Below are 72,089 nucleotides of genomic sequence, written 5' to 3'. Positions count from 1 at the left end.
TGGTGGATCTCGTGGCTAAAGAGTTTAGTCAGCTATTCATGTACTGTTGGAGCTTCAAGCCATAGGTCCATAAGGTCCCATTGGTAGCTCAATGAATTCAAGTTGAGAATCAGTTTGAAGTGTTCAAATTGACAAGAGGGAGTTCGATTATATATGATATGCTTGAACTGATCAATTATATATGATATGGTTGACATGACGTATGAGATATATTAATTGGAGGAAAATGATATAAATATGGTTCATATGTTGCATATGATGTGATATTAAACTATAGGTTATAAATATAATATGATTATTTTTTTAATTTAACAATTATGGGATAATTGTTGGCCTTTTTTTCTCCGTAACTGAATGATATAGTGGGAGGTTGCATTTAGTTTTCGTACCTGAAGGAGAAAATGAAAATGGTTTTAAGAGATCAGATATTCGTTCACCGATTAGTACACTACCCATCGCTTAGCAAACTGAAAGCATAAACTGTTGGGTTTTATGTCCTCAAACTCGCAGTTTGTAAATTGATAAACATTTTCTATAATCAATATACTTATTATTGATTTCATGAATTATATGAAAGTCTAAATCCAATAAACTAAGACCCATGACTATTGCATGAGTACTTGAACTTTGTGTGGAGACATACGAGTGGATCAGTTCGAGTAAATAGTCAAAATGATCTATGGTACATTAATTGGATGTGGCCTACTTTGTAGTTGTTTCAAAGAGTTGTAAAGTGCTACATACGATGTGATCCTAATTCACATGTTATGACATGAGGAGTGGGGGCATCCTATGCAATGAGTTTGCATAAGATCGAACCAAGAAATTAGTCACTCTTACTTTATAACGCTGTTTACTATATAAGACTGACTATTTCACCTAGATGACCTAGGTAACTCGGTCTTAATCCTGAGCAAACTATGAACTCATGTTTATTTAGGATTACCCTTAGATTTGCATAGGTGAGGGTTGGCTCAACAGTGCCGGCTCAATAAGACTCTCGTTCCAGGTGTAAGACCGAATAGATAGCTGAGGACATAGAGTGAAAGACGGAGTTCACGCCTACCCGATTTAGGGATAGAAGAAAGGTTGTTCTTTCAAGTACTGAATCCAGGTCTTAAACAAGGGGCCCCACCCTCTCACTAGGCTGAGAGAGTTTGGTTTAGTGATTGGATCACAAACAAGTTGTTCATTAGAGGATCAGTAGGAACTTGAGGAATACGACATAATCTCGAGGGTAAAACAGATAGTTGACCCAGTCGTTATTACAAACAACCTGTAAAGTGTCGACTTACTGATTATGGTTAAATCATGTGGACATAATATATCTACAGTGAGGGGAGTGCAACTATGGCTTTAGTGGAGTGACACGTTAGTTAATGAATGGGGATTAATTTGGTCTAATGACTGATTAGAATTAAGGAAATTAGTAATTATATGAGATATAATTATGTGTTTAATTTGAGAATTAAACGGAATAGGAGAATTTATATTTAAATATGATTTAAATATATATAGATGGATGTGTGTAAAAATTAATTTAATATTTGATATTAAATTAATTAAGTTTTATTTAAAAATTAATTTATGAAATTAATTTTATTTTATTGTTCAGTTTTTAAAATCAAAATGGATTTTGGAAATCAAATTTTAATTTTGTGATAAAATTGGAAAATTAGAAATGCAATACACAAAATGAAAAAACCATGTTTTCCATTATCCATCTTCTACTTGCTCACACAAAAGCCATCACTATTGCCTTGTGTTACTCCAAGCATGAGCTACAACTCATGCAACTCTCTTCCTTGCATGTTGATATGTAATATATTGAAGAGTTTGGAGTGAATTTCGGGCATGCAATCAAGAGAGAATTTTAAAGAAAATTCGTGCTGAAGAAAGTGTTCCTCACGAAGATTGCTACTGTGAGTAATTCTCCTCAATCCCTTGATTGAAGTTTTTTTTTAGTCCAACTCAATCTAGAGCACCAAGAGAATAGTGTGGAAGATCTTGAGGTGGTCTGCAACAAGATTTGGAGAAGATTGCAGCTGGAGATCGATCTTTGAGGAGGTTCTACAAAGGTATGTCATGAAACTCACTTGTTTTCTGCAAGAGCCTGCTTCATATTTTGCTAAAATTAGTGAATTAGAGTGCTTAAATGATCATTGTTGCTTCCGCTGTTTTTGATACATTCCTACAATTGGTATCAGAGCATCATATACAAATTCAATTTGGTTTAATTTTGGTTTGGTGGGTGTTTTATATGAGAAATATGAAACTGATGCATTGATATGGTTTTTTGAGTTCTGGCATTTTTATTCTCTTTAATTTCTCATTTAAATTTGTAATTGGCTCTTGTTTAATGAGCTTTTATGAGTTAGCAAGAGTCTTTAATTTATTTGGAGTCATTAGAATTGAAATTAAGATGTAATTGAAGAAACAAGTGAAGGAGGTCGAGCTGCTGTTCCAATTTTTTTAGCTTCTGCTCAAAATCGTTGTTGAGGTTCAGTTGCTAAGCAATCGTCTAGTTCCAGGCATTACACAATGTGAAGAAAAGCTAGACGATCGTATAGTAATGGGCACTGGTCATTGTGATGTTGAACACTAAACGATCGTGTACCTGTAGGAGTTAAACGATGCGTTCAAATTGCTATACGATAGTGCTACGCGATGGTTTAGCTTTTGCTTGGGAACTAAATGATTCGTTAGATTTGCTATACAATGGCACTACACAATCATGTAGCTGCGATGCACGCTAAGCGATGCGATGAAGTGCTATCCGATAGTGCTAAGTGATCATCTAGATACGGCGCTGATGATGGGCAGAAACGCACGTCATTATAGGCCTTTTCTTTAGAATTATGAAGGCTGTTAAGTAGAGGATGCGGCGATTATACTAAGAATTCATGAGAAAATGAGCTTGCGTCGATCGACATTAAGCATCTCGGCTACCGACTATTATGCATTATTATGCATTCAATTGTTTATTTTTGTAGCAAAGGCAGAAATCGATCGCATGCGCGGAAGCCAGGCTATCGCGAAGATGACCGCATGCGAGGAATCTCTCCATCACAAAGGCGAACACATACGTTCGACGCATGGATGTTGCTGCCATTAACCGCATGCGTCCATCGCATAGAAGTTGTAGCTACAGAGTAATAACCAAAATGAAAGTTTTTGGTGCCGTTGTTGGAGACTTGGCAGCTAATAGTTTATTGAGTTCTGTGTTTTTGCAGGAAAGCTTTTTACCTTAGGAGTATTGTAGCTTTTGCGACCAAGCTGCAAACAATATTGAAGTTTAGGCGATGTGTCGAAAGCCAGTATTGACCCCAGGATAGAAGGGAAATCAGTCGCGTGAGCTGAAGGCAGTTCTAAGCACATGGTGACCAACATGCTCCCAGCAATTGCCGGAAGTTCCAATGGTCAGGGCGAGCTTCTTGACCTAAGCAGTTGAGAGCAATCTCCTGAATGGAAGATTCCTTACGGTGACTTCACTCTAATTTCTCTAGGGACGTCTTCTACTCTATCTTTACCTTCTTTTTCATAGTGTAGTTTATTTTAGTTGTTATTTTGGATATGCGGTTGCTTCCTTGGATGTGTTGTGTATGTTCCTTGCAGGTGCGACAATAATTCTCCTCGGTGCACAGTTACAACGGAAGAATCCTCTTCACCATTCAACGCATGGATTCGACTACATGAATTCCAAAGCATGGTCGCAAGCGTTATTCTACTCAAGGTTCTTTTCTTGTTATCTTTTATGCATTATCCTTTTGAAATTCTCTTTGTCCGATTGCTTACCTTTGCGATACATCTATGATGGTACGTATAATTCACTACAGCCGCTAACTAAACATCGCAAGGCACTCCTTACTTTTAATAGCTTCTTCGAAATTTGATAGTCTAAATTTTATTATGTGCAAACGCTTGCTCAAACATTTGTTACCGCATTCCTGTTGAGTTTGTCTTTAGCTTTGTGGCGAGAGCGCTACCGATCTCTAAGTTTGGGGGTGGTAGCGGTCCCGGAGAAATGCGTTCACTACAATGCGATTAAAAAAAATGTTCGAGAATAAAAACTCCATTGTCAGCGCAATGGGGAAACCCATGCTGATAAGAGTTAAGTTGTGAAAGGCACTTACCCGTAGTTAGATGTCCGCATGACACCTGTGGGGGCAAGCCAAAATGAAAGTAAGTCGCCAGGATCAACGCATAAGCGCAACTCCTCTGTCTGGTGCAAAATTAAGCCAAAACAAGAGTTGAATTGAATATGGCACGCAACCAAAGTTGGATGTCTGCATGACACACATGGGAGCAAGCCAAAACGAAAAGCATAACCAGGATCAACGCCACATTCTAATAATAAATCGTAAGGCTCTAAATTATTTCAATGAACGCATTCTTAAAAGCTAAATGCAAAGTTGGGGAATGAGTAAAAAGTTTTTTAGCAGAGGCTTGCCAGAGTAAGCTTAGAAGAAGTAGCCGAAGCGGAGGAGAGCATTGCGGCCATGGTTAGAGGTATGAGTAAATTATATTTTAAGAAGCTGGTCATTGCAAAGGAAAGCGAGAGGGTGAATTATGAATTACCCAACTATAAAGCATGCTTGAGGACAAGCATGATTCTAAGTTTGGGGGTGTGATGACGAGCAGAAATGCACATCATTATAGGCCTTTTATTTAGAATTATGAAAGCTTTTAAGTAGAAGATGCGGCGATTATACTAAGAATTCATGAGAAAACTAGCTTGCATCGATCGGCATTAAGAATCTCGGCTAACCCACTATTATGCGTTATTATGCATTCAATTGTTTATTTTTGTAGCAAACGAAAAATCGATCGCATGCACGGAAGCCAGGCTATCGTGAAGACGACCACATGTGGGGAATCTCTCCATCGCAAAGGCGAATGCATATGTTCGATGCATGGGTGGTGGAATGCATTGATACTTTGAAAACCAAGCATGAATGCATACCTCGGGAGTATAAAAAGGTGATGTTGACATTTCACCTACCACGCCGTTAGCAACAGAGATTCAGAGCAGGTCCATCACGTCCATCACGTCGTTAGCTGCAGAATTTCAGAGAAGGACCATTAATGGTATCGATGATCAAGCTCTATAAATAGAAGTCGTAGAGCAGAACTTCAAATTACCCAAGGTCTTCGACCTGAGGGCAGATCCTTGTGATCCAGACGAAAGCATGAGAAGATAATCTTAAGAGTTTTTCATCCCCTCAACCATTCCGAGTGACGATCGAAGCCTTCACTAGAGTTAGAGCTCGAGAGAGTCTACTCCATCGCCCATCCATGGCACTACCCGCAGCCTTGACACACATCTGATGGAAGCAAGACATTGCTTCCATCTGGCCCTCCATTTATCTTCTATTCTTGTATTGTATTACATTGTGGCTTAAAAGATTAATACATTTTGTGATCAATGCATTTCTATATTTTCCTTCGATTCCATCTCCATCTTCATTTACTTAGCATCCTGTACTTTCATTGCATCACTAAGTAAGACTGCTAGAGTATCGCATACTTAATCATGCGGCATAGACACATGAAGCATGTAGTAAACCATCGGGTGGTGAGCGTTGCACGAGTGTTGTGAGAAAATCCTATTTGCGTAGTGTGAAGCTATAGCAACGTTTGCCTATAAGCGGACGCAATGCTTGTCTATGAGTAGAATCAGTAGCAACCAAACTGCCCGGGGGGGTAAGTACTTGATCACACTAAGCAATGTAAGCAAGTGTTCACTATAGATAGGAATAATCTTACGTCAACCATATTTTATGTGATTACCTTGTCTTATGTATACGCCCATCACCCCTTTAGAGCTGCTCGAGAGAGAGTCTAAAGAAAGAACCTAGGCTTGAGAGAGCTAGGTTAGAATCTAGGCTTGAGAAAGCTAGATTAGAACAGCATAAGCAAGAATGGAGACTTAGGAATAAGTTCTATTTCTACTACACAGCGTATGCACCCTTTAAATAGGATATGGTGGTATGCGGCCATCTTGTTTATGTGTGAGAACACGTGAATGGAAATAAAGACTTAGAAATAAGGCCTCTCGACACTATCGCATATACATTGTGTGCGTCTTCGTCAAGTGTGTATAGCATGATCGCATAGCTTGCGTTTGCTGGGGTTACCCTTGTGGTCAAGCTTAGTGTTGCAGCGAAGACATCCTTGCCAGTTTATCTATTTTTCCATGTATTTTACTACGTGTCAACAGTTGCCGTGCATCCATCTCTCACAGTCATACTTCCACTGCTTATTCTGTTAGTTAGGAGTAGGAGTAGTGCATAGTCTATAACCTTCAACATTCTTTTATTCTTCGCCACAAACACATTACATCATATCGTTTAGCTACAAGTCCCTAAGTTCGGCCTAGGATCACCCGAGAAACTTGCGATCTCGTTATACTTGGCGAGAGCACAAGAAAACTTGTGATAGGAACGCATGGTCATTCCATATGAGATTAACGCATATTTTCCATTCCAACGCATGAGAACAAACGTATAGCCTAAAACATGCATCACATAATATGCGCTTCCAAATTTTTATCATCAGGCGTTGAGCGATCGTGTAGATGTGGTGCTAAGAGATTCATTGAAGTTTCTATACGATAGAGCTAAGTGATCATTTAGCTACAGCGGACACTAAACGATGACATGAAGTGCTAGGCAATGGTGTTAAGCGATCGTGTAGTTCTATACGATAGAGTTAAGCGATCGTTTAGCTGCGGCGGACACTAAACGATGACATGAAGCATTAGACGATGGTGTTAAGCGATCATGTAGTTCTATATGATAGAGCTAAGTGATCATTTAGCTATGGCAATCACTAAACGATCGTGTACCTTTTCACAACACAAGGCTATGGAGTTAGACGATTTCCTTTAGCGCTACACAATTGGCCTTAGCAAGACTTTCAGGTTGGACCAAGAGCAGCCGGTTCAATCGATTTTCTCGAGGTCCAATCCGGTTCAGCCTCAAAAGGTTTTGGCTGGTCCGGTTCAGACTCATCCAGTCCAGTTCAAGATGCTTGTGTCAGTTTGGAGCAATTTGAGTGGTTCAAAGATAGTTTGGAAGCTGTTTGTAATAGTCAGGCGTCTGTTTGCTTGTTTATGCCAAAACCAAAAACAGTATCAGATAGTGTTTAATTGTTTATGCATGTGATGTATGTAATAATTAAATAAATCATATATATGCATACAGTATGCCATGTAGATTTAAAACCTCACCGTAGGAAGCATGTTACATGCATTGAAAGTATGTTATAATTGTTATAATATATAGTATGCATGTTAGGGTTTCTAGTATTTAATATAAGTGTTATATTAAATATTGAATGCCTTTATGTATGTTATGGATGTTTAGCATGTCTAAAGTTTTATAAGTTCTAAAATTGGGTTAGACATTTAAAATCCATAAATAACAGATGCATGCTCACGTAGGTTGACCACCTATTTTAATAGTTAAAACTTATAAAACTCGGGTTACAAACTCAACTATTATATAATCGTATCAAGGCTGGGGGTACTTAAGTTGACGGTTTATGGAACTTCTCCTACCTGGGGATTATGGCCAAATTATTGAGCATTTGTAACCGATTTTATGAGCATACATGAGCGATGTGAGGTAATAAAATGGTTTATCACCTAGACATCGTAGGTTAAAATCCAATTATAAGAGTTATACTTAGATAAACCACATAGACTTAGCGTTGTTTTATTAGCCGAAAAGAACCTATGTATAAATCTTCCCAATAGAACACTTCAGTGACAGTTTAATAACTTCTATATGATAGAGTTATTAGAAAAATTCAGTGGGAGATTAGTAACATATACGATACGTTATTTTTAGCTCTCACGTCTCTAAGAGTTCACAATCCAGATTTAAGTTTTCCTTTGTGTCACCTTGGAAGTGACCTCCATTTAGAAAGTATTTTTTAGCTTAAATCTAGATTGCGGTGAATAAGGGGAAGTTGTTCAAACATAAGTCTGTTATACGATATATAGATTTTAACTGCCACGTCTCCACATAGTTTACACCGTGAGATTCATATGACGTTTTGTGTCACCCTGGGAGTGACCTCCCTTCGGAAAGTGTTTTGTATGAGTCTATATCAAGGTAAACGGAGGAAGTAGTTCATAGAAAGTGGGTGAAGGATATGTGTTAATATATTCTACGGTCTCTTCCATTAGTCTGAACTGTGAGATTCCTATGTTCCGCCTATTGGTTTGCTTTAGGGGCCCCTTTGTTAGTCATTTAGTGACGGCTATCCCCTCGAAGGGTTGTAACATAGGATTCGGAACAACCCAGGCTTCAGTAAAATGAATAGGGTTTTATAGTTCCATCTTAGATATTGTCTTCTATTTCGGAGGCAAATTCATACCGTCCTATAAGATCTTAAAATAGCGGGTCACACTTACAAGAATTACTAAATTGTTAGTAAAGATCTTGATCGAAAACGATACCGAAACAACTATAGGAATAAGAGTTATTCTGAAGACAATAAGAATTAGAGTTATTCCTAGTGTTTGGTCAAAATTGTTTGCTTTAGTAAAGTAGTGTCTGACTGCCCTCGATAGCACATATTCTGACTCACTAAAGTATCGTTGCAAAAAATAATGTTTATGGGTACATTATTACTTTTTGCTAAAACCTGATTTTGGATTTAGTTACAATTTGCTAATTAGAATTTGTTTGAATTTTATCAGCATGTCGAAATATTCTAGAATACTCACTTTCGATTTAAATAATAGTAAAATCAAATCAACAAACAAATTACTAGCGGTTGATTACACCAAAAGTGTTTTAACAGAGGATTGTCCTCTATCTCCCAACTCATCTGAAATTTTGAATTATGCAGATGAGGGTGCAGAATTCGAACAATAGGATAACTATGATTTACTTGTTATCGAAGCATGTTTAGTGGAAAAGGATAAAATCTAGACAATTGATTCAGGTGCTGCTAATCATGTTTGTACTATCTCACATGAAACAATTTCCTGGAGACAATTGATAGAAGGTGAAACAATCTTTAAGGTAGGGACCGGGGAGATTGTTTCAGCTAAAGCAGTGGGAGATATGAAGTTATTTATAGGAGATAAGTACATTTATTTGAAAAATGTATATTATATTACTTCTATGAAAAATGAATCTAATATCTATCTCTTGTTTTCTAGAACAAAATTATAAAGTTTATTTTGAAAATGATGAAGTGTTCATCAATATAGGAAGTAAACAGGTTTGCTTTGCAAAATTAGAAAATAACTTGTATATGTTAAAACCAACTGAGGTCAAAGTCGTTTCGAACATAGAGATGTTTAAAACTGCTGGGACTCATAAGAAAAGGAAGATTTGTCCAAATGCCTATCTTTGGCACTTGAGACTGGGTCACATAAATCTCAACAGGATTGAGAGACTGGTTAAGAGCGATCATCTAAATAAGTTGGAAGATAGTTCATTACCACCATGTGAGTCCTATCTTGAGGGTAAAATGACAAAAGGATCTTTTTCTGGAAAAGGTATTAGAGCCAAAGAACCCCTAGAGCTGATTCACTCAGACCTTTGTGGGATTTTAAATGTTAGAGCAAGAGGAGGGTATGAATATTTCATCAGTTTTATAGATGATTATTCTAGGTATGGGCATGTTTACCTAATGCACCAAAAGTCTGAAACTTTTGAAAAGTTCAAAGAGTATAAGGATGAGGTTGAAAACCAATTAGGTAAAAAGATTAAAATACTTCAATCGGATCGAGGTGGTGACTATATGGACATGGAATTCCATAACTATTTGATAGAACATGGAATTCAATCTCAACTCACAGCCCCTGGCACACCTCAGCAAAACGATGTGGCAGAAAGGTGAAACAGAACCTTATTGGACATGGTTTGTTCCATGATGAGTTACGCTCCATTACCAAATTCTTTTTGGGGACACGCAGTTGGCACTGCGGTGTATATTTTGAACATGGTTCCCTCAAAAAGTGTTTCTGAAACACCTTACATGCTCTAGAGAGGACTTAAAGGAAATTTATATCACTTTAAGATTTGGGGTTTTCCAGTACATATGTTGGTGCATAATCCTAAAAAGTTGGAACATCATTCAAAAGTATGCCTATTTGTAGGCTGCCCAAAAGAAACAAAAGGTGGTTTCTTTTATGATCCTCAGGAAGATAAGGTATTTGTATTGACAAATGCAACCTTCTTAAAGGAAGACTATGTAGAGAATCATCAACCATGCAGTAAGCTAGTAATAGAAGAAATGTCCAAAGAAACAACAAATGTATCAACAAGAGTTGTTGATAGAGCAGGTCCTTCAATAAGAGTTGTTGATAGAGCAGGTCCATCAACGAGAAGAGTTGATGAAATTGAGACTTCCATCCTTCTCAAGAGTTGAGAATTCCACGTCGTAGTGGGAGGGTTGTGCAATAGCCTGACTGGTATATGAGCTTAACTGAAACTCAAGTCATCATACCAGATGATGGTTTAGAGGATCCATTGTCTTTTAATCAAGCAATGAATGATGTGGACAAAGACCAATGGATTAAAGCCATGGCCTTTGAAATGGAATCTATGTATTTCAGTTCTTTCTAGGATCTTGTAGATCAACCTGAAGGGGTAAAACCCATCGGTGTAAATGGATCTATAAGAGAAAACGAGACCAAGCTGGTAAGGTATAGACCTACAAAACTAGACTCGTGGTAAAAGGGTTTACCCAAAGAAAGGGGGTAGATTATGAAGAAACCTTCTCTCTAGTTGCCATGATAAAGTCTATTAGAATACTCTTGTTTATCTATTAGAATACTCTTCTCCATAGTCAGTTTCATATTTCTCATATGAAATATTGAAATGGATGTCAAGACAGCTTTTATGAATGGCTATCTTGAAGAGAGTATCTGTATGTCTCAACCAGAAGGGTTTATACAGCAAGGTCAAGAGTAAAAGGTTTGCAACCTAATCGACCCATTTATGGATTGAAACAAGCTTCTATATCTTGGAATATGAGATTTGACACTGCGATCAAATCTTATGGCTTTGAACAAAATTTTGACGAACCCTGTGTATACAAGAAAATCATTAACAAAACTGTTGTTTTTCTGGTGTTGTATGTTGATGATATTCTACTCATTGGGAATGAGGTAGAATATCTAGTTGACGTTAAGAAATGGCTTGCTTCACAATTCAAAATGAAAGATTTGGGACAAGCACAGTATGTTCTTGGATCCAAATAGTTTGGAATCGCAAGAACAGAACATTAGCATTATCTCAAGCATCGTATATAGACAAGATGTTGTCTAGGTATAAAATGTAAAATTCCAAGAAAGGTTTTTTTACCTTTCAGACATGGAATTCACCTGTCTAAGGAACAGAGTCCTAAGATACCTCAAGAGCTTGAGGAGATGAATCGAATTCCATATGCATCAACAGTAGGAAGTTTAATGTACGCAGTATTGTGTACTCTTCCCGATATATGCTATGTCGTAGGAATTGTCAGCAGATTTCAGTCCAATCTTGGACATGATCATTGGACTGCTGTTAAAAACATTCTCAAGTATTTTCAAAGAACGAGAGATTATATGCTCGTGTATGGTGCTAAGGATCTGATCCTTACTGGATACACTGATTCTGACTTTTAGACCTATATTGATTCGAGGAAATCAACTTCGGGTTTAGTATTCACTCTAAACGAACAAGCAGTTGCGTGGAGAAGCATCAAGTAGAGTTGTATTGTTGACTCCACAATGGAAGTTAAGTATGTAGCTGCAAGTGAAGCAGCAAAAGAAGCAGTATGGCTCAGAAAGTTCCTGACAGATCTAGAAGTAGTTCTTAATATGCACCTACCTATCACTCTCTATTGTGACAACAGTGGAGCAGATGCAAATTCAAAGGAACCACGAAGCCATAAAAGATGAAAGCATATCGAGCGAAAGTACCATCTCATTAGAGAGATTGTACATAGAGGAGAGGTAATCGTCACCCAGATTGCTTCCCAAGACAACTTAGCTGATCCATTTACGAAGGCCCTCTCGGCTAAAGTGTTGGAGGGTCACCTAATAGGACTAGGACTACGAGTTTTGTATCACTAGGGCAAGTGGGAGAATTTATGGGTATTGTAATGCCCTAGTTTTTTGTATTTGTACAATTTATTCTCTCCATGTAAACTCAACATTGTATATATTTGTATATATTGATCCACTGAAGTTTTAGTCCAAGTGGGAGTATTGTTGGGTTTTATGTCCTAAAACTCACAGTTTGTAAATTGATAAACATTTTCTATAATCAATGTACTTATTATTGATTTCATAAATTGTATGAAAGTCTAAATCCAATAAACTAAGACCCATGACTCTTGCATGAGTACTTGAACTTTATGTGCAGACATAAGAGTGGATCAAGTTCGAGTAAATAGTCAAAATGATCTATGGTACATGAATAAGGTTGGGTACCTTATTCTGGTAACACCATTGGATGTAGCCTACTCTGTAGTTGTTACAAAGAGTTGTAAAGTGCTACATACGATGTGATCCTAATTCGTACATGTTATGACACGAGGAGTGGGGGCATCCTATGCAATGAGTTTGCATAAGATCGGACCAAGAAATTAGTCACTCTTAATTTATAATGTTGTTTACTATATAAGACTGATTATTTCACCTAAATGACCTAGGTAACTCGGTCTTAATCCTGAGCAAACTATGAACTCATGTTTATTCAGGATTAGCCTTAGATTTTCATAGGTGAGGGTTGGCTCAACAACGTCGACTCAATAAGACTCTCGTTTCAAGGGTAAGACCTAATAGATAGCAGGGGACATAGGGTGCAAGACGAAGTTCACGCCTACCCGATTTAGGGATAGGAGAAAGGTTTTTCTCTCAAGTACTGAATCCAGGTCTTGAACAAGAGGCCCCACCCTCTCACTAGGCTGAGATAGTTTGGTTTAGTGATTGGATCACAAACAAGTTTTTCATTAGAGGATCAGTAGGAACTTGAGGAATAAGACATAATCTCGGGGGTAAAACAGATAATTGACCTAGTTGTTATTACGAACAACCTGTGAAGTTTCGATTTACTGATTATGGTTAAATCATGTGGACAGAATATATCTACAGTGAGGGGAGTGCAACTATGGGCTTTAGAGAAGTGACCATTAGTTAACGAATAGGGATTAATCTGGTCTAATGAGTTTAGCCAATTAATCTCGGATCGTTGGAGCCCATGATTTGTAGGTCCGCGAGGTCCCCCTACTAGCTCGTAATGGACTAGCTCTAGAATAGCATGATAAGTTAATTTGAAACGTTCAAATTAGAATTAAAGGAATTATTAATTATATGAGATATAATTACATGTTTAATTTAAGAATTAAACGGAATAGGAGAATTTGTATTTAAATATGATTAAATATGATTTAAATATATAAAGATAGATGTGTGTAAAAGATTAATTTAATATTTTATATTAAATTAATTCAGTTTTATTAAAAATTAATTTATGAAATTAATTTTATTTTATTGTTCAGTTTTTAAAATCAAATTGGATTTTGGAAAATCAAATTTTGATTTTGTGATAAAATTGGAAAATTAGAAATGCAATACACAAAATGGAAAAACCATGTTTTCCATTATCCATCTTCTACTTGCTCACACAAAAGCCATCACTATTGCCTTGTGTTACTCCAAGCATGTGCTGCAACTCATGCAACTCTCTTCCTTGCATGTTGATATTTATTATATTGAAGAGTTTGGAGTGAATTTCGGGCATGCAATCAAGAGAGAATTTTAAAGAAAATTCGTGCTGAAGAAAGTGTTCCTCACGAAGATTGCTACTGTGAGTAATTCTCCTCAATCCCTTGATTCAAGCTTGTTTTGAGTCCCACAACTCAATCTAGAGCACTAAGAGAATAGTGGGGAAGATCTTGAGGTGGTCTGCAACAAGATTTGGAGAATATTGCATCTGGAAGTCGAGCTTTAAGGAGGTTCTACAAAGGTCTGTCATGAAATTCACTTGTTTTCTGCAAGAGCATGCTTCATATTTTGCCAAAGTTAATGAATTAGAGTGCTTAAATGATCCTTGTTGCTTTTGCTATTGTCGATACATTCCTACATAAACAACAGCTCAGAGTTTACTAAACGATCATGTACACGCGTGCATTTCCTAAACGATCGCATAAAATTACCTAAACGATCTTCTAGCTTTTGCTAAGTGATCGCACGCCTGAGCGTTTTCCTAAACGATCGTCTATACGATCAACCCCAGTTTACTACAGGATCATGTACCTCTACCTAAACGATCAAGCATCTATTTATGTGATAGACTTTCGATATCTCCCACTTGCTTGGTCGTGGTAAACGATCGTTCCTTCCTCCTTCTATCTACCAAATCCAACAGAGCCCACACCTCCTGGATTCGCACTCCGAGAATATCGAGGTTTTCGAGTGGTTGGGTCCTCCATTATTGCCTTGTTCGTGAGGACTCCATTCGTGGGTAGACGACATCAAGATTTGGTGGACGATAGGCTTGATGATCTCAACGACAGTGAGATTGGCTGGATTAACGAGAGCGAGATTTAACGCGAAGAAGATTTCTTCAACTGGTATGTCTCTCATCCCTTTTTTATTTAATAGTTCAAAGCATGCCATAATTCGTTGTTAAATGCATAACTAGTATGTTTGATTGTGAATGCGGTATTTCTGTCACAATGAGTTTGGAACGATCTGGCTTCCACTTAGAGGTGCTCTTTGATAAGAGTTCCTTAATCCTCTAATGAACAATCTTTCTATGGTCTAACCATAAACAAAATCCTTCTACGACCAGTGAGAAAATGAGGCCTCATTGTTTAAGTCCCAGTGTCAGAACTTAAGGGAACAACCTATCTACTTACTCTAAATGAGGGAATGAGTCATTTCCAACTTGTGACACTATATTCCCAATATGGTAGGCTTATCAAATCGACAACTAGGGCCACTCTCACCCGTACAAATCAAAGGATGACTCTCATGTGCATGAGTTCATAACTCATTCGGGATTCAAATTGAGTTACATGGTAATTATTTGAAATATCAATCTCTTCATTTAATGGTGTTATAACGAGACACTATATATTTCACGATCTGGTCTTATACAATCTCATTGCATAGGATACTCCCACTCACATACCTCCACATGAACAATTTGAATCAAATTTTTTGTAATAATTACAAAGTGGGTTGTATCCATAGTGTTATTAGGATAAGACACCCAACCTTATCCATATACTATAGACCTTTTAGGTTATTACTTGAATATGATTCACTTGTATGTTAGCTACATACTATTCGAGATACATAAAAATAACCTTGGATCATATTTAGATTTGAATTATGTGACTAAATAAATAATGATTATTTATTAAAGATAAATAAAATTTTATTTATATAGAAAATTTTTTTACAAATGTACAGACTGCGGGTTTAAGACATAAATCCCAACAACTGACACTATGGATACGACCCACTTTGTATTAGTAAGAAATGGTTTGATCCAGACCGTTCATGAGGAGACATGTGAGCGGGTGTATCATATACAAAGAGTTCGTATAAGATTGGACCACGAAACATTTAATCTCTTTGTAAATTCGTTAATTGTTGAGATTAATATTTCATAGGATGATCATGTGCAACTCAATCTTAATCATGATTTATAAACTCCTTTCTGTGAGATCAGGCCTTTGCACGGGTGAGAGTGGCCCGAGTTGCCAACTCAATAAGCCTACAATTTTTGGAACTTGAATAAATGGAAAGCTGGAAACATAACTTCACAAGATAAAATTCACTCATTCTTGCATAGGGTAGGTAGACAAGTAGTTCCCTTAAGTGTTGATTTCGGGTCTTGAACAAGGGGTTAACCCTCTCACTGGCCCGAGAGGGACTTAGTTTATTGTTGGATCATAAAAAAATTATTCATTATAATAATCAACGATACTTAAGGAAAAGAGGTAATTACAGAGATAAAATGGACATTTAGCCCAGCTATAATTATGAACAACTTGTGAAGGATTGACTTTCTTATACTAATTATGTAACACCCGATCCTTCACAGAATTCCTTGGGTGGATAGAAGAGCCTAGAGTTCAAGCCTTGGAAGGGAAAAGCCTGACTAAGTACCTAAAATATGCTTTAGAGGAAGAAAAGTTTCCAATTGTTGAAGGCATAGTAGTTTGGAGTAAAAAATTTGGCTAAGTGTCTAAGCTATACTATGAGAACAAGGGTTGAATTCATAGCATAGGAGAGAATGGAGAATCATGGATGAGTTCAACACATAGTGCAGTAGAGGAAGTAGGTCATAACATAGTTGATAACATAGTTGACCAAGTCATAACATGTTCGATGCATAGTAGGGCCCTCCAAGAGAATATTTTGGGGAAACTTTGGAAGTTTAGGGGATGTTGGGAGCAATGCTATGAGAGTATTCTATAGGTCTTGGGAGCTATTCCTACGAACAAAGGAGACTATGTGGTCAAAGCATGATCGGCACATAGAGTATCCAAGGGAGAGGTTTTGGTTCAAGTGGAGGAAACCTTAAAGAATGAAGTCTTGGACACATAGATGGAAGCTTGGATGCATAGATGGCCATGTGGGTGCATAGATGGGCGCATGCTGGAGAAAAAATAAGGCAATGAGGACACATGGCTATGCCTTTGAGTGTGAAAAAGAAAACTATGCTTTAAGAAGAAGATAGAAAGAAGGAAGTAAGGGAAGGATTAGCGCATAAGAACAAGGTTGGATGCATAGGGCTAGGGTTGGCACTTAGGGGATTTTGTGGATTCCATTTTGGGTCTATGAGAAGCAAGATGGAAGCCCAAGATAAACCCTTGGGAAAGAGTTACACCAAGGAAGCCCAAGAACCTTAGTTGGGTGCATGCCTAGGAGGAAAAAGTGTAGGATGGGTGCATACCCTACTTATGAGCCAAAGGAAGAAGCTATATTATGAGATAGAAGACAAGTCGGTAGAGTAGTTGGGGAATCATACATCCAAAACAAGGAAGCCATGCATTGACACACCACATGGGCACATAGAAGGAGCTTGTTGGATGCATATGGAGTGGTTGGTGAAGCATCATGCGCCCAACATATGTATCATGCGTTGATATGAGTAAACTTGGGGAGCAAGGTCGGATTGACAATAAAATGGGGTATGTGGCTCAACCAAGTGAAATCTTGGCCAAGCCAAGGATGAGATCGACACATACAAGGATATACAAAAGGCTGTAATGACATCTCAAAAGGTAGCATGCGTTGGACTATGCATGGTGAAGACACCTCAAGCTCACATGCAAGTAGGTGGTGGCATGGAAGTAAGTGGTGGTTCAACATGATGAAGACACTCAAAAGGATATGTGTCATGTTATGATGGCATACCAAGGTAAAAATACTCCCACCGAAAAAAGTGGTACAGGTTGGTAGACGAAGGGTAAACATGATAGCATCTACTAGAGAACATGTGACATTAAAGAAATGTGGATGGTGTGACCAACTGATACATAACAGACAAAAGTGCAACGAACCACTTGACACGTCTAAACTCAACAAACAGGCAAGGACGACATAGGGGAACTAGCAAATGCCCAATATAGATTGTTCATTGTTCATTCTGTATTATATAGATTGTTCATATGAGACCCTCCAAACACTGTATTTTATAGATTGTTCATTCTATAATGTACAGACGTTCTGATAAATACTCGATACACAATCACTCGATACTCGATACTCATTAAGATATACTCGTAACACGATACTTGATAATACTCGATAAACATTGACTATATAAATGGTTGATTTACATGTACTATATACTCTGTGCATTTACATGATACTCAATAATACTCGATAAACATTGACTATATAGATGGTTATTACATGTACTATATACTCGGTAATATTGTCTCAAATTCACAAATAATGTCAAATTTTACATAAATGGTATAGATTTACAAATAGTGTCAAAATTTACATGGAAAGGCCTAATAAAAAAATGATCTGCCCACAACTTGGCAACTATATACAGCTTAGATTCAGTTTGATTTACAAATAATGTCAAAATATTGTGATAGATTTACAAATAATGTCAAAATTCACATAAATGGTATAGAAATTCACATAAATAATGTCAAAATAATGTCAACATTTACATAGGAAAATTGATCTACCCATAAATTGGCACCATAATACAACCTAAAATCATGCATCTTATCTTATCGTAAGCTCTCATACTCAACCCGATCACCAAGTATTCAAAGTATGTGAGACTTAATATCCCACAGTCCAGTGTATTCCCCTGTAGTGCGCCTATATTAATACGGCTCAGCTTCCAAGGACTTTGTGCAAGGTCGGGCTTTGCATCATATAGATCGCATAATTGTGCTAGTGAAGGGAGAGTAAAGCATAGGGGCGCCAAGAATTTTAGTAGATCCTTTGCTGTGATGTACTTGGGCAGTAAGTCATAGAAAATGATGTGTCTGATATTCATTTCCAAGACCAACATAAACCAATGCTTCATGTAGTTGACTTGGCTATAGATGTAATCGTCATCTGCCCATCCGGGTTGATGTTCAAGTAACAGTCCGAGCACATAATCGACATGCATGTGCTCTTTCTCCCATACTTTATCAACTTCTTCCATCGTTTTCCCACATATGGCCTCGACAAGCTACCTGAACCTTGGAGGTTCAAGTGACTCTACATAACAGATGACAATAGGTTCAAATGTATATCAATAATGCAAAATTGTACATTAAAATTTAAACCCTCTATAGTACATACCAATATGCCATGTGGCAATGTCGTGAACCGATGAGCACATATCTCTAGCCGATGCATTGTGAATTGTGATGCGATTATGGTGTGAGTTTGCGGTGATGTATTATGCGTTGAACATGCAATTTTTCCTAATAAGACCCAAGTATAAGCCTCACTAGGTTTCCTGGTAAGTCTAGGGTCGAATATAGAGACTACTGAGTAAATATGCGATAGTTACTTCGATTCTCTAGCAGTGGTGAAAACAAATGAGTTGGATGTTGTTTTGATTAAAAATATTTCCTATGTGATGGAGTTTGAACGCAGAGTTAATGAAAGCGAGAGTTACAATGAGTATGCGACGAAGGGATTGAGAAGGGGTTTAGCTAACACTTCCTATGATTATGTACAAGTTATGCAATCATGCTACACACAAATAACAGCACGTCATCTTTCAATGCAAAATGCCATAATTCCTATTTCTAGGACGCATGCGATGTATACGAAAAAGTCAATAGGACATATGTCTAAGCCTCTATTCTTGTCTATGCGATGATGAATGATGCACACATAAAACAAGGTGATCGCATATCATCATATCCTACTTCTAGGGTGCATGCGATGTGTTAATAGCAATAGACGCATGTCGTTCGGCCTATGCAATGCGCCAAGCACTTTCCAAAGGTGTATGATGGCCATCTTTTATGAATATCTTGAAGACTCTATAGAAATTTTTTAGGGACGACTTCTCGGTGAATGGACAAACATACGAAGTCTGTCTCAACAATCTGGAGAAGATATTGAAAAGATATAAAGAGACAAACCTCGTGCTTAATTGGGAGAAATGCCACTTCATGGTGAAGGAAGGTATTATGCTTGGGCACAAGGTCTCCAAGGATGGGCTGAAGGTGGACAAGGCAAAGATTGAGGTGATTGAAAAGCTTCCACCTCCAGTGAATGTGAAGGCTGTCAGGAGCTTCTTAGGACATGCTGGCTTTTATAGACGTTTTGTAAAAGACTTTTCAAAGATTGCACGACCACTGAATGCGTTGCTGGAGGATGAAAGAAAGTTTGACTTTGATGATCAATGCCGCAACGCATTCATGATACTGAAGAATGCATTAACAGCCGCACTTATGTTGATCACACCAGACTGGACATAACCCTTTGAATTAACGTGCGACGCAAGCGGTTATGCGATGGGAGCAGTGCTGGAGCAAAAGAAGAAAACAATCTACACCCCATCGCATATGCGAGTAAAACCTTGAATCCTGCTCAAACAAATTACACCACTATAGAAAAAGAATTGCTCGCGGTGATATTTGCGTTAGAAAAATTCAAAGCTTATTTGTTGGGAACTAAAGTAACCATTCACACTGACCACTCGGAGATAAAATATTTGATGATAAAGAAAGACGCGAAGCCGAGATTGATTAGATGGTTTCTCCTCCTCCAGGAATTCAACATGGAAATTATTGATCACAAAGGGACGGAGAACCAGGTTGCAGACCATTTATTCAGACTAGAAAACCCAGAAGTTGACCGCAACCAGTCAGAGGTGAACGCAACATTCCCAAACGAGCAGCTATTTAAGATTAAAGAATTACCATGGTACGCGGACGTGGTCAATTTTCTTGTTTTCGAACAATTTCCTGAAGACTATACAGACCACCAAAAGAGGTGGCTCAGACATGAATACAAATCATATTATTGGGACGAGCCAAATCTTTATAAGAAGGGGTCAGACCAGATTTTGCTCCTGTGTGTACCAGATGCTGCTCACCAACGCATATTATCACAATGGAGGGCACTTTGGAGGCCAATGCACAACAGCCAAGGTGTTATAAAGTGGGTATTTTTGGCCAACACTATTCAAGGATGCAAGAGACTATGCGATGAAATGTGACCTTGCCAACGTACGGGAAACATTTCACGAAAGCATGTGATGCCCATGAACATCATTTTAAAACTGGAATTGTTCGACATCTGGGGCATAGACTTCATGGGACCATGTCCACCATCGAATGGTCACAAATATATTCTGTTAGTCGTCGACTACATTTGCAAATGGGTAGAAGCGGTATCATGCACCGCAAGCAATGCGTCAGTAGTCTCCAGGTTCTTGAAGAAAAATATCTTCACTCGTTTTGGTACTCCACGTGCGATAATAAGTGATGAGGGCTCCCACTTTGTTAATCACATCGTCAACAACTTGTAGCTCAAATATAATATCCTCCATAAAATGGCCACCGCATACCACCCACAGACAAATGGTCAAGCGAAAGTGTCCAACAAAGAAATCAAGCTAATATTAGAGAAGGTGGTAAAGCCTTCACGAAAAGATTGGGCAACAAAGCTGGACGATGCATTGTGAGCATACAGGGCCGCCTATAAGACACCTATAGGCATGTCCCCATATGCATTGATGTTCGGTAAGGCATGTCATCTACCGCTTGAGCTGGAGCATAAAGCACTGTGGGCGGTGAAAAAGCTTAACTTCGATTTAAAGGCTCCAGGGGAAGCAAGGAAACTTCAGTTGGTCGAGCTTGATGAATGGAGAATGCAAGCCTATGAGAATGCCAAAATTTACAAAGAGCATGCAAAACAATGGCATGATAGATAGCTATGCGAGAAGAACCTCCACGTCAGACAAAAAAGTCTTTCTTTTCAATTCGCGACTACGGCTCTTTCTCGACAAATTAAAGTCACGCTGGTCCGGATCCTTTATAATCAAAGAAGTATTCCCGTATGGTGTGGTTGAACTGACCAATGAGAAAGGGACCCGCGTATTCAAGGTTAATAGGCAAAGACTCAAGATATATTACGGAGGTGATTTTCATCGGGAAAATACCTCTGTAGACTTGAGAAATCCTTAATGAAGAAAAAATCGAGCGGCCTCTACGTTGTTATGCAACAGAAACTCATCAAGGGTGCAAGTCTTTTGGAATATCCGTTTTCCTAGTAATGATTCATGAACTTTCATTACTCTTCTTTTATATCGGTTATCGTTTGTTTGTCTTATATTTAAAAAAAAAAAAAAAATTGGTATTTTTGCTAACTCTTTTATTTGACCCTCTCACTGTTTTCTTTGCAACGATCGTGGTGAACGATTTCGGAGGAGCTACACGAAAGACGTAACTACTTTATTCCGCCACCACAATCGAAGAGAACAGTTCACCACAAAGAAGAATGCGTTCACAAATATTGTGAGCGACAGAGTAAATTTGGGGGTTGTATCTTTCCTTGACTTTGTTTATTTCAAATTTTGCTCTATCGCTTATCACTTTAACTTTGATAATTTTATCATCGCATCCTCTTTAGTTGGCGCAATCATTACACATTAATTAATTTAGTAAGTCACTGCATTGTTTCTCTTTGCCAATTATGATTTCAATGATGAAACGCATGCCTCTATTTTTTCGTATATACTAGAGTCAACTTAATTTTAGGACAGTTATCTAATGAAATATTTCTAGAAGTTAATGGTCTGCCAGCTTTCTTTCAAACTGACTTTTTACGAAACTTCCTAAGAGCATCGCATGACTTCTTTCAATCTTTCAGCAATGAGGACATTGTTGCGTTTAAATTTGGGGGTGCGGTATTCATTTTCAACCTTGCTATTTTTAGGCATTACAAAAAAAAAAAAAAAAAAGAAAAGAAAAACATAACGTTGTGATTGATCCTTCTCGTGGTTGGTTGTTCGCATAACACACGTGGGGGCAAGGCAAAACGAAGGTAGGAATCATGATCAACGCATAAATAAAATGATCGCAACTCTACTGTCAAATGGGCATGAGCTTAGACTGAGAAAGAGCGCCTAGCTCGTAGTTGAATATCTGCACGACACATGTGGGGGCAAGCCAAAATGAAGGCTAGGCACTTGGATCAGCGCAAGAGCATAGAAAAAAAATATATCTAAATTGCACAAGGATAAAAATACCCCAGTTGAAAAGATTTTTTTTTATATATGAAATAAATCATGCGATGCCTTGGAAACTAGTAAAGTCTTTTTTAAGGTTAAACTTGTGATCCCTAAATTTTAGAAATATTTTAAGAAGAGACCTGGATAAGAATTAAGGAGAATTTGATGCATAGGATTTGAATAAGGCAACCTTGAGAAATCTAGGAAAGAAGAAGGCGGTCGACTTTCTAAAGAAAATCTTTAGCCTATGCTTGAGGACAAGCATTGTTTTAAATTTGGGGTATGATAACGGGCAAAAATGCATGTTAGTACAGCAAAAAGTTATAAAACAATGAAGGATTGCGATGGTAAAAATATACAATATTGCGTCCAAAAGCATTAAGTTTACAACATTGTGATCGCATGCATCCATCGCATTAAAAAAAACTAACTTATTTATTTTATCAGAAAAATGCGTTGACGGAAGGCAAAATTTCGATCCAAGGAAATTAGCATCCGAGCACATAAGAGATTGCGACCGCAAGGCTATGCGATCATATGCATTCGTGAAAATCTGCTCAAGAAGGTGGCCATATAGAGCCGGCGCATCAAGGTGAAAGCTTAATAAATCACGATGGGACAGAAAGCTGATGACGGTCGATTCCGAATTAAGTTGACAAGCCATTAACGACATACTATAGCAACTACACTCAACTTTTTGGTGACAAATATATGGCGCATCAGATAGAGAATTAATGACATCCCATCAGTGCAATCATTCGAGAGAAAAATCTTTTCACCCTTAAGCTCTATAAATACCGAAGGCCACCTTCGTTAAAGAAGTTTGCTTAGTTCGGAGAGCTCACCATATAGAAGATAGTTAGCCTTGTTCATAGTTTTCTTTTGCTTAGAAATCGGAAGCAAATGAAGGGAGATTACGCCGAGAGATCATCCTAGTTAACTCGAAAGAGTGTCGGGAACTATCGAAAACAAAGAGAGGCCCAACTGTGGAAGCAAGAACATCTTTTGGGCAAAATAGAGATACCTCAGTGTAAAAGCCTTGGGAAGCAAGATATTGCTACGAGGCTCTCTACCTTTATTCTTCCATTGTCATTTTGTATTCCGAACTTATTTATAAAGTGGAAATTGAATCTTTATATTTGTCCACTCTCTTTACAATACGCATGAGTAGCTAAAACTGTCGAATGGGTTGAGAAGCACTTAGCTAGCATAACTTGGGATCTTCACTTTATTCAATCATCTTGTATTATGTTCGCGTCATTCGTCCTCTAGAGATACTAGTCTAAGGATAGAATCTAGGCTTGGAAAGTCAAATTAGAATCTAGGCTCGGGAGAGTCAGATTAGAACCGCATAATCAAGAGATAGAAGCTTAGGAATAAGTTCTGTTTGCTATTAACGCATCGCATGCACCCTAGAGATAGGATATGATTGTATGCGGTCACCTTGTACCTGTGTGCATCATTCATCATCGCATAGGCAAGAAGTAGAGACTTAGGAATAAGCTCTATAGACATCATCGAATCATCGCATGCGTCCTAAAACTTGGAGCTATTGCATTTTCACTGGAAAAGAATTGTTGTCGTATGTGTGTAGCATGATCGCATAGCTTGAATACAATCTCAGGAAACGCTAGTTAAAGGCCTTCTCAACCCGTTCCTCCACATACTCATTGTATCTTTTGCATTATTAGTTCTTTTCTCAATTCCATCGCATAAACTTTATACCTTAAACAAAAAACCACCCAACTCATTGAATTATTTGTTACCACAAAGTAATCGAAAATTACCATCACCTACTGTTTCCTTAGTCCCTGTGTTCGACCCTGGGCTTACCAGGCAACTCAGTAGGATATATACTTGGATCTTGTTGAGAAAACTTGCATGCACAATGCATATTCCACCATCGCATTCTACACCATTATTTCATCGCATTAAACACGCATCAATGGGGTGATCAGTTTCCCCTTCGCTGGGACGAGACATTCTCAACCATTAGGCAGAACCAACTCTTGGAACTGAACCTAACAGCCACCATTTTTCCATCCAGAATCGTTAACCTTTAACTATTTCGTGTAAGTGTAACCCTTATTTTCGATGCCAGAGTCCTGCCCTAATGAGCCCACCATAGGGAAGAAGCAGATTGGGACAAGAGACTAAGTTACCTTATCCTCTTATAGGAGATCAAATAAAGAAACGCGCAAAACTGTCATCCTTTAGGGGGACACTCCCAGGGTGCCTCGAGGCGATGCGTAGTAACTTTATTCAACCTAACGAAGGAGACTGAGGGATATGTTGTAGCACTTCTCGCTCCCACTTACTATGAACACTCTCTCTATCCACCTTGATATTAACCTACCAAACACCATCTGTTGGGGGGACACGCCAAAGGTGCCGCGAGGCCGAGGGTAGATCGCACAGTGTGGACTATTTAGGAGAAACATGAAAGGTTTAAGTGAAGCATCTTATGCCCCAAGTACCTCCCACTGAATGTTCTACCTAGGGATTCATTAACCTAGACAATCCGGCTACTGATTTTAGTCTAAGTCGTCTTTTTAAACTCTGCTCATAAACAATGTTTGTCTATGAAATATGAACAAGTTCAAGTAGTCACATTTAAACACTTTAATGGACTGTCCTTAACTTGTATGCATGCATCAAATCTATCTAATTCACCTTTCCAGGTAAGTTCCCAGGTAGGAGTGTTACGTTTTCGTCAACTTAAATACCCCAGCCTAGACAGAACCCGCCTTAGACAAAAGGTCCCTTATAGATAGATTTGCTACACTTTAACCTTTTATTAGCCAATTTAATCCTATTAAATTGGTTAAGAGATTAAAGCCTTAGGGTTGCTAATCATATTAGAACCGTGATCTTAGGTTTATGTGATCCAAGTTTTAAACACTTTAAAACCATGAATTAAACCTAAGTTAGCATGCATGTCTTTCTTATTCCTTTTAGTTCTAATTTCTTTTTAACTTTTAAAAAGAAACAACTAAAACTATTGCGCAAAACGAGGCGTTTATAACATTTATAAAATAACCTATGTGTCATGCTTCATGCAATGTCCGATCATTACTATATATAACTTTTATATAATGTGTAACCAAGCAAACATGCTATCATTCACCCTTATACTATAACATTTATGATATAAAGATGATGCATGTCAATGCTTTTTATGCATGCATAAATATAACTCTTATATTATATGATGCATGAACATGCTCTTACATAATTAAATCATGCTTCTCTAAATTATAACAATTACAATAAAGAGATGATGCATGACCATTGCATAACCTAAGGTGGGATTTACTATATGCACATCTATAAACATACATCGCATGTAATAAATAAAGGATTAATGAACCGAGATGAGCCTTTACAAAAACTGGAATGAAAAAAAAACCTTATCTATTACATTTTTCATCGAGTTAACCGGTTCACAGGCGAACCAAATCTTGAACCGCCAGGAGGTCTTCAATGTGTAGTAAACTCCAGCAGGTAGACGATCGTTCAGTGCGCACTAAACGATAGCAGCATAAGTAAACGATCGCGTAGACGATGACGAGGCTACGATGCCTGATCGTAGATGCAATCGTGTAGCACGACGATAGGTAAACGATTTACCTTGTGTTACTATGCGATCGTTCAGTCAGTTACTGAGTGATGAATCTTGCTGACCTAAACAATCATCTAGTGTGCGTGCTTTAAACGATACGTGAGCTTCTCATCATTTAAACGATGCGTTCAACCAGGTAAACGATTTACCTTGTGTTGTTAAGTGATCGTTTAATCAGTTACTAAGCGATGAAGCTTGCTGACCTAAATGATCGTCTAGCGCACGCGATTTAAACGATATGCGAGCATCTTATCGTATACATGATGCGTGCAACCAGGTAAACGATTTACCTTGCGATGTTAAGCGATCGTTTAGTTAGTTACTAAGCGATAAAGCTTACTGACCTAGACAATCATTTAGCGCCCATGCGCATTAAACGATACTCAGCGATCGCGTACCCGATCGTCAACACGATACGATCAACTCTTGATCACATACCCCATCGTTTAATTGATGCGTTCAACAGCGATCGCATACTCCTTCATCTTTATGATGCGATCAATAGCGATCGCGTAGAACATCTTCTGCACGATGTGATCAAACCTAGATCGCCTCCTTCCTCAAAGAACTACGACACTTGCCTAGATTGCATACAACTCTTATGCAACGCTTGCACAGATCTGCTTCTTCAACGGACGACTCAAAACTTCAAACAAACATTGAATACAGACTCGATAACGATTATTAATGCCCAAAAACGCAAGGGCCTTTACAAACAACCGCAAATGTAAAAGGATCTAAATCAGACCGAGGCTAATCATCCTGAAAACATCCATTAATCCGGCACATCCACAGCAGATTTAACAATTAAACAACGCAGAAATGCACCTACCATGAATGTAAATGTTATTTCGTTGAAACAGATGAAATCGGAGTATTAGAACCTGGCTCTAATACCAATTGAAGGATCTCATATCTAAGAGTTCCATGAGTGCGTTCGGATCGCTCTGATCTCACCGTGTTCGAAATACACATTATACATTCAAACTACAGTTATTCAAACAAATCTTAATTAATGATAACGGGCAGATATGCACGTTATCATAGTACTAAGATCTTAAACGATGTTGATTTGCGTTGATGAAATATGTTAAATTGTGTCCATTAAGAATAAATTCTATAATATTGCGGTCGCATGCGTCCAGCGCATTAAAGCAGTTGATCTTTATATTTTTGTGCAGAATATGCGTTAATGCAATGCAGAGATTGCGATCATAGGAATACATTGGACGAGCGCAACTTCACCGCAAGGCTTTGCATTAATATTGCCCGGAAACATTCGCCCAAGAAGAATCGCGCAACTTGGTCAGCGCAACATGATGGGCGCATCCAGGTGAAAGGATAATTCAGAGTGATGAGACAGAAAGCTGATGACAACTAGATCCTAATTAAGTTGACATCTGATAACGGTCACGAAGTACATTCAGCTTTATCGATGACAATTATCCGGCGCATCAATTAGGAATTAAAGTTGTCCCATCTGTACAACCAGGAGAGAGAAGCCGCCTTTCACCATGGATGCTCTATAAATACCGAGTGCATTCTTGAGAAAAGGGGTTAAGCAGTCGATTAATTCATCATTTTACAAGTTCACGCCTCTATCCATAGTTTTCTTTTACTTTAAGGCAGACGCGAGGAAGAAAGTGTGCCAGTAGATCGTTTCGATAAGCTTGGGAAAGCGTCGGAAGCTCCAAGACAGAGAGAGGACCGACGCTTGCGGAAGCGAGAACATTTGTAGATCAGAATAGAGATTCAGCGTAAAAAGCCTCGGTCAGTAAGGAATTGCTACCAGGCTCTCTACCTTTACTTTCCATTGTCATTTTGTACTCAACACATTTATAAGAATGGAATTTCTTTCTCTATATCTATTCACTCTCTGTTATTTATGCACGAGTACCTAAATTAGTTGAATGGGTTGAGAAGTAGTTAGCTAGCATAATGAAGGAATCTTCATTCTTTGCGATTATCTTGTTTATGTATGCTTCATTCGTCTATTAGAGATACTCAGGAGGGTAGTCTAAAGACAGAATCTAGACTTGGGAAGGTCAGGTCAGAATCTAGGTTTGGAAGAACCAGATTAGAATGCATAAACGGCAGATAGGAGCTTAGAAATTAGCACTATTTGTTATTAACGCATCGCATGCATGTTAGCAATAAGATATGATTGTATGCGATCACCTTGCTTTCATGCATTTTACATCAACGCATAGGACAAGAGTAGAGACTTAGGGATAAGCTATATGGACATTTGCATACAACACATGCGTCCTAGACTTAGAAGCATCACATTTACATTGGGAAATAACTTGCTGTGCATGGTTGTAGCATGATCGCATAGTTTGACGCATTCCCGAGTTACGCTAGCTAAAGATCTTCTCAACCCGTTCATCGTACACTCATTGCATCTATCAATGTAACTATCTTTCTCAAATCCGCCACATTTATTTATTTCTTTTTCATCAACGCAACAACACACCCAAAACTCTATTTATTTACTTGGTTACCACAAAGTTTTCATAAATATTATCAACGCAACTATTTTCACAAGTCCCTGTGTTCGACCTTGGACTTACCAGAAAATTCAGAGGAATTTACACTTGAATTACAACGTAAATCCATCAACGCATATCATCCATATTTTCACCACATAAAGTAACGCATCAATTAACAGCATGCTAAGAACAACAAAAATGATAAGGGAGAGAGTTCCATACCAATTCAAGACAATCTTCAGCACTCACAGCAGCGGAAACCCTCCACGCAATCTACCATCACCCATTAACAGTGTCAACAACGACAGCACGAGCAACGCATGAACACAAATGCTGTAGGGATGACACCACCACTAAAGAGCCTCGGGTATTCTCAGAGTGAAAACCCAAAGGGTGGTCTTTGGTGAATTTAGTAGAGGAAGGAGGAAACACGAATCGTGTACACGATCAGCAAGTGGGAGGGATGAAGACGCTATCGCATAACAGAAATGCTTATCGTTAGAAGGAGCTACACAATCGTGTAGGATTTATTGAACGATCGTTTAGGAAAAGATACTCGATCGTTTAGTAAAATTGACACACTATACGATCGTTTAGAGAAGCTATCCGATCATGTAGGAAATAGCGTACGATCGTTTAGGCGCGAGGTAGACGATCGTCTAGACAAAGAGAGACTATCGTATAGGCTCTCGTTTTACGTAAACGATCGTTCTCTATTCTCCAACGTGCGCTCCCGAATATCTTTTGGGCGATCTGACGACGGGCGATCAAAATGAAAGCCTTTTTCATTTTAACTCATCAGTTACATTAACCGACGCTCCCCACTAACCGACGTCCGAACGTGAAAATTGGATTAATTATCATATAATTAACCAATTAATTAATTAATTAATATAATCATATTATATTTTTACCCTATAGTTTGATATCAGATATCTACTACAGTATTTTCTCCTCTACTTGATATAAATCATATTTATATTTAATTTCCTCCAAAATAATGTATCTCATACATTTAGCCAATTATATCATATGTAATTAACTAGTCCAATTATATCATATATAATCGAACTTCCTCTTGTCAATTTGAACATTTCAAATTAACCTAAATACTAGTTCTTGACTTTATCTAAGCTACCCAGGGGACCTGGTGGCTCGAAGCTCCAACAGTCTGTGAATAACTGACTAAACTCTTTAGCAACGAGATCCACCATTCGTTAACTATCAGGTATTCCACTAAAGACCAACAGCAGAACTCTTCTTACCACAGATATATTTTTGTGTCCATCAGATATAACCGATAAAGAGTACGATGACCTTTCATAGATTCTCGTAAGTACAGCTGGGCCAAATTACCGTTATGCCTCTGTAGTTACATCACACTCCTTAAGTACCACCGATTCCTCTAATGAACAATACAACATAGTCCAACTATGTGTGAACACCTCTCGAGCCAAGAGAAGGTGTGTGGCGCCACATTGTTCAAGCCCTAAAATCAGCCCTTAAGGGAGCTATCTATCTACTTACCCCTGCCTCGGGGAAGGAGTGAATTCCATCTTGTGTAGTTGAGTTCCCAGCTCCCAAATCAGACGAATCCTCAAAATGGTAGGTTTGAATCAGTGAACTGGCCACTCGCACCCATACAAATCAAAGGACCGCCCTCAATGGCAGGAGTTCCCAACTCACTCAGGATTGAGGTCATGTTACCTATGGTCATCCTAGTGAAGTGAAGTCTCTGTCATGAACAGTGTTATATAACGAGACGTTAACACTTCGTGGTTAGGTCTTATACAAACTCATTGTATAGGACACCCTCGCTCGTATGTCTCCAACATAAATGATCAAGATCAGACCATCTGTGACAAGTCACAACACTTGTGACCATTCCACAAAGCGGGCCACTTTTTTAGCGTTACCAGGATAAGGTTTCCCTCCTATATCCATATACTACAGACCATTTTGGTTATCACTTAAGACATGATCCACTTGTATGTCACCACATACATGCTTGAGTCACATACAGATAACCAGGGATTTTATGTTTATTGGTTTGTAGTAAAGCAAATAAAATAAGCAACTGAGCAAAAATACAAGATGTGAAGTAAATATCATATGTTAACAACACAACCGTTCATACAAACTGTTTACAAAATACAGGACATGAGACTTTAGGGCATCAACCCAAACAGTTACAAGTGTTGTAATGTACTACAAATGGTCTGATCCTGAACATTCATATATTAGACATGCGAGCGGGGATGCTCTATACAAAAGAGTTTGTATAAGACCGGATCACGAAATGTTTACTCTCGTTATATAACGTCGTTCATGGCAAAAACTTTCATTTCACTAGGATGACCATAGGTAACATTACCTTAATCCTGAGTGAGTTAGGAACTCTTGCCTATGACGGTGGTCCTTTGATTTGTATGGGTGCAAGTGGCTAAATCGTCGACTCAGACCTACCACTTTGGGGATTCGTCTGATTGGGGAGCTAGGAACTCAGCTACACAAGACAGAATTCACTCCTTCCCCAATTTAGGGGTAAGTAGATAAATTGCTCCCTTATGGGCTGATTCCAGGACTTGAATAATGTGGCACCACACCTTCTCTTAGACCGAGAAGGATTTACTCATAGTAGGACTATGATGTATTGTTCATTAGAGGAATCAGTGGTACTTAAGTAGTTAGATGTAATTATAGGGGCAAAACGGTAAATTGGCCCAGCTGTACTTACGAGCGATTTGTGAAGTGTCATCGTACTGTTGATTGGTTATATCCAATGGATACATAAATATATCTGTAGCGCGAAGAGTGCAGCTATCGATCTTTAGTGGAATGCCGACAGTTAACGAATGGTGGATATCGTGATTAAAGAGTTAAGTCAGTTATTCACGTACCGTTGGAGCTTCAAGCTATAGGTCCATAAGGTCCATAAGGTCTCCTTGGTAGCTCAATGGATTCATGTTGAGAATCAGTTTTTAGGTTAGTTTGAAATGTTCAAATTAACAAGTGGAAATTTGATTATATATGATATAATTAAATTGAATCAATTATATGAGATATAATTGACTTAATGTATTAGATACATTAATTGGAGGAATTATTATTAAATTCTATAAGGGAGAAAAGAAACTATGATTTACATATTGCATTGGATGTGATATTAAAACTATAGGTTATGAATATATTGATTATATTTGTAGTTAAATCAATTATAGGATAATTAGTTATGATTTTTTCTCCCATAACCAACTTAGTGGGAAGTTGCGATCAGTTATGGTAGCTGGTGGTTAAAATGAAAATCGTTTTCATTTTTACACAAGGTGATCATTAAGATTTTAAGAATCGGGCGATCAAAAGCATTAGCTATACGATAGCTTGAGAGCATACGCGATCGTCCAATGAGCGAGCTATACGATAGTCACTTGTTTTCTAAACGATCGAGTACATTGTCTATACAATAGAATAAAACTATCTCCCACTTACTCAATCGTCTATACGATCTGTCAAATTTCTCCTATCCTCTACCAAATCCTACAGAGCCCACAACTCCTAGATTCTCACATCGAGAATACCAAGGTAGCCTGCTGGTGGTGTCTGTTTCCTGTTCAAGGGCGGAGTATAGATTGGTTCTTGTTCGAGAAGATTACTGAGGAGATTACTATTCGAGTGTAAATTCGTTCGTGTTGGTGAAAGATCATGTAGTAAGTTCGAGGGAACGAGAAGAATAGTTCTTCAAGGGTAAGTTTTCATGAACCTTATTACTTTCCCTTTGGAAGCATGTTGTAATTTAGAGTTTTTGCATAACTATTACTGTTTGATTGTAAATGTGTATGTTCTGTCATAATGGAGTTTGGAACGATCTCGCTTCCGCTCATGGTTCTCTTTGTTAAGAGTTCCTTTAGTCACATGACTCAGTGGAAGGTGGAGAAATGGGGTCACAGGTCTCGGTGGTGGGTGAAGGATTGAGTTCCTGGAACTCTGGGTCACAGGACTCAGTGGCTGATGGAGGGGTTTGGTCACAGGTCTCGATGAAATGTGAAGGAATGGGGTCAGTAATCTCGGTGAACTCCATGCGTAAACCCTATATAATTTACGAAGTATGTTAGGCCAAACACAACATGATATAGATTTATATTAGGATAAGTTTAAGATGATATTACGTACCCGACACAATGACCGCAGTAGACTGGTGATTGTTGGTATGTCGGCCTGAAGGACACTTCAAGTCAGACTTCACATCTTTTAAGTCTAACTGTACATCATCCAATTTACGATCCATCATAGTGATAAGGGGTAGAAATACACATTATTACAGCTCAAATAAGTAAAACAATGAGAGAATGTGACGGTAAAAATAAGCAAAATCATGTCCAAAAGTGCTAAATTAAAGAAAATGTGATCTCATGTACCCATCGCATAAAAGTAGCTAATTTACTTATTTTGTGTAGGAAAAATGCGTTGGCGCAAAGGAAAATGTGAGCCAAAGGAATTAGGCGTCAGTGCGCTTGAAAGAATGTGATTGCAATGTCATGCGATCGTATGCGATCGTGAGAAAGCACTCAAAAAGGTGGCTACACAAAGACTGCGCATCAAGGTGATAGCATAATAAATCATGATGGGATGGAAAGCTGATGACAGATGAATCCGAATTTAGTTGACAAGCTGTTAAAGCCACACTGTAGCAAGTACACTCAACTTTCGGTGAATCAGAGTAGGAGATTTAATGACCACCCATCATTGCAATCATTAGAGAGAAAGGCTGCTTCACCTTGAGCTCTTTATAAATACCAAAGGCCACCATTGTAAGATGGGTTTTTTTTTTACAAGTTAAATCAAAGAATAAGTTAGAGAGACGTTAGTCTATTCACGTACATACTCACACTTATACTTAGAAGACGAAGACGAGCTAGGAGACGAAGAAGCCGAGAGATAATTCCTGGATAGATCGAGAGACTACCGGAAAGCACTACAAAGAGAGAGAGGGTCAACACTTGCGAGAGCAAGAATATTCATCTGGACAGAGTTGGAATGAAAAAGACAGTGTAAAAGGCCATGCGAAGCAAGACATTACTTGTCAGGCTTCTTATCTCTAAATTCCATTTGTTATTTTGTATTCAGCACTTTATTTATAGAAAATGGAAATCTCATTTCAATCTATGTTCAATCTCTCCACACTTCGCATGAGTAGCTAAATTTCTGAATGGGATGAAAAGTACTTAGATAGCATGACCTAAGATTTACATTTTATGTGATCATCTTGTCTTATGTATGCGTCATTTACCCTTTAGAGATACTTGAGAGAGTAGTCTAAAGATAGAATCTAGACTTCAGAGAGTCAGATTAGAATCTAGGCTTGAGGGAGTCAAATTAGAACTGCATAAGCAAGAAATAGAAACTTAGACATAAGTTCTATCGCTATTTACACATCGCATGCACCCTAGAAATAGGAACGATAGTATGCGGTCACCTTGTTTTATGTGTGCATCATGCATCATCGCATAGACAAGAATAGAGGCTTAGACATAAGTCCTATCAACTTTTTCGTATACATCGCATGCGTCTTAGAAATAGGAATTATGGCATTTGCATTGAAAGATGACATGCTATTGTTTGTGTGTAGCATGATCGCATAACTTGTACGTAACCTTAGGAAGTGTTAGCTAAACCCCTTCTCAACCCGTTCATCGCATACTCATTGAAACTCATGATTTCATCAACTCTTCGTTCGAACTTCGTCGCATAGGAAATTTTCTTAATCAAAACACCACCCAACTTATTTGTTTTCACCACCGTAAGAGAATCAAAGTAACTATCGCATATTACTCAGTAGTCCCTGTGTTCGACCCTGGACTTACCAGGAAACCTAGTGAGGCTTATACTTGGGTCTTATTAGGAAAACTTGTATGTGCAACGCATATCACATCACCGCAAACTCACACCATAATCGCACCACAATTCACAATGCATCACATAACCACTCTCTGATATATGTCATAGAGTGATGTGTGAATGCCCACACCCCTCATGGGCTCAGAATGTGTTGTATTCAACTGAGGCGACCCTCGCTCTTCAATTGGGGGCACATGCTCGTCAGTAGGGAGCTCGTGAGACTGATGCTCATCGAGTTCTGGCTCGTGGACCCAATGCTCGTGACTCTCGTAGTCTCGGAGTGACTACGAGCATCCTCATCATGGTGTGATTTATGTGTCTATGAGGAGGTCGTCTCAGCATCAATGCGCTCGTATACGAGTCGTTCATCGACCCTAAGGTCCCTATACTGCCTCTCCCTATCGGACATGATCAATGGTGTGGGTGTGATCCTTGTCTATACAAAACAATGAACAATTTGTTAGTTATATGTGACATTCACCTTAAATCCAAGTAAATTGTGATGTAATATGCTAACCTCGATGGACTCAAACACGTCTCACACTATAGTTTTGGTTGGGAGTGAGTATGTACACTCCCACCTCAGGAATCAAGGTACGGCATGTCCATTGAGTTGGGTTGCAACTTTTTCGAAAATCGTTGAGATGATCTCATATGCCCACACCTACCATAATTCATAAACGATTATAAGACAAGCATAAGTAGTAAGTGACATTGACAATACAATTAGTAGATCTCCTATGGTCAATGAATGAATAGTACCTGAAAAAGCATGAGGAAACCCCGATAAGTTGTACTTGACGATGTAGTTCTTATTGATCTTGGACCTTTTTTTGTAGTTCTCGGACTTGCCACTCAATCCTCTTTGTAGTCCAAGTAACGTCCTCTTCCACAATACATTTTCCCAATCCATGGAGTTGAAGTAATCTAAATCCTCCACATCAATTAATAAGGTCTTATCGACATTAGCCCTCATTTTCTCCCTTCCCATCATAGCCAATTCAGTTTAGTAGACCAATGTCATCTTCACAGCATCCATATCATTTTCAAACTCCATCTCCTTGTACGTTGTCTCCAAGGTACCAATATAGATGTAACCTGCGAAATCGTTCCTCAAGTACCTATTATGTAGAGATTCAGTTCCTTCGGCCCTCCTCACAACTACTGGATTTGGTGATCGCCATAACCCCGTCACTAATAGGAAGTCTTCTTTGGTGAATGTTACAACTATACCATTCAAATCGAATGTCATTGAATCCTTCCTATGGTCTTCAACCTCCCTCAATAGAATGTAATGGACCATTGGACTGTTGAAGATAATGCCCATGTCCACACATCACCCAAATACAATCTTCCTGAAGAGGGCAAGCTGAGTAGGAGTACACTTCTCTTTCACAATCTTGTTAGTCGTCCAATGTGAGAGGATAGGCGGTCACTTGGCCTGAGAAACGATCCTGGGGAGGAATCTTGAATTGTCTAGCCATATTGCACAAAATAACAAAAAAACAGGGATAAATAAGAATTATGTTCAATACTCGATACACGATGCACGTTCCTCGATGCAAATACAAGATACTCGATTTCTTGATACTCGATACATGCTACATGGTGTCCCTTACTCGCTACATTACAAGTGACTAGATGGTCAATTATCGAGCATTCGATTTGATTTTCCACCTTCATGCATTATCCAACTCAAACCCTAAACTCCAGATAGTTCGAAATAACAAAAATACGAAAATTGAAACAAAACAAACTTGAAGTCAGCCAAACATACAAGATATGAAAACAGAAATAAAAATCATGTCCGCCGAGTATCGAGTAGCATGGAAGTGCATATCGAGGAACATGATGTAGAGATAGTCGAGTTTTGAGTGAATGATGCCAAAATACAAAAAAGGAGAAAAATGTTACCTGATGATAGTTGAGTTTTGAGTGAATGATGCCAAACTACAAATAGGGAGAAGAGTGTTATCTGATGTAGAGATAGTGGATTTTTTAGTGTAGAGGTGTTGTCGTTGAAGGATATACAATGAGACAAACGGTGAGAATATTCTAAGCTCATGGGAAGTGGTGAAATAATGGACTTTAAACGCCTTCAAACGAGTTATGAATTCAAAATAATCGAGTATAAAGTAATCAAGCATCGAGTATGACGTGGATATGATCGAGTATACACGTGTCGATTGCAGTCGTATCAAGTGATAATGAAGCTGGATATCGAGTGACCTTCAAATGGGTTATGAATTTAAAATAATCAACTATAAAGTAATCGAGCATCGAGTATGACATGGATATGATCAAGTATACACATGTCGATTGCAGCCGTATCGAGTAACCATGAAGTTGGGTATCGAGTGATCGTGCATCGAGGAATGTGTGACGAGCCATCGGGGATTGAGTAAATTCATATTGGCAAGTGTGATGGTGCATCTCAGGGGCGAATCGGAAAATCACAAGCTGATGACATTAGCAAAAGGCCACTTTCCAGCCATTTTTCATTTAGGCCTCCCAAATGAGGCCATCCATACAAAAAATCCTTTTAAAATTTTGAGTTGAACTAACCCAACCCGAATTTCTAATATTATTAATATATATTTATATATATATATATATATATATATATATATATATATTATAACTTATAAAAACTATAGCTCATATTTTTATAATGTTTGTATGAAATTTGTAATAAATATCTTAGATTTTGATATTTAACATTTGAGTTTTATGAAATTCTAGTTATTAGTATGTGTTATACACAAATTTAAGTATTTTAAATTAATGAAAAAATATAATAATAAGGAAAAGAAAAAAAAATAATCCAACAACCCAACCAACACAAATTTTCGAGTTGGTCCAAAAAATCCCCCAAACCCATGTACACCCTAATTATTTTTATTCGTACATTAACTCAACACATTATTCATAACACCATATTTTTCATGTCGAATTTACTTAAAATTATTTGAAATATAACTCAAGTAAAACATATCATTGACCATTTATCTCGATTTGTTCCTTCTTTTTTTCTTTCATTTTATATGCATGGACTAAAATTCACATTTAAAAAATAATTTAATGAAAAATAACTCAACATATTATTAATACTAAACTCACATTTGGTTTTCACACGAATTTGAAAAATGTTCATAAAATAGTTTTAAGGAATATCAATGATATACTAGCAATATATCAGATGTCAATCAACTTTCAAATATATCTATATTAAAACAACTTTTAAGAATGTCAATAGTATCATTAGTATATCATATAACAACCAGTCAATAAATACTGGAAGACATGAGTGTATCAACAACATATCTAATATCAATCAACATTTCAGATGTATCAACAATATATCTAAGAGCAATCAATATTCAATCAATGACTTTTTTTTTTTATTTAAAGCATGTGTACTTCATTTTATAAGCATGATATTCTAACTATATCAAAAATATATCAAATATAAGACATTAATGTACCAGGCATGGCAATTAGTAAATACTTGAAGTAAGACATAACTCATAAATGTATCAACAGTATATCTGACATCAATCAATATTCAAAGTGTATGAGCAATATATCTAACAATCAACATTCAATTAATAATTTATTTTGAATTTAAGCATTTGTCCTTCATTTATAAGCTTCCAAATGTATTCACACTATATTAGATATAAGATGTAAGTGTATCATATATCAATAAGTAAATATTTTAAGTAAGATATGAGAGTATAAGCAACATATCTAACATCAATCAGCATTTTAAGTGTATTAGCAATATATCATATCCAACAACGTTAAAGAATGTTATTAGTATATAATTAGCATATCACCTATCAATCAACATTCAAGAATATATAAGATATCAAACTTTCAAGTTTATCAAAAGTGTATCAGTATATATCAAACTTTCAAGAGTATCAATTGTATATCACACATATCAATCAACATTCAATCAGTAATTTTCATATTATATTTTGTCATTATGGACTTAATTCATTTCAAGTATAGCATTGATATATCAACCGTATATCAATACTCGTTAAATATAAAATTCCAAATATATTATTAGTGTATTAGTAATATATCATTTAAGAGAATTACCTCATATCTAGTCCTTGTTCAGTTCTAATAACAATAAAAAAGAAATACACATTCAATTGGTATACACCAAAGGTGAGCGTATCACTTAATTAACTCATATACTTAAAATAAAGTATATCAATAGTATATCAACCTAAAAAGCACAGATACAGATACGGATTCATAATACGAATATGATACGATACGACGATACGTTAATTTCTAAAAAACTAAGATACGGATACATTAAAGATACGTTATATATATATATATATATAATGTCTAGTTAATTGTTATAATACTTATTTTAAATTAGATTAAAATAGATTCAAGAAAAGAGTGAAAACTTGAAAAAAAAAAAAAATCTAGTAACGTGATTGTTGAGCAACTAGAGTACGGTAGAAAAGTAGAATATGAAGATTGAAGAATGAAGTTGTGAATGAAGGAGGTGTGAATCATGATTTAAATAGTGAAAGAGAAGAAAAATGAAATTTTAATTATGTTTTGGGTTTTTAAAATTTTTTTATGTTTCATCATTTTTAATTTATTTTATTTGGGATTGCTCAATTTAAGTGGACTTTTATGTTTGGAAGTGATTTTAAAATAGTTGAAAACACTTTTGTCATTTCCAAAATCACAATGAAACATGTTTAATTCTTCAAAACTAATTTTGATGATATAAAATTGCATTTAAAAGTGTGAAATTGAAAACTAAATTAATTTTGAGTAATTAAAAGTGTGCTTTTGAGTGATTATAAAAATGAAAAAAATGATTTTTGATGATTTTAAAATCTCTCATAAACATGCACTAAAATAAAATGGGTTGTGGGTTGGGTTTTTTAAGTGGTTAGGCTTAAATTTGAAAAAAAAAAAAAAAGACCGACGTATCCACTTCACACATCTGGAGGCAAATACACATATCTGAAAATTAAAAATAAAAATAAAAAAAATCAGATACTTCAAATCACATATCAGATACATATCTACCATGTATCTGAACGTATCCGTATCTGATACCGATTCTCTACACAATTAGGAGTATCTAGGTTTCCTAAATCTCAACTATATATACCCAATGCCAAGTATATCACTTAACTAATGTACTCGATATCGAGTATATGGTCAATAAACTAGTGTATTGATATACTTCATTTTAGGTATACTATACCTAAATTGAAGTATATCAATAGGAGGGTATTTTTGAACTTTTACCTTTTTACTATTTGGGTTGGGCCAATCTTTTGCTAGATCTGCAAAAGAAAAAACAATAAAGGCACGCCTGCAAATTTTATTTCTTTTTCTTTTATTGGGGGGCCTATGCAAACTGCCCTTTAATTTATCCTAACCATCTGCAAATATTCTTCCATTCAAGTAGTTCATGAGCAGACTATGGAGTTTAACAATAATAATAGTCTCATCAAACCATGTAAGTCATCCCAACTTGCATGATGTTCATGTGAGGAACTCGCATTGTTGCTGCACCACCCCTACAGTTCCTCCTTAGGAATGCATAGAAATAATTTATAACAAGCTTCTTAATAAAAAATGAGTTTTTCTTTGCTCGGACGTCCCCTTGTGCCAGTAGATATGTAAATCCTGAATCCATGGCTTCCCGAAGGGCTGATAGCTCATACTCCAAGCTAGGGTCATCATCTGATGCCATAATGCTGGACGGCAACCGTTCCCCAAAAGCGTCTTCCGAAATCACAGTTCTTTCCTGTTCTATCAATGAAATTCTCAACTCATCTACATCAGTAACACCTAGAGTTAGAGAATCCCGCGACCGCTCTGAAATATTATCGAATTCCAACTCATTCACATTGCTCTCCAGGGCAAGATCTTGAGACTCCTTTCTTAAGAACTTCTCAAGGCTTTCCATCAGAAGTTGCTCAAACGCATGGTGATCTTCCTTCCGTACATCCTTGTAACCATATCTCGCAATGCAACGGAACATATGGTAATCTTTTGGGCCAACCCTCCTAAACAAAAACCTTTCCTCTTGCGGAACCACAGGGATTGGAACATATTTAATGCACACGAACACAATTGTTGAGTGGATGGCTGGAAGGCTAAGAAGAAATTGCCCAAAAATTGCAGGAATACCTTGCACAAGATCATTGTAGAGGAGACCAATTCCTGGAACTCTTACGGTTCCGAGTGTAGATCCAAGCTCAACCAAGAAATCCGTTGATATCTTGTCTCTCACTTCACTTTGATACTTCAATACACTCCCATAGTTCCATGTGTACATCACAGAGAGGAAGACGGAAGCAAAAGCAAGTGGCAACCATCCACCCTCTCTGATTTTTGATAAAACTGCAGTTAAGTATATCAATTCCACTGACCCAAACACAAGTGGGAAACACAATGCAAGAAACAAATTTGTCTGCCAGATTAGAAGCATTACTAGAGTCACCAGGACTGTGCTCACCAGCATCACACCAACTTCAGCAATACCTGTAACAAGAAGTAATTAGCATTGCCAATTCTTAAGACCGAAATCAAGTGGTCACAAACAAAAGTGACTACTTACCCTTTACAAACAGAAAAAAGAGGGGGGAAATCATTTAATATGTAAAAAGCAAAACAAACCAGTTTAAGAGGTCTCCACAGAATGAAGATATCATTTCTCCACGGTAATAGATAGAATGTAGAAGTATTACTGTATTAGAGATAAAAATTTCATATGAAGTATACATTGCCATTATGGACCAACAACGAACCAAATTTCCCATGCACATTTATCAGAAACGTTCCAAGTTTTAATTGGGAAATCGTCAACAACGTGTTGGACATCAATCCCAATGGATGATAAATACATTGAAAATGCCCCTTACTACAAGTTACCATGAAAACATAGATCATCCATGATGCCCTTACTCTCAACATTTGAATACTTAGCCAACAATTGTTAGGATACCTTCTTACAAGAATACTCAAGAACACAAATAACAAATAAAGAATACTAAAAGATAGATTTATATATTGCAGAAACTACAATATACCATAACCTTTCGAGAAGGCTACTCTCTCTCAATGTTTCCCACGGGAAATCACTACCAACTTCTTCACACCTTTCCTCTTTAACCCATTCCCACTATTTATAACCAAAAGCCCTAACAAGCTCATGATCAAATTATTAAAATGCCCCTTCTATACTAATATTCTACTAATAATCCAACACTCTCCATAACTAGGGGTCTTACACATATCTCACCATGTTTTCTAATGTTAAAGTACATTTCACTCTGCTCTAACTCATTCACTATTTATCTTCCATTTTTTCCCCTCCTTACAGAAGTTCTGATTGTTGGAGGCTTAATATAAAGTCTGGCTTGTGATAGAAATGAAGGGCGTGGGTTGATTAAAGATTATAATACAGCAGTCAACTCCAATAAAAATGCAAGGAAAATATAGTGCCACAAGAAAGGAAAAAAAAAATGGGGACGGGAAATAACCATAAGCATTGGCGATGTCTGTAGTCCTCCGAAATATTGCAACGACAAATATGCACATTATCATCAAAAACCAATTGATCACAGGGATGTAAATTTGACCCATTCGTCTCTTAGAGGTGTGAACTATCTTCATTCTCGGGAAACATCCAAGAGCCATAGATTGCTTGACACAAGAAAAGGTTGCAGATATCATTGCTTGGCTTGCGATCATAGCAGCAAGTGTTGCTGTCACAAAGACCGGCCAAAAGAGACTTGCTGTTTGTTCAGAAGCAAAGGATACCAAAGAAATCTAGTTAAAACGAGAACTTGCCAAAAAACAAAGTAAGCCAAATAAATGGATTGAAGTGAATGGATTCTTTCACATTGACAATTATCACCTGGCACAGACTCATAAAATATTCTTGCTGCAGAAGATGGATGTTTCATAAGGTACGCAGCCTGGCCCATGTATGCCAAGAGAAGGCAGGGGAAAACAACACATGTGAAGGCAATCTGTCCAACAAATAAGCAAACTTAAGTTGCTTCTATCAATACACATTCATTAAGTGATCTTTCAAAGGGAAAAATCAAACAATTCCTTTTTATTGTTTACCTGTATGGTTTACTGTTAATAGTTATTATCTTTTTCTATTTCTCGTTTCTTCTTTTTGTATGTTGTATAGGGTAGTTTTCTGTTAGTCAGGATGGGTGAGTAGTTATGGTTTACCTGTATGGCTGGCACAGTGAAATGGCCTAGATCAGCAAACATTGCTTCAGCTCCTAAATAGACATTATGAAACATTTTTCATCTGGTAAGACAATCCCTTCCTACAGTTTTCTAGTTCAACTTCATCTCAAATAGATTATTAACTATTAACAGTAAGTATGAAGCATTAATAGACAAAAGAAGTCCATCTGAAGTTAACACATTAAAAACAATAGTAAACTAAAAGTTTATGGATAATAAGGAATTGATCAAAGCTGGGAAAGAAAACAAGACACCAGAAGTTGCCCACATGAGGGTAGAAGAAGGCAAGTCATACCTGTTACGCACAAAACACAACCACCGAGAGCTGACCATGCATTATTTGAATTTTTCTTGAAGAATAAATAGATGTAAACAGGATTGAGAGCCCTTACAACGGTGGGATCATACTTCACTACATTGTAAATTCCAATAGATCCCAGACTAAAAAACCACAAAGCAAGCACAGGAGCAAACAAAAATCCTACTTTCCCAGTTCCAAATTTCTGTATGCTGAACAAGACCACAAGGATTATGATTGAAACAATAACCACAGCATCTGCAAAAAAGAGAAATTATGAGCACGCACTCAAACTTCTAGCTCTATAATGTAACATGAAATTTCAGTGGTGAGTCATCTAGGCAACTTCGATTTATATTAAATCACTGACTAACCCAAAAAATTAAACTTATGGGTCAAGGTAAATCTAATATTATATCTAGCACTTCTCCTCCTCACTTGTGGGCTTGAAATATGTAGAAAACCCAACAAGTGGAAATCAATATCAAGGAGAAAATAACATTATAGGGGTTTGAATATAGGATCACTTGCTCTGATACTATGTTAAATCACCGATTGATCCAAAAGCTCAATCTTATGGGTAAAGGTAAATTTAACAATATATCTAACAATTTATCAAGTAGAACAACCTCTCATCTACAGTAAAGGGCCATTTTCCATATAGCCACATATTTCTTTAGATTGACCCTAATCGACACCAAATCATAATTTAATTGTTCATTTGAGCCAGATTAAAACCAAGTTTTATTAGCTTTGCACAATATGGTAGCAATGCTCTCCCCTCTCTCCTCCTTTCCTCCATCTCCCCATACCCCCCCTACCGACCTCCTCACCGGACCTCACCATGCCCTCCCCAATCCTCCCTCCGTCTGACCATCCCCCTCACCCATCTCCCTCCAACCTTCCTTCAGACTCTTTCATCCCTCCCTTACTCTGTTTCTGCCCTGTTTTTCAGCCATGGTTTCACTCTCTTGCCGTATCCTTGATCACCCCTTCCTATTGGAACAAGAAGGATCGAACTTCCTTTTAAAAGACATAAAAAAAGGACAGTCCATTCTTCTCTCCCTAACCTCAACTACTTGGCTTCTTGAGAGTTTTCGAAGGCTTTTGTATGGTTCTACCTTTGAGTTTTTCCTTCTAAAGGAAAGAGTTGATCAAAGCTTCATGAAGCTTGCCAAATTTCATGCAAAGGAGAATTGGTTTGTTGAATTTGCTGTTTGGCCAATCACAGGAGGAAGAAGGAATATCCACATCTCGTTTGGCAATGAAAAGGCAGGCGGGCAAGACTTCAAGGAGATGATCGATCGTTGCATCCAACACTTCAAAAAATCCCCTGCTCTCCAGGTCAGTACTTCTTCATCCTTTCCCTCTACTAAGCTTTGTCCAACCGCCGGCCATAACAACCCTGCTCCACCCCCCTGTGTGAAATCTGCCCTCCCACCTTCCTCTCCTCCACCTATGAAGAAACAGAGCACCCCTGCTGTTTGGTTGAAGAAGAATGACGAGGTCTTGTCTGAGAATTTTAATAACCTTTGGATTATCTCAAGACTAATGGCATCATACGGTTGGAAGGAGATTGCGGTAGAATTAAGCAAGTGTTTAGGCACCCATGTCATCATTAATCCTCTGTTTGCAGACAAAGCACTCATCAAACTAAGCCAAGGTAATATCAACGAAAAATTACCAATTAAGGGTAAATGGACTAAGGTCGGCCCTTTTCATCTTCATCTGGAAAAATGGAATCCAAACAGTCATGGAAGGCCCTCATTATTGTAAGGTTATGGGGGCTAGATCACAATCAAAAACCTCCCCTTAGATTATTGGTGTAGGAAAACTTTTGAAGAAATTGGGGCTTATTTTGGTGGATTAATTGCTATTGCTTCAGAAACTCTTAATCTTATCAATTGTTTAGAAGCAAAAATTCAAGTCAAGAGGAATTTATGTGGTTTTATGCCAACCACCATTGAAGTTAAGGATGAAATTCGTGGAAGTTTCTACTTACATTTTGGTGATATTACTTGCTGTCATCAGCCTTCAAAACTACCCACTAAAGTCTTGCTTAAAGAATTTTCCAACCCAATTGATCTAATTCGGGTCCATGATGCTTTAAAGGATGAAGATGCCTCATCCCAAGTTGAAGAAATTGATTTATCCAATTGGTCCTTCCTATTGGAAAATAATTCTAAACCTAAGTTCTCGCGAAGCCCAAGTGTAAAATCAGAAAAGTTGAAAGCAATCCAAAAGCCTCTAAATTCCTCCTTCAATCCGGGAGTAATAAAGGAAGTTGAAAAGCCTCAGACCTCATCCATCAATGCGGGAGAAATAAGGGCAGATGAACAGCCAGCTTGCTATTTTATTAAGGCTACCAAAGATACTCAATTAATTGTGGAAGCTGAAAAGTCCCCACTTTTACAGCCTTTTGAAAAAGATTGCCTCATATCTCAGGCAATTGAGAAACCCTTGCAGCCGCAACTTTTTGAAAATACATCTAAGGAATTTGTAAAGCCCCCTGACTTATTTAATGTTGCAGAAAAGACCCCTCGTGTCCCACAAATAGAAGTTAATTATTCTGCTGCCATTAAGATGAAAGAGAAAGAAGTTGAAAAGCCACCATTGCCAAAAAGAAAAAAGAAAGCAAAACTTTGCATCCCCTGTAATGAAGTGCTTCACCCAGCCTCTTCCTCAACCGAGCAAGCCATAGCCAAGCCCGAAACCAAAGCCCCTCATCAGTTCTCTTTTTCCCCTGCTCTCTGTTTCAACTACTCTCCTCTGCCCTCCCCTGTTTTTCCAGACCAGCCGTCCTCCCTGCCCCCCCTTCCACCAAACAGCCGGCCCCTGCCTTACCCTGTTCTCCCCTGCCCTAGCAAAGCACCTTCCTCCACTGTTTCTGCTTTCCCCAAGCCGCCTCTCCCTCCCCTAAACATAAAACCTGCCCTTAAACCTAGCAAAACAAACCAGAAAAGGCCAACCGAGTTCGCCACCCCTCCTGCCTCTTCAAAACCTTTCCCAAACACTTTATCAGAAGAAAGCATTTGAGGGAGCATCCCAAAAGCCTCGGACTCACCCTCAGCTCAGCCTCCCCCCAACCCCAAGAGACTATTCCAAAACAGTCTCTTAAGAACAGGTCAGTTAATTCATTTTCACTTCCCCCGTCTGGACCACCACCAAAAGAAAACCCCCTTCCCCCCCAAACTTCATTCAAAGACTGCCCCCCTGACTCCCCCTTTAGCATCAGTTCAGAGGAAATTGATTGGCCTAGCACTTCAGAAGTTCAAAATGAGTCAATTCTGGAAGAAACCATACTTGCTGACCTAAATACCCTGTTTCAAACAGGGGAGGAACCTGCTGCCGAGAATATTCTCTCCAACCCTGCCCTTCCAGCCCTTAATCCAGCCCCTTCTGACCTCCCACCAACCATCTGAGCTTAGTCACTGAATGCAGCTTGTTATTTTGGTTGAAATTGTATTTGATCTCGAAAAGATGAAGGTTGTTTCATGGAACACTAGAGGACTCAAAGACATTAATAAAAGATTGGCCCTTAAACGATTCTTAAAGAAAATTAACCTTCAATTGTGTTAATTCAAGAATCCAAGAAAGAAAATTTTGATGCAAGCTTCATTAAATCTTTATGGAGTTCTAAAGAAGTTGATTGGGAATTTGTTGAATCTTTTGGCGCTTCAGGTGAGCTGTTAACAATGTGGGACACAAGCCTAATTTCAGTAATAGAAACCCTCAAAGGCGGTTACTCTCTCTCAATTAAGTGCAACACTAATTGCAAAAAGACTTTTGTTGGGTTACTAATGTATATAGGCCAACCGATTATAAAGAAGGAAAGTTTGTGTGGGAAGAACTTATATCCTTGGTAGCCTTATTGTGAAGATGCATGGTGTATGGGTGGCGATTTTAATATCACAAGATGGGCACACGAAAGATTTCCCTTGGGTAGAAGCACTAGAGGCATGAGAAAGTTTAATAAGTTCATTGAGCAAGCAAAACTTATAGAAGTACGGTTGAATAATGGGAAGTTTACATGGTCAAGGGAAGGCACCATTGTTTCAAGTTCCCTACTAGACCGCTTCTTCATATCAAAGGGTTGGGATGAATTATTTGAAAATTTTAGAACCAATAGACAAGTCCGGATTTAGACCACTACCCAATTTTATTAGAAGCCGGATCTTTTAGTTGGGGTCCTTCACCGTTCAGATTTTGCAATAGCTGGCTACTCAACAAAGATTGCATCCAAATTATAGAGAAAGCATGGTTTGACAGCAGAGCACATGGTTGGGCTGGTTTTGTATTAAATCAGAAACTAAAAGATGTGAAAACAGCAGTAAAACAGTGGCATATCAGCAATAAGGAAGAGTCAAAACAGAAAGAGGAAAATTGGGGTACACTTGCAGAAAATTCCCCACTGTCCACTGATTATGCAGCTTGGTCCTCCTTAAAATCAGAACTAATGGCTTTATACAGGTTGGAAGAAATTAATCTATTGCAGAAAAGTAAATTAAACTGGCTTAAGCAGGGAACACATGCTTCTTCCACAGATTCTTAGCAGCAAAAAAGAGGAGAAACTTTATAAATGAGCTAGTTGATGAACAAGGGATCCCAACAAAGTCGAGTGCAGAAATTGAAAACCTAATACTCAACTATTACAGCAACCTTTACCTAAAAACTCCAGGGTAGAGGCACCTTCCTTTAAACCTAGATTGGCCTTGTGTAAGCTCAAATCAGAATCTTCTACTGCAAAGTAATTTTTCAGTCACAGAAATTCTCTCGGCTATAAAATCCCTTGGCAAAAACAAAGCCCCAGGCTCCAATGGCTTCACTTCTGAATTTTTGCTAAAGTTTTGGCCTATGCTCAAGTCAAGCTTCCAAGATACCTTTAACGACTTCTACAAGAATGGCAAGATCAATGCATATATAAGAGAGAATTTCATTTGCTTAATTCAAAAGAAGAAAGTAACCATCAAGGTAAGTGATTATAGACCCATTAGTTTAACCTCTTTAATCTACAAAGTCATTGCTAAGGTGTTAGCCGAGAGACTAAAAGGGGTCATGTCCGACATAATTGCTCCATCCCAGAGTGCTTTCATAGAAGGAAAGAAAATTTTGGATCCCATACTTATAGCCAATGAAGTAGTGGAAGAGTATAGAGCAAAAAAGAAGAAGGGTTGGATACTTAAACTTGATATGGAAAAAGCTTTCGACCGAGTTGATTGGGATTTTTTAGAAAAAGTGCTTTGGGCCAAGAACTTCAATCAGAAATGGATAGAATGGATCTTGGGATGTATCAAAAACCCACTTTACTCGGTCTTCATTAACGGGAGACCAAGGGGAAGAGTGGCTGCTTCAAGAGGGCTTAGACAAGGTGATCCTCTCTCCCCTTTCCTTTATCTTCTAGTCAACGAAGTGTTGAGTGCATTAATCTCCAAACTCTATCATTCTGGCATCATTTAAGGGTTTTTAGTTGGCAAAGAGCAAGTCCAAGTCTCCATACTTCAATTTGCGGATGATACCTTATTGTTTTGCAAACATGACAACACTATGTTGTCAAAACTTAAGCATACAGTGGAGCTATTTGAATGATGTTCAGGGCAGAAGGTAAATTGGGATAAATCAGCACTCTACGACATTAATATGGATGATAGTGAGCTCTATAATGCAGCAGCCTCCTTAAATGTGTCGGCTGACCACCTCCCCTTCCTTTATCTAGGGTTGCCTCTAGGGGGTTATCCAAAAAGAGCCTCCTTTTGGCAGCCGGTCCTAGATAAAGTACAAAGAAAACTCGACAAATGGAGAAGATTCAATCTATCTAGGGGTGGAAGAGCCACCCTTTGTACCTCAGTCCTTTCAAACCTCCCAACCTACTATTTGGTTATCTTTCTTATGCCCGAAGGGGTAGCAACTAAAATGGAAAGGTTTATACGAAGTTTCTTTTGGGAAGGTAATAAGGGCAGCAAGCAGAATCACTTGGTCAAATGGGATTTGGTTCAAAAACCTATAGCAGATGGTGGTCTAGGTCTCGGGGGGCTCAGAGCTATGAACACTGCACTACTTGCTAAATGGGGGTGGAGATTTTTCAATGAGCAAAACTCTCTTTGGGGTAAAGTGGTCAGAAGTATCCATGGTACGAATGCTTTTGATTGGCATGCGATGGAGAAAGGAGTTAGAAGCCTGAAAAGTCCATGGGTCAGCATCTCAAAAACATGGCTGAAGGTAGAATCCTTGGCCACTTTCAAACTTGGTAATGGCAGTCATATTGCTTTCTGGTTAGACACTTGGGAAGGACATTCCCCATTCAGCATCCTTTTTCCTAGCTTATTCAGAATCACCACGCTACCCAATGGCTCAGTTGCCGATCATTGGGACAATAACATAGCTTCGTAGTCCATTACTTTTCGAAGATCACTTAAAGATGAAGAAGTGTCAGCCTTCCAAGACTTGTTGAGGAAAATTGAAAGTAGAAGCCCTTCTCTCTCTTTTGATAAAAGAGTGTGGTCCATCTCAAACAATGACCATTACACTGTTAAATCCCTTAAAAGCCACCTCACACCATTCTCCCCTTTGGAAAAGCCCATCTTCTCGGCTATTTGAAAAACAAAAAGCCCAAGAAGAGTCAACATCCTCATTTGGATTATGCTTTTCGGTCAGCTGAATGTAGCTAAAGTCCTCCAGAAGAAGCAACCAGCACCTCCCTTTCCCCCACAGTATGCCCACTCTGCCTACATCACAGCGAGGACTCGCTTCACCTTTTCTTTACATGCCCCTACTCAAGTTGGTGCTGGAATAAGCTGCTGTGTTTTTTCAATCTTCCATGGACCTTGTGCAATGATTTCAAAAGTAATGTGTTTCAGCTCCTTGCCGGACCCACCTCCCACAAATCTATCCGTTTGTTATGGTGCAATGCTGTAAAAGCCTTATTGGTAGACCTCTGGTTTGAAAGAAACCAAAGAATTTTCCACAACAAAGCCACTAGTTGCTAAGATCGCTTTGAAGCCTCCGTCGTCAAGCCTCCTCCTGGTGCCTCCTCTCCGACCCTTTCCGTGCCTACAGCCTTTCAGACTTCAACCTCAATTGGGAGACCTTTATCTCAACCCCTCCCAACGGACAGCACTAAAATCCTCCAGATTTCCAGATTCCAGCAACGCATATTGAACTTTTTATATATTTTTATTATTTTCAGGCCACTGTTTTGGCTTCATCCTTAGTTTTTTTCACTTTTGTTGTCCCTTTAGGCTTTGTCCTCTTTTTGTAATCTTGTTCTCTTATCTCTCAGTCATGGGATAGAATTAGATATGATGACGATGTTAAAGGAGTGTCAACCTAGTTGAGACGTCCGGGTGCATCTCCTGATCCTTTCACAAGCACTTGTATTCTCGCTTTGCTTTTTGTATAACTCTCTTGTACTTAGAGCTTTCGCTCATCTTTATTTATTAATACAATGAATCGTTTCCTTTTCAAAAAAAATTGTTCATTTGAGCCGTGCCAAATAAAATCTTAATGAACAATAATTGTACATGAATAAGAAACAAAGAAAAGATACTAACTTGTATCGAATGACTTTATTTCTCCCTGCAGACCACTCACAGCAGACATCACTGCAGTACAAAATCAAAAGAATATAAAAAAGAATACATTTTAACACCTTCCATTGTTCAGTCAATTAATAATAATGGAATGTAGACCTTATGTCCAATATTTAAAATACAAAACAAAACAAAGAAAAAACAATAACTAAAACAATAACAATAACAAATTTTACTTAGAAATAAAGGTATAAAATAAACACATCTTAAGTTTGGGTGGAAATTGCTTCTTTTTTTTTTATATATTCGTGAGTGTCCGGACCAGCTTACGTGCACTTCGACTAATCTCACAAAGATTAGACTATTATTACCAAACCAATGCCTTAAGTATCATTATCTTCTAGCTAGTCCCAAGCCAAAATTGCTAAATTTTTGGAGGGGGTCATTAAAGCTTTATGATGAAAGGGGTATGATTCAAAGGGTGGCTCTAATCTGTTGAACCAGAGCATAATCTCAATTCTCAGATTTAAAAGGATCATGGTGGGCTAGGTACTGAAAGTATCTGATTGAGGAAAGGACTAGATTTTAGAAGATCTTTGGTTGGGAGATACTTCTTCAATCTCTTAACACCAAATGAAGTTCAAATATTGTATATGCTTGTCTCATAATAATAACATTGTTGTTTGTTTTTCCACAGCTTCTTCATAAAGTTAGAACTTAATGACCAGACAAATTTGGAATGACAGAGTAACAGAGAACGTTATACTCTCCTTATTCTACGGCCCAAAGGAATGATCTTAGCATCCTCAAGAATCTAAAATTTGACCAGGGCCTTACATCAGTTAACCACTGTAAAAAATCTAGTTTATCACAACAATGATACTCAACATGATTTTGACAAACAAAAATAAAATAATGACATTCGATAGAGCTAAACTAAAGCCATAATACAACCACTGAAGCTAAACGGCTAACCAACTTCTTAGTTGAGTCAGATGGTAAAAGAAACCTTCTATTCATCCACGACACTTTTTCCCAGTTGACACAGTAATTAGACTGGATGTTTGAAAAGATTCTCTTTTTATGGTTTATCGTGTAGCTTTCAATAAAACAAATTTTTGGTTTATTATGTGAAGGAAAGAGAGATGTCAATCATCAAGACCTGATATTGCTGGGGTTAGAATACCATCCCCAATAATCATTGAAGTGCCCATCAGAACCAACAGCAATATAAGAGTTTTCAAGGATGATCTCTTCTCCAGAGTCTCTTTGATATGTAAGGCCCTTTCCAACTCTGGCGTGGGTAGTTTAAGCTTAAAACTTGAGATATGTTCGTCAGCTGGCTGACGGTTAGGCAGCAAGTTAACTTTGGCATACCTACAGATAAGCGAATACAATGCAAATGTTCCTCCTACAAATGAAGAAAATAAGTTATGATGAGGAAGTATACCAAGGGGAGCAAAGTATTGCTGTGCTCATACCTTCACCATTGTCATTGGCTCTGAGCACTACGAAAACATATTTTGCCAACGGAATAAGAGCGATTGTATAAATCACTAAGGAAAGAGCCCCCAGGACATCAACGTCTGCCTCAATATGCACCTTGGTGAATACATCAGCAAAGACGTATAATGGACTTGTACCCATGTCACCGTATACAACACCGAGTGTTTGAAATGCTATAGCAATAGTTTGCAAAATGGAAACATCCTGTTTCAAGACAAAACAATTCAGTAGAAGATCTTTAGCTTACCCCTATCTTTTTAATGCCTTTCTGCTGCACTGCAGTTTTTTCACATACAAGTCATTTTGTTATCTTATCACTCGGTACCAGGTGGATAATACGGAGATGTTGTTGTTTGCATTCCTTAGCACCAAGTAAGTTAACACATCTCCACAGCTTAATGAACAGCATTAAAACGATATTTTTAACACATCTCCACATTATCTCGGTACTCCTCATCGTAAGTGTTTGTGCGTGCAAGTGGAGTGCTGAAATTTAAAATTTCAAACAGAGATGTGGACATGATCCTACAATGTCTACCATTTCGTGGTTGCCATAGAAGAAAAACATAAAAAGAGATTTTGGTATAAATGACCCAATTCCGGAGGCGTTAATGTGGGATGACCAAATCCTAAGAAATCAACGCCTAGAATGAATTATGTGTAAGAGACGACTCACTCATCGCGAAATGACTGGAACCCTAATTCTACCGCCCGAAAATAATTGATGTTTTAAATATCACAATGGATAAAAAATCGCGACAAGGGCTTTACTATAAAATAGCGGTGGGAGGGCACCCATGACCCTAATTAGCCAACTAGTGATTAAAAATGAAATTTGCAATTAAAATGAACATCATGTTAAGGTTCAACCATTTCACGATGAGTGAGACATCCATTTTGTTGGGTCATCTTTAAAAAAAATATATATATTAAAAAATGAACATCATGTTGGGTCGTCTTTACAATTAAAATAGATTATTAAAAAAAAATACCACGATTGGACGAACGACATCCAATTTGCATAACCACAACGATGAAATTGCACAGTTCCATAGGAAGTGTAGAAAGAAGATATACCTTTAAATGATGATAGTTGGCACCGGCAATCTCCATTGCTTCAACATCAAAAGAATCAACTCTCTTGGGCTTCTTAATCAACCTCCTTCTGATAGATCCATATCCTTCCCCGCTCTCTCTTTCTTCAAACAGCGACCATGGAGGCGACTCGGAGTCCACTTCACTGCCATCAACCCACCTATAATCATTACTACTCCCAGTAACGCTACTACCCCCCAGCAATCTGGAGCTACCTTCTTCAATTCGATCTCCATGCTCCATATCTTCACCAATTCTCCGAAACCCTCGAATTTCCCCTGCAGTTATTCCTCCCTAAGCATATCTTCAGCAGGAACAACGTGATGGATTCAGCAAAACGAGGCAAAGATAGAGATGACAAAAATCAAGGGCTCACATTCCCATTGGAGACTGAGGTTTGTTCTCCTCTCCTTGCTATTGTTGGCCTCTACCAGTTACGTAAACGCCACCGTCATTAAAAACTATTCCGATCATATAAATTATTGAATGACGCCGCATTGCGACGAGCTGCACCTTTTAATTATTGGTAGTTGTTCCAATATAAAAAACAATATCATGTCTATGTAATAATCCTCTCATATAATTGAGAGAGTTCTCCCCATTAATCAAAGGCTAAGAATACAAGCCTATTTAAACGGAAAATCTTAACAACTTAAAGTAAAAGAATTGAACGGAATATAACTTTTTTAAAAAAAAATTGCAAGCAAGTAATAAAATACAATATTACTTATTTATCTCCCCTCAAACTGAAGTCCAAGACAAAAGTATAGGACAAAAGACTTGGTGAAGACATCAGTCAGTTGCTTTTCACTAAGAACCTAGAGCTTTTCACTAGGAACAAAACGAAAATCGATCTCTACATGCTTCGTCTGGCCATGAAAAACAGGATTGTGTGATAATTGAATGGCAGGAAGATTATCACATAGAAGTAGAGGCAGTTGAAAACTAAAAATATGTAAATTTTTAAGTTTTTATTGAAGTCAACTAAATTCAGCTGCAATGGATGCAAGTGCTCGATATTCGACTTTGGTTGAACTTCAAGATATTGATGTTTGTTTCTTGGCTCCCCATGAAACATGATTAGGACTAAGAAATATAACAAAGAATAAAGTAGAAGATCTATCTGAAGGGTCACCAGCTCAATCTGAATCTAAGTAAGCATAAAGACAAAGAAATTCTACAACTCCTTTCTTAAACATCAATCCATGACCAATAGTACTATTGAGATATCAAAGGATATGCTTAGCAGCAACCAAATGAGAATCACAAGACTGATGCGTATATTGAGATAACTTGCTTATAGCAAATGCAATATCAAGTCTATTAAATATTAAATAATGTAAAGCACCTATTAAAGCTGATAGGTTTTAGCATCTTCAATTATGCAAGGCTGTCTAACTTCAGTCCTTGGGGTGTATTTAACTTGATGAACCATAATACCATTCATAGTATAAGAAATTTCTAGCCTGAGAAAGTACTTTAAGCAACGTAAATCAGTCATTTCGAAAATGAGACTTTAACTGAGTAATAAGAATGTTAATGCTGCATTGATTATTGTCCATAACAATAATGTCATCCACATATTGGGATTAGTGTCCTGAATCTCATGATTTCCATACTTTATAAACTTGTATAAACAAATTGTTACATGTTGTTCTGGTTCATAGAGAGAAGTATTGAGAAGAAGAGTCTTCAAGAATAAGTCCCTCATATCCCTTCTCCTCTCCAATGCATGCTCATATTAGTTACGTTTATTCTGTATACTTTCTCTGATTTTCGATTTTTTTTAAAAAAAATTATTATACATCGAACAGTGTTCACACGTTTTTGTGAGGAATTTTATTCCTTCACTACGTACAATAATAGATAAGTTAAAATCCATCAATCTTCCTTACAAAAAGAGAAGAATCAACCATGGAAGCTTGAAATCCAAGTGTTAGTAAATGGGATGTGAAACAATCAAATCAAGCACGTGGTGCTTTCTTTAATCCGTATAAATACTTGATTAAATGACAAAGAACATTTCGCTTGGAGGGATCAACAAAACTTTGTGCTGATTTATGTACACTTCCTCATGAAGCTCACCATGAAGAAAGGTATATTTTACATCCAACTGCCAAAGTTTTTAGTTAAAATGAGCAGCCAATGAAAGAATGACTTGAATAGTAGGTTTCTTAATAACTAAACACAACAAGGCCAAGAGAAAGACGTCTAAGACGCATTCAAAAAGTACCTTTTCAGCTTAGAATTTTGTTAATTTTCTTGTTAATTTGTGTTCATTTATGCTTTATTATGTTTAATTATACGAAATCGAGCATTTAGACCAAACAGGCTATTTTGAGATTACAATGACGAAAATGTTGGGTTTTATGTGCTAAAACTCGTGGTTTGTAAATAATAAACTTATTCAATAAATCAATAAAGTTATTATTAAAGTTTGATTTGATAAAGTTGTTATTGAATATATGAATTGTTTATTTCGTTTCTTAGATAAATCCAATAAACTAAAAGATCCATGACTATTACATGAGTACTTGAATTTCATGTGGAGATATAAGAGTGGATCAAGTTCGAGTAAATAGTCAAAATGATCTATCGTATATGAATAAGGTTGGGTGCCTTATTCTGGTAACACTATCGGATGCGGTCCGCTCTGTAGTTGATTCGTTCATGTAGTGACATGAGGAGTAGGGTCATTCTGTGCAATGAGTTTATATAAGATCGGACCAAGAAATAAGTCACTCTTACTTTATAACGATGTTTACTATTTAAGACTGACTATTTCAAAGCGATGACCTAGGTAACTTAACTTTAATCCTAAGCTAACTATGAACTCCTGTTTATTCGGGATTATCCTTAGATTTGTATAGATGAGGGTGGCTCAATAATGTGGCTCAATAAGCCTCCCATTTCAATGTTAAGACTGGGTAGATAGCTAGGGACATGGGTGCAAGATGGAATCCATTTCTACTCGTTCTTAGGGATAGTAGAGAGGTTGTTCCCTTACATGTTAACTTTAGGTCTTGAACAAAGGACCCACCCTTTCATTGGCCCGAGAGGGACTCGGTTTGATGATTGGATGTGGAACTTAAGGAACAAGAGGTAATCTCGGGGGTAAAACAATTTTTTACTCAACCCCGATTACAAACAACCTGTGAATAGTTAACTTACTAATCATAGTTATATCGAGTGGAAGTGAAGGAAGTGAAACTACTAGGCTTTAGTGGAGTGACTCGATAGTTAATAAATAGGGGTTAATTCAGTTTGAAGAGTTTAACCGATTAATCTTGGATCGTTGGAGCTCATGATCTGTAGGTTCATTAGGTCCCCTTACTAGCTCACAAACGAATAAGCCTTAGAATGGGGGATGAGTTAATTTTGATAAAATTGATCATTTTCAGTTTAATTAAAGAATTATGATTGAAAATTATTTTTTATTTTGAAAATTATTTTCAAAATTAAAAGAAAATTCAAAATTTTCAAAAATTCACAAAAGTAAGTTTTTCCCACTTTGTGAAATACCATCTTATTCATGTTTCCATTAGCCAATTCCACCTCGATCTCTAAGTAGGAGCTGGTTTGTAATGATGCAATTTGGTTGCATGATACTCTTGCATAAAACTCGTTTTTTCAGCTGGAAATGGGCATGCAAATTGCTGTGATTTTGCTAAAATCTGAAGGTTGAAGAAGGGTTCTTCAGCTGTGTGTTAAACCAGTCACTTTTCTCCTTCAAATCCTTTTAATCTAGCTTATTTTGAGTTCCACAACTCAATCTAAGGCTCCTAGAGGATAGTAGGAAAGTCCTAATGGTGGTTCACGACCATAAAAGGAGAATATTGCAATTGATTTTCGAGTTTGAAGGAGATCTACAAAGGTATTCACTGAAACCCTCTTTATATTTGATGAACATGCTTAATTTGTAGCTAAAATTGAAGAATTAGAATGCATAATGATTTTGTTTTCTTCCGCTACTTGCTTGTTGAAACTAACAAAAATACCTCTATAATAGGTCAAAGTTTGACCAAGGGTAAGAAAATGAGTCAAAGTTGATAAAAATGGTGAATTACGACAAAAAGAGGCATGAAAACCATGTGGATGGCATTGTCTCACTGCTTTAAAGCCTGCAGTTCATATCTTGGTCATAACCATTGGACCATTTGTTTTCTTCTATCTTTTTAATTCTCTATCCATCTATAACATTAGATTTTAGAGTTTCTTTCATCTACTTTCTATAATCAAATTAAATATTAACAACTTCTATCTTTTGTTTATCCCAATTCCTAAACAATTTGGGAAAACATTTACCTAAATAAAGAAGGGTCTTCAGCAGTTCTCATCATCGGATTTTGGAGCTTTTGAAGCTAAGAGAATGAGTTTTGAGCAAAATATAGAGGTTCCTTTGTGTCGAAGCTGATTAGAGAGCACTGGAGGGTTAATTCCATCATGAAAACGAGATCGGAGCATTAAATAATTCTTTCTTTCCCTTTTCATCTTGGATTATTTTCTGTATTTTTGTATCCTTGCTATGGTTCTGTCTATGGAAGCCATACTAGGTTGAATTTCTCATAATTTTTGGGGTTGAATTCTTTGGCTTAATTATTAAACACTTTGCTTCTTGAATGTCAATTTACATTTACGCCTTTTAGCATGACTGTTCTTAATGCTTTTGAATGTTTGATCAATGTTTGAATGATTTTATGATTTGAATCTTGCTTGAGAGAGTAACTTTTAGATTAGATCATGCATGCTAGGCTATCGTTTGAAAACACGAGAGTAGTCAGATAACGGTAGAGGTTGTTGATAAAGAGTTTTAATGCTTTGCTTAATTATCTAGTTTCAAGAGATTAGTAATTAGTAATTAGGTGAAAGAAAAGAATGATTTTGAGGACAATCTAGATAAAATTCTTCTAGATATAGATGTTGTGTTTATTGGTTCGAGAGTAAAAGCAATTGTGGTTAATAATACCTTTGATGGACTTTATTCCCTAAAACGTCATTTGTTGATAATCTTCATATTTGATCACTTTTATTGTTTTCTTAGATGAATTTAGTTTAATTAAAATCACGAGTCAATCCCTAAATAAAATTGGAAGAATCTTTGAATAGCTAAAACAACATCAATCCAATTCCTTAAGGATGATACTCGGTTTTGACTGTTTCTATATTATAATTTGACGTGTGTGTTTGCGCTTTATCAACTTCAAAACAGTAAAGTTTTTTTTTTTTCCTTCTCAAGGAAAAACACACCCACTATAGATAAATTTAGAGGTAAAAGAGGGTAAAATCGCATATAAATAAAATTCTATCAATTACCCCACGACAATAATAATATTAATCAAATTAATTTTACCAAATCTATTGTTTTGGTATGAACCTACACTTCAAAATTCTTGGGTCTACAGAAACTTAAACCATTTCTCTGATACTAACTATAACAACCCACAATTTTCATTCAAGCTACAAAGCCCTAAACCCCAAATTCGGACCAAGATTCAGAATCCAAATTCAACAACTAATGGCCCCGATATTTCCCTACATCCCTTGCGACCTGGCAACATTTCTTTTTCTCTTGTATATACAAATGGATCTATGGCACAATAGTAGTGAGTCTGACTTCAGATCAAAAGGTTGCATGTTCGAAACAGGGATGAACCTAGCAAAAGTTGGTGGACATTTGCCTCAAGTTTGGAAGAGGGACATGAATGAATCGAAATCACATCCAAATGAAAGGGATTCTTAAGATATGAAAGTATAGTTAAGAAAGGCTCAAAAGAATTTAAAGTCATTAACTATACCAACAAGGTGCACCTTCATTTTCAGTGACATAATCATAGGGACATCAAAGTTAAGTGTGCTTAGCTTGGAGCAATTCTATGTTAGGTGACCTCCTAGAAATTTTTCTAGGACCCATGTGAAGGGATCCAATTCTCAGCGAAAGCATTTGATCATCTTTTGCATTGATTTTCTTTTAGATTGAAAAATTTAGAAAAATAAAAACTAAAATACAGAACAATGAACATGCTCTATTATCAATGAGAGGAATTTGAGTGGGAGAGGAAGAATAAGCAGCAGAGAGAATTTTTCTTTGTATTCTTATGTTGAGAGGAAGCATAACCTTGCTCTACAAAGAGAAACCGTTTCTCTAATTTAACGTAGTTTTAGAGTAGTCTGGTACCACTACCCCATACCCCTTAAGAAATGGGAGATTAATTAATTAATTGATCAGAAATATATATTAATTAGATAATTAATTAATAACTTTCATTAAATATCTCATATTTAATTAAATAAAAATTTAAATCATATTCAAATACTAATTTCCCTCTTAACATACAGTTTTAATATAAATCTCATTCATATTAATTTATTATTTAAATCATATTCAAATACATTAATTCTCCCATTTTATATAGTTTAAATGTGAATCATGTTCATAATTAATTATATAGTAATATATCTACATACCTTACATTTTATATTGATTGTATCAAATACAATAAATATATTTTTTCCTTAAATTAATTTGAATATTTTAAATTATTCTTTCAACACCTTGATCCTTATTTATCCATTGTGAGATAGTAAGGGGATCTTATGGATCAACAGATTATAAACTCCAATGATCCAAGATTAATTAATTAAACTCTTAAATTTAATTAACCTGCATTCATTAACGAGGCAAACCAATATAGACCCATAGTTTCACTCTTATACATTGTAGGACATGTTACGTCCATGAATATAATTAAAACTACACATAAGTTGATATTTCACGAATTATTCATAATTACAACTGGGTCAGATATTCATTTTGCCCTTGTATTACTTCTGTGTCCTTAAGTATCATTAATTCTTTAATGAAAAATTTATTTATGGTCCAACAATAAAACAAGTCTCTCTCGAGCCAACGAATTTGTGTTAGTTTGTAGGGATATTAATCTTCACTCTTAGAAGCAGTTCAAGACAAGTAAGGATGATGTTGCCAGGTCGTAGGGAGTGCAGGGGAATGACAGAGCTATCAGGTGCCAAAATCTAGATTCTGAATCTTGGTTCGAATCCTAGGTCTGGGGTGTTAAAGCTCCTAATGAAAATTGTGGGTCGATACAGTTAGTATCAAAGCAATATTTTAAAGTTCTGTAAACCATAGAATTTTGAAGTGTAGGTTCTCACCAAAACAATAGGTCTAGTCAAGTTAAGTTGATCAATGTTATTATTGTTGTGGGGTAGCTGATAGAATTTTATTTAACTGTTATTTTACCCTCTTTTGCCTCTAAAAAATGGTTGGCATGTGCCTCGTAGAACAATGTGGCCAGGAAGAGAGATTGATCGTAGAAATAAGTAGACAGATGAAGTGCAGAACCAAGTTTCAATCAATCATTCGTGACATCTAAGGAAAAACACACGTGTCCTAACCAATGACAAGATCAATCATGTAATAGAACAATTTAGGAAGCTTCATCCATCATCTTTTGATGGTACAAGCATTAACCTCATTGTCCTTGAGGATTGGATCAAAGAAATTGAAGAAGCGTTTAACTTCACAGGGATCGAATCCAGCAGTAGAAGCGTTTGTGTGAATGTCTTGCATCCCGCAGTTCGATTTTTACATAAATAAATTCAAAACATAATATAAACATGTAATATAGCATGCTTTAGGGAAAAAGATTAGAATCATTCTTACCTTCCTAGATTCCTAAGATTCACGAACAATCCTCTTTAAGTTCCAACAAATGACTCCTCCAATAATCTTGATCATGAACTATTTCTTGAATAATTTCAAACACTACCATGAGAGTAACCTTGTTATTTTCTAGCATTTCAATAGAGAGACAGGTGGTATCCAACTATTAGGAGAAGGAGAGGAGAAAAGTGTTTTGGAGAGTAGAGAGAATTCTCTTTGTGGCTTAGGAAAAATTTTGCACATAACACTTGTGTGTTGTGTATTGTAACTGTTTGTATCAATATAATCCAAAGAGGCCATAAGGAGGTCTTTATATAGAGAAGGGTCAAGCCCTTTTCCTAATCCTTTTTCTACTTTCTTTTTCCACAGTTAATTAATTAAATAATGCTTATTTAATTTATTAGTTCAATTAATTAAATAACACTTATTTAGTTAATTAGCACAATTAAATTACACTTATTTAATTTAATTTGCACATTAATTAAATAACTATTAAGTCTAATTTAATGTATATATATTTAATTATCATAAACATCGTATGTATATGTGCAATACCTCTCTATTAATTAATTCTTTGTGAATCTAATTCACTTGATTTAATTAATCGAATCTTATTCAAATATTACTTTCCAATTTAATTTAAATTATAGATCATATCCATAATTAATATATTAATCACATAAATATATGGTTTCCTCAAATTAATTTAAACAATTCAAATCATCCCTCTTAAATATCCTCTAGTGAGCTAACGAGGAGACCTGGTGGACTTGTAGATTAGAAGCTCCAACGATATGATATTGGTTGGCTAAACTCATTAACCAAGTTAATCAATATTCGTTAACTGTGTGTACACTCCACTAAAGACCCACAACTACACTCTTCTCACTACATATATATTTATGTGTCCACGGATATAGACCAATAACAACAAGTTAGTCTTTCACGAGTGTTCGTAACTCCAACTGGGTCAAATTACCGTTTTATCCTTGGATTATCTCTGACCTCTTAAGTGCCAGTATTTCTCTAATGAACAACCTATTTATGGTCCAACCAATCAACAAAAACTCCTCTCGAGCCAATGAGAGGGTAGGGCCCTTTTTTCAAATCGCAGAGACACTACTTAAGGGAACACTCATCTACTTACCTTTAAGATGGAAAAGAGTGAATTCCATCTTGTATTATTATGTTCCCAGCTCCCCCACTCGGTCTTGTCCCCAAAATGGCAGGTATATTTGGTCGGCGAACTGGCCACCCTCACCCATACAAATCAAAGGACAATCCCTCGTGTACAGACATTCATAATATACTTAAGATTAAGACTAAGTTGCCTAGGTCATCCTATTGATATAGGAACCTAACTAGTTAATGGTGTTACATCTAATGGTTACTATTTCGTAGTCCAGTCTTATGCAAACTTATTGCATAGGATACCCCCACTCGCATGTCAACTCTACGAACACGTTGGATCATTGTGTTTGTATCAAATACAAAGTGAGTCGTATCCATAGTGTTACCAAGATGAGGTACCCAACCTTATCCCTACACTAGAAATCCTTAAGACTATATCTTGAACATTGATCCCTGTATGTCTCCACATACAGTTCAAGACTCATAAGGTAACTTTGGATGTTAATTTATTGGATTTAGAGTTATTAAGACAAAAATAGACAAACAACACAAATAATAAATTTATTGAATTAACACCTATAACTCTTCAGATGACGGTCAATTAATAACATTTAATATATTTGACTTTAAGGCATAAAACCTATTAAGGAAAAATTAGCTTGTTGATATGCGTTAATGGTCATGCGATGGTCTGATGAATATGCATTATGCATTATGATCATGTGTTCCTGTCACAAGTTTTCTTGCTCTCTTGCCAAGTATAATAAGATCACAAGTCTCTTGGGATGATTCGAGGTCGAACACGGGGACTTGCAACTAAAAGATGAATGTAAAGTAATGTGTTTGAGGTAGAGAATAAAAAAATAAAAATAAAGAAAGAAGCTGATTAACCATGCGCTACTCCTACTTCTAGCTAAATAGACCGAACAATTGAAGTTTGGCTATGAGAATCGGTAGGGATGCGACAACTGTTAATGCGTAATAAGATGCATGGAGAGGTAGGGTTGAGGAGGAGACATCGCCAAGTCCTTAAGTTTGGTTGCAAGGGTAATTTCAACCGCCACACTCATGCATCACACACCTCTTGATGGTCAACCACATGCATTATATCTCTATAACGCATGATTGTTGTTGCGTTGAGCATAAGTTTATTTCTATCTCTAGGAACACTTCTTACTTTGCTTAGTGAGTTCCAAACTATTTTCCCTCTCAGGTAGTTGGTTATAGCTACTTGTTTCTATGAGCGATCATAGACAAGCATTGTGATAGCCTTACACTAAGCAAACAGGATTGACTCATTACACTCATGCGTCGCACACCTCGGTGGTCCACTACATGCGTTATATCTCTATGACGTATGATTGAGTATGCGATAACTCTTGTAATCCGCACTTAGCTCATGGTGGTGAAAGAAAAAGATGGTAAAATAGAAGAAGATGATGAAAATGATATTGAAGGAACTAAAGAGATGCATTGATTACAAAGTGTATTAATATCTTAAGCCAAAATGTAATACAATACAAAGGTGAGAAGAGAGGTGGAAGACTAGATGTAGGCAATCTCTTACTTCCATCAGATGTATGTCAAGGCTACTGGTGGCATAATGGATGAGCGGTGGATGAGGCCCTCTTGAGCTCTATCTTCAGCGAAGCTCCAATCGTCAATCGGAGAAAGTTGTGAAAATAAAGAACTCTAAAAAAAATTCTTGCTCATGCTTTTGTCTATGATCACAGGAATCTGCACAAGGCAAAAGTCCCAGATGCTTGAACTTGGGCTCCCAAGCTCTATTTATAGAGCCAAATGCTGACAACTTTGATAATCTCACTCTGAATCATCGCCATTACTGACGCAATAGGGAGAATGTCAGTGTTGCATCATGGTCTGACTGCTTTTCAGAAAGTCTATTAGGTAGCTCAGACATCCTAATGTATGCGCTCACATTCGTTTCTTCTACAGAATCAATGCATTCCACCCACTCCTTGTGATCATACTTCTATCATGGCTATCGCTCTGTAGTTTCAGTAGTGCATGGACCAACTTTGCTTCATTGAGATCAATGTATGCGATCAACTCCTATGATAACTACAAAATAGACATTTTGACTCAATATAACTGATGCTTGATTTTATGAAATGAAAATGTGGATGATATGCGTTGATGAAATTGCGTTGTGCACTCAAGTTTTCCCAACGGAATCCAAGTGTAAATTCCTCTGAGTTTCCTGGTAAGTCCAGGGTCGAATACAGGGACTTGTGAAAACAGATTGCGTTGGTAATTTTTATGAAAACCTTGGGGTAACCAAGTAAATAAATTGTTGGTTTGTTGTTGATTGCATTAATGAGAAAATAAACAAATGTGGCGGATTTGAGAAAAAGGTAGTTGTGTGATAGATGCAATGAGTATGCGATGAACGAGTTAAGAAATCTTTAGCTAGCGTTACTCGGGAATGCGTCATACTATGCAATCATGTTACAACCATGCACAACAAGTCATTTTCCAATGCAAATGCGATGCTCCTAAGTCTAGGACGCATGTGTTGAATGAAAAAGTTTCCATAGAGCTTATCCCTAAGTCTCTACTCTTGTCCTATGCAATGATGCAAAATGCATAAAAGCAAGGTGACCACATACAATCATATCCTATCTCTAGGATGCATGCGATGCGTTGATAACAAATAGTGCTCATTCCTAAGCTCCTATCTCTTGATTATGCATTCTAACCTGACTCTTCCGAGCCTAGATTCTAACTTGACCTTCCCAAGTCTAGATCCTGTCCTTAGACTACCCTCCCGAGTATCTCTAATGGACGAATGAAGCATACATAATATAAGATAATCGCAAAGAATGAAGATTCCCTAGTTGTGCTAGCTAAATGCTTCTCAGCCCATTCAACTGATTTAGCTACTCATGCGTAAATAACAGAGAGTGAACAGATATAGAGAAGAAAATTCCATTTTTATAAATGAGTTTGAGTACAAAATAACAATGGAAGTTAAAGGTAGAGAGCCTGGTAGCAATTCCTTGTTGATCGAGGCTTTTACACTGAAATCTCTATTCAGTTCTAAAGATATTCTTGCTTCTGCAGGCGTCAGCCCTCTCTTTATCCTTGAAGCTTCCAGCGCTTTCCCAAGCTTACCGAAACGATCTGTCGGCACAACCTTCCTTTTCGCGTCCGCCTTAAAACAAAAGAAAACTATGAACAAGGGCATGCGAACTCGTGCAAAAAATTAATAATGAACTGGTTAACTCGTCAACCCCTTTTCTGAAGAATGCCCTTGGTATTTATAGAGCATCCACGGTGAAAGGCGGCTTCTCTCTCATGGTTGTACAGATGGGACGGCTTTAATTTCTGACTGATGCGCCGAATAATTGTCACCGAAAAGCTGAATATACTTTGTGACCATTATCAGCTGTTAACTTAATTCGGATTCGACTGTCATCAGTTTTTTGTCCCATCGCACTTAATTAACCTTTCACCCAGATGCGCCCACCATGTTGCATTGATTCTTCTCAGTCGAATGTTTTCGAACACAATCATCGCAAAGCCTTGCGGTGAAGTTGCGCTCGACCAATGATTTCCTATGATTGCAATTCTTGTATTGCGTCAACGCATATTCTGCACAAAAATACAAAAATCAATTGTTCTAATGCGATGAACACATGCGACCGCAATATTATGAAATTGATGCTTAATGGACGCAAATTAACATATTTCATCAACGCAATCCAACATTGTTTAAGAACTTAGTACTATGATAACGTGCATTTCTGCCCGTTATCACACCCCCAAATTTAAACAATGCTTGTCCTCAAGCATAAGCTAAAGATTCCTTTAGTAAGTCAACTGCAAAGTTCTTTTCCTAGATTTCTCAAGGATACTTCGTTCAAATCCTATATGCTAAAATTTCCTTAAGTCTTATTCAAGTCTCTTCTTAAAATATTTCTAAGACCTAGGGACTGCAAGCTTACCTTTCAAAAGGACTTTACTAAATTCCAGAACATCGTATGATTTATTTCAAAAAGAAAATTTTCTATCGAGGTGTCAAATGATTTTATCCTTGCATAAAAATTTTCTTCATTGATATTTTTTTTCTGACCTTGTGCTGATCCAAGTGTCTTGCCTTCGTTTTGGCATGCCTCCACAGGTGTCATGCGGACATCCAACTTCGAGCAATGCACTCTTTCTCAGACTAAACTCATACCTATTTAGCAGTGGAGTTGCCTTCGTTTTGGCATGCCCCCACGTGTGTCATGCGTCCATCCAACTTCGAGTAAGTGCCTTTCACAACTTAACTCTTATCAACATGGATTTCCCATTGCGTTAACAGTGGAGTTATTATTCAAAATTTTTTTTTCCAGAAAATAGTAAGGTTGAAAATAAATACCTCACCCCCAAATTTAAAATGTGGCAATGTTCTCATTGCCAAAAGATTGAGATAAGTCATGATGTGTTCTTAGAAAGCTTCGTAAAGAGAGTTTGAAAGAAAGCTAGAAAACCCCTAACTTCTAGAAATATTATGAGGTGACTATCTTAAGATTAAGTTGACTTTAGTATATATGAAATAAATAGAAGTCTATTTTTCATCATTTAAATCATACTTGGCAAAGAGACGTTATGTGGTAACCTACTAAAGTTATCTACGTCAAATGATTGATGTAATCAAACAGGATGCGGTGATAAAGCTTTTAAAACTAACATGCAATGTGATAGCGCAAATTTTGAAATAAAGATAAGGAAGAGTACACCCCCAAATTTGTGTTGTCGCCTGCATTGTGTATTGACGCATCCATCTTTGCAGCGATCTCTCTTCTTTGGATTGCGGTGATAGAGTGAGATAATTTGCTTCTTCAAGTAACATCTCCGCAATCCTATGCCTTAATCATTGTAAACAAACAAAGAGAGGGTCAAATGATTTAAAACAAAACAACACGTTTTTTTTTTAGATAAAAATGAGTAAGATTCAGATAGCTAAATAATAGTAAAAGTGACGAAGGAATAAGAGTTCAAGAATCAAGTAAGGGGTAGTCTGGGTTTTTCAAATTTACGAAGATTGTTTCTGGCTGGAAATCACCTCCGCAATATGCCTTGACTCGCTGTCCATTAACCTTAAATGTCCAGCTGCCATCCTTAGTGATCAGCTCCACCGCACCATGTGGAAATATTTCTTTGATGATGAAGGGTCCGGACCAACGTGATTTTAATTTTCCCGGGAAGAGTCGTAGTCGTGAGTTGAAAAGTAAGACCTTTTACCCGACTTGGAGCTTTTTAATCATATTCATTTGTCATGCCAGCGCTTGGTGCACTCCTTATAAATCTTCGCATTTTCATATGCGTTAATCCTCCATTCTTCTAGCTCGACCAATTGCATTTTTCGCGCTTCTCTTTCTTTCTTCAAATCAAAATTCAGCTTCTTTACCGCCCATAGTGCCTTATATTCCAACTCCAAAGGCAAATGACACGCCTTACCAAATACCAATGCATATGGGGACATACCTATTGGTGTTTTAAATGCAGTCTGGTATGCCCATAATGCATCGTCAAGCTTTATTGCCCAGTCTTTCCGCGAATGCTTTACTACCTTCTCAAGCATCAGCTTAATTTCTCGATTGGACACTTCAGCTTGACCATTCATTTGCGGATGGTATGCAGTGGCCACTTTGTGGAGAATGTTATATTTTCGCAGCAGCTCCTTGATATTACGGTTGACAAAGTGGGATCCTTCATCACTTATGATGGCACGGGGAGTGCCAAAACGAGTGAAAATATGTTTCTTCAGGAATTGGGAGACTACCGTCGCATCACTTGCGGCGCATGCTATTGCCTCTACCCATTTGGAGACATAATCGATGACTAATAAAATATAATGCTTACCATTCGAAGGAGGGAATGGTCCCATGAAATCAATCTCCCATACGTCGAACAATTCAAGCTTTAAGATAGTGTTCATTGGCATTGCATGTTTCCATGAAATGTTTCCTGTGCGTTGGCACCGATCACATTTCATTGCGTAGTCAGCTGCATCCTTGAACAATGTAGGCCAAAAGAATCCACTTTGCAAAACTTTGGTTGTGGTGCGCTGCCCTCCAAAGTGCCCACCATATGTGAGTCATGACATTGCGATAATATGTGTTGTTGAGCAGTATTTGGTACGCATAATCGAAAAATCTTGTCTGCATCTCTTTTATACAGATTCGGCTCATCCTAATAATAATGTCTACATTCATTTTTTAGCTTCTTCTGTTGGTGGTAGGTGTAATCTTCGGAAAATTGCTCGCAAACCAAATAATTGACTACGTCTGCATATCAGGGCAATTCTTCTATATGGAACAACTGCTCATCCGGGAATACGGCACTCACTTCAGACACGTTGCGATCAACCTCAAGATTTTCCAGTCTAGACAAGCGATCTGCAACTTGATTCTCTGTCCCCTTTCGGTCAATTATTTCTATATCAAATTCTTAAAGGAGGAGAACCCATCTGATCAGCCTTGACTTTGCGTCCTTCTTTTTCATTAAGTATTTGATCACTGAGTGATCAGTGAGGATGAGTACCTTTATTCCCAACAGATATGCCCAAAATTTTTCCAATGCAAAAATTACTGCCAGGAGTTCTTTCTCTACGTGGTATAATTTGTCTGAGTTGGGTTTAATGTCTTACTCGCATATGCGATGAGATGCAAGATTGTTTTTCTCTTTTGCACTAAAGCTACTCCCATCGCATACCCGCTTGCGTCGCACATGATTTCAAAAGGAAGTGTCCAATCCGGCGCAATCAGTAGGGGTGCGGTAGTCAGCACATCTTTCAAAACTCTAAATGCGTTGAGGCAGTTGTTGTCAAACTCAAATTTTCTATTAGCCTCTAACAACACACTCAGTGGTCGTGCTATTTTAGAAAAGTCTTTGACAAATCGTCTGTAGAATCCAACGTGCCCCAAGAAGCTTCGCACAGCCTTCACACTAGTTAAAGGTGGAAGCTTTTCAATTGCTTCGATCTTTGCTTTTTCCACCTCCAACCCATCCCAGAAGACCTTATGTCTCAACACTATGCTCTCCTTCACCATGAAATGACATTTTTCCCAGTTGAGCATCAGATTCGTCTCTTCGCATCTCTTCAGTATCTTCTCTAATTTAGCTAGATAGATTTCATATGTGTTCCCATAAACAGAGAAGTCGTCCATAAAGATTTCCACGGAGTCCTTGAGATAATTTAAAAAGATGGCCATCATGCACCTTTGGAACGTGCTTGGCGCATTATAGAAGCCAAACGGCATACGGCGAAAAACAAATGTCCCATATGGGTAGGTGAATGTGGTCTTATCCTGATCTTCTGGAGCTATCATAATTTGATTGTATCCGGTATACCCATCCAAGAAGCAGTAGAAGTCATTCCCTACTAGTCGGTCTAGAATCTGATCAATGAATGGCAGAGGGAAATGATCTTTCTTTGTGGCTGCATTCATCTTGCGGTAGTCCATGCAAATGCACCATTCAGTGATGGTCCTTTGCGGTATTAATTTGTTGTTTTCAGGACTACCGTCATGCCGCCCTTCTTCGGCACACATTGCATGGGGCTGACCCACGTGCTATCTGCTATAGGATAGATAATGCCCACATCTAGCCATTTGATAATCTCCTTCTTGACGACCTCCTTCATCGCAGGGTTGAGTCTGCATTAATGTTCAATTGTTGCTTTGTGGTCATCTTCCAAATGAATGCAGTGCATGTAGTACGTAGGACTAATTCATCTAATGTCGGCGAGCGTCCAGTCAATTGCTCGCACATGCTTCCTTAGAATGCTTATCAACGCATTCTCCTGGTCTTCGTTGAGCATAGAGGACATGATAACTGACAGCTTCTCATTTTGCCTAAAAAATGCGTACTTTAAATGGGTTGGTAGGGTCTTCAATTCAAGTGTTGGTGGCTCCACTAGGGAAGGTTGCGTTGTTTTTCTTTGACCTGTTTCTATTGGCTCTACTTCTTGCTTTGTGATCATCTCTTCTTTCTTGTTTGTTTTTGTTATGATCGCATTATAGGCAGCAACAGATGCGCTAACATCCTCTTCTTCATTCTCTTCATCAAAATTTTCTTCTTCAATCGAATTCTAGTCATCATCTGAATCATGCAGGTTTTATTCATCCGGAAACTTCATGGCATGAATTATGTTAAATTTGAGCTTCTGTCCGTTGATGCTCAAAGTGATCTCCCCTTTATGCACATCAATTTGAGCACAACTCATTGATAGAAAAGGTCACCCCAGAATGATGGGCACATATTTGTCGGCCTTGTAGTCTAAAATGATGAAGTCAACTGATAGGATAAATTTGTCAATGGTGATCAACACATCCTTCACCTTTCTCTCTGGATGCATTAGAGATCTATCGGCCAATTAGAGAGTCACTGTTGTGGGCACAAGTTGCCCCACATTCAATTGTCTAAAGATTGACAGAGGCATCAAATCTATGCTGGCTCCCAAGTCACATAGGGCTTGCCCGATGTATAGTCCTCCTATGGAGCAAGAAATGGTAAAGCTCCTAGGATCACTCATCTTCGGTGGAATTATTGATTTGGAACTTTGCGTCAACGCCACCATGGCAAATTTTCCAGCTCCCCTCTTCTTAGTTACCATATCCTTCAGAAACTTGGCATAGGCAGGCATTTCCTCAATCGCTTTACTGAAAGGAATATTAACATGTAATTACTTTAACATAGATAAGAAGCGTTGGTACTATACCTCTTCGTTCTTTTTCTTCCTTAGTCTCTATGCGAAAGAGGGTAACTGAACTTTCACGTTCCCATTTCAGTTGGCTTCGAGGTCGACGCAACCTCCGGTTCTACTGCTTCGTTTTCTTTTTCTTCTTCTTGCGTCACCGCAATCTCAGGTTCAGCCACAATAGAAGTTGTTCTACTAAGCTCCTTCTTTTCTCCTTCCATAGTCTTCCCACTTCGCAATGTCACCTGACATTGCTCTTTACCTGATCCCCCCGTGTTGTGTGGAAGTTCTGTTGAACTTGGCAGAGCCCCTTGCGGTCTACCCTTCAGCTCACTCGCAATCTGGCCCATTTGTAATTCGAGATTACGGATGGATGTAGCCTGACTTTGAAGCACGATTTCATTTTTCTCTATGTATTGCTTCAATAGGCTCTCCAAAGAAGAGAATTGCAGTGGTTGTGAGCTACTTGCTTGATTGCTCGTTTGATCGTTGTTGCGTGGAAAGAATCTTGGTGGCCCTTCTTTCTACGCCACAAGTTGGAAATTTTGTTGTTGATTCTTCCAAGCAAAATTGGGGTGCTTTCTCCACTCGGGGTTGTAGGTATTCAAAAAACGGTTATTCTTTACAAAGTAGACAGATTGTGAATTTTGCGAGCAATCTTCCATCGCATGCCCATCATCGTAAGGCGTGCACAAGTAGAACACCTTGTGGTATTTTGAATGATTGCATTGATTTGCCCATTTTATGGAGTTGGGCTGCTGATCGCAATTCCTTGTATTAAGTTCATCATTGCAGTCATCTGGTTTTGTAGTGAAGCAATAACACCATTATTTGCATCATTGTCTTTGAATCTCAATCTTTGGTCACTCACTCTCCAATCTTCATGGTTTTTAGAGATGCGATCCAAGATATTCTTGGCCTCGTCATACGTTTTATTAAGTAGACCACCAGTGGCTACCGCATTGGCAGCAGTCTGCAAAACGGGATTCAAACCATGATAGAAAATCTCCATTTGAAGGCAGTCTAGCAACCCATTGTGTGGATAGTCCCGGACCAACCTCTTAAACCTCGCCCAGGCATCACTGAGCGATTCGTCCATGTCTTGTTCAAAATTTTTGATAAGTTTCTTTCATCTGGCATTCTCGGTGGGTGGAAAATACTTCTTCAT

General features: G+C 37.6%; 1 protein-coding gene across 1 annotated transcript; it reads right to left on the bottom strand.

Moving 5' to 3' along the window:
- Window positions 1–40,052: 40,052 nt before the first annotated feature.
- On the bottom strand, window positions 40,053–58,038 carry LOC120081285 (Potassium transporter family protein). Its single transcript, XM_039036023.2, has 9 exons — window positions 53,382–58,038; window positions 52,280–52,508; window positions 51,961–52,209; window positions 50,820–50,870; window positions 43,270–43,530; window positions 42,954–43,006; window positions 42,625–42,739; window positions 42,248–42,502; window positions 40,053–41,246 (listed from the first exon to the last, which is right to left on the bottom strand). Exons 1-9 carry the CDS (start codon window positions 53,640–53,642, stop codon window positions 40,207–40,209), a joined length of 2,514 nt encoding a protein of 837 aa, XP_038891951.1. The 5' UTR covers window positions 53,643–58,038; the 3' UTR covers window positions 40,053–40,206.
- Between the last annotated feature and the right edge of the window lie 14,051 nt (window positions 58,039–72,089).

This window comes from Benincasa hispida, chromosome 7 (assembly GCF_027475165.1).
Source record: "Benincasa hispida cultivar pf3 chromosome 7, pf3_genome.v1.1, whole genome shotgun sequence".
Classification (NCBI taxonomy): domain Eukaryota; kingdom Viridiplantae; phylum Streptophyta; class Magnoliopsida; order Cucurbitales; family Cucurbitaceae; genus Benincasa; species Benincasa hispida.
Note: the sequence above shows the minus strand (reverse complement) of the source record. Positions and strands in the feature narration are given on the sequence as shown.

Excerpts from the sequence above, each read along its gene's own strand:
- LOC120081285 (XM_039036023.2), bottom strand. The coding sequence starts at position 53,642 with ATGGAGCATGGAGATCGAATTGAAGAAGGTAGCTCCAGATTGCTGGGG. Across the intron at positions 50,871-51,960 it reads TCTAACCCCAGCAATATCAG|TGATGTCTGCTGTGAGTGGT; the intron begins GTCTTGATGATT and ends TTTGTACTGCAG. Across the intron at positions 43,007-43,269 it reads TTGTGTTTTGTGCGTAACAG|GAGCTGAAGCAATGTTTGCT; the intron begins GTATGACTTGCC and ends ATGTCTATTTAG.